The sequence below is a fragment of the Tuber melanosporum genome (genome assembly GCF_000151645.1).
Source record: "Tuber melanosporum whole genome shotgun sequence assembly, scaffold_206, strain Mel28".
In the NCBI taxonomy this organism is placed as follows: domain Eukaryota; kingdom Fungi; phylum Ascomycota; class Pezizomycetes; order Pezizales; family Tuberaceae; genus Tuber; species Tuber melanosporum.
In genome coordinates this window covers 75,334-146,139 of record NW_003298871.1, presented here as the reverse complement: position 1 = coordinate 146,139, position 70,806 = coordinate 75,334, and the positions used below count along the sequence as shown (strand labels likewise).

General features: G+C 47.1%; 8 protein-coding genes; 3 read left to right on the top strand and 5 right to left on the bottom strand.

The window, feature by feature from the left end:
* Positions 1-19,463: 19,463 nt before the first annotated feature.
* Positions 19,464-20,632, bottom strand: GSTUM_00000640001 (uncharacterized protein). XM_002837894.2 has 1 exon: positions 19,464-20,632. Exon 1 carries the CDS (start codon positions 20,305-20,307, stop codon positions 19,618-19,620), a length of 690 nt encoding a protein of 229 aa, XP_002837940.1. The 5' UTR covers positions 20,308-20,632; the 3' UTR covers positions 19,464-19,617.
* Positions 20,633-25,371: 4,739 nt separating this feature from the next.
* Positions 25,372-27,713, top strand: GSTUM_00000639001 (uncharacterized protein; the record flags this gene model as incomplete). XM_002837893.2 has 2 exons in its annotated part: positions 25,372-26,847; positions 26,896-27,713. The coding sequence occupies exons 1-2, from the start codon at positions 25,539-25,541 to the stop codon at positions 27,711-27,713; spliced, it is 2,127 nt and encodes a 708-aa protein (XP_002837939.1). The 5' UTR covers positions 25,372-25,538.
* Positions 27,714-31,310: 3,597 nt separating this feature from the next.
* On the bottom strand, positions 31,311-33,796 carry GSTUM_00000638001 (uncharacterized protein; the record flags this gene model as incomplete). XM_002837892.2 has 3 exons in its annotated part: positions 33,710-33,796; positions 33,629-33,660; positions 31,311-33,553 (listed from the first exon to the last, which is right to left on the bottom strand). The coding sequence occupies exons 1-3, from the start codon at positions 33,751-33,753 to the stop codon at positions 31,311-31,313; spliced, it is 2,319 nt and encodes a 772-aa protein (XP_002837938.1). The 5' UTR covers positions 33,754-33,796.
* A 385-nt stretch (positions 33,797-34,181) lies between these two features.
* Positions 34,182-35,777, bottom strand: GSTUM_00000637001 (uncharacterized protein). XM_002837891.2 has 5 exons: positions 35,612-35,777; positions 35,471-35,557; positions 35,368-35,402; positions 35,089-35,281; positions 34,182-35,031 (listed from the first exon to the last, which is right to left on the bottom strand). Exons 1-5 carry the CDS (start codon positions 35,651-35,653, stop codon positions 34,315-34,317), a joined length of 1,074 nt encoding a protein of 357 aa, XP_002837937.1. The 5' UTR covers positions 35,654-35,777; the 3' UTR covers positions 34,182-34,314.
* A 156-nt stretch (positions 35,778-35,933) lies between these two features.
* Positions 35,934-37,075, top strand: GSTUM_00000636001 (uncharacterized protein; the record flags this gene model as incomplete). XM_002837890.2 has 2 exons in its annotated part: positions 35,934-36,821; positions 36,883-37,075. The coding sequence occupies exons 1-2, from the start codon at positions 35,974-35,976 to the stop codon at positions 37,073-37,075; spliced, it is 1,041 nt and encodes a 346-aa protein (XP_002837936.1). The 5' UTR covers positions 35,934-35,973.
* Positions 37,076-63,886: 26,811 nt separating this feature from the next.
* On the bottom strand, positions 63,887-66,269 carry GSTUM_00000635001 (uncharacterized protein). XM_002837889.2 has 9 exons: positions 65,721-66,269; positions 65,607-65,635; positions 65,494-65,546; positions 65,373-65,425; positions 65,157-65,302; positions 65,032-65,088; positions 64,891-64,951; positions 64,323-64,822; positions 63,887-64,267 (listed from the first exon to the last, which is right to left on the bottom strand). Exons 1-9 carry the CDS (start codon positions 65,799-65,801, stop codon positions 64,222-64,224), a joined length of 1,026 nt encoding a protein of 341 aa, XP_002837935.1. The 5' UTR covers positions 65,802-66,269; the 3' UTR covers positions 63,887-64,221.
* Positions 66,270-69,554: 3,285 nt separating this feature from the next.
* Positions 69,555-70,445, top strand: GSTUM_00000634001 (uncharacterized protein). XM_002837888.2 has 1 exon: positions 69,555-70,445. Exon 1 carries the CDS (start codon positions 69,812-69,814, stop codon positions 70,154-70,156), a length of 345 nt encoding a protein of 114 aa, XP_002837934.1. The 5' UTR covers positions 69,555-69,811; the 3' UTR covers positions 70,157-70,445.
* Positions 70,446-70,511: 66 nt separating this feature from the next.
* GSTUM_00000633001 (uncharacterized protein) overlaps positions 70,512-70,806 on the bottom strand; it is a 2,990-nt gene continuing 2,695 nt past the window's right edge. Inside the window, exon 2 of the mRNA XM_052355749.1 lies at positions 70,512-70,806. This exon is cut by the window's right edge and continues 2,208 nt beyond it.

Here is a 70,806-nt window from a genome sequence, read left to right as displayed (position 1 = left end):
CTGTTAGCGAGGCTAACCATGGCCTCATTCCCACAACTACACGGTCTTATGTTGCACTCAAAGGAAACTTTAATTTCTTACAGTTCCACCACTACCACGGGTGACAGAATGCGGTGAACCTACAGTTTGATGATTTGGTCCGGCAAACGTTCGCTGACACAACCGTTGCTACGATGAAAAAAGTGGAGGTTTTGGTGAGAGGTTTCCTGATCGGGAGAGGCTGTTCAGCCACATGTGGCTTGGACAAAGACACTACCACAGAGCTCTTCGTTCGATTCAATTCGGACCATGGTTCGGAATACTCTCCAGCCCCCGCACCTTCCCCTCCCAAAGATTCTCACGCTGTAGTCCATGAATCCTCCATCCCCCCCACCAAGGACAACTCTACTGCCACCACGGTTTAGGCCAGCTCTTGGTCCATTACTCCTCCCCTTGCTAGGACTGTCCAAAGCAAGATGCCCAGCTTCTTCCGCCAAGCCCACAATGCTGGGACCGGCTCCTCGACTCCCTCCTTCCTGGCAGGAATGTCTTGGGGTGAAAGGGCTCTTTACGAAACCCCTAAGTTCAAACTGGACGACCCTGATGACGAAGACTATAACCCTCCTGCCTCGGGAACATGCCGCCGGATATGGTCGGCATCTCCCGCTAGGTGATCAGCTGCTCCTCTCCTTGGTCCCCAATTTTTGAAGGCTATCAACATTGATAAGGGACGGAAAAAACAGATTGTCCCTGCTCTTCCTGGCCTACCCCTCGGTGTTCACCATGGGCGCCTGGCCATCCCTCCGCCTGTTGTACTCCCATTGACGATCGTTATGGAGCTGGATGATGGGCGCAACTCAGAAGCTACTGGTTTGGGCGACAGCATACATGTCCCTTCTCCAGCTATGGGGTCATCACCTCCGCCTATTACTGGACGATGGGTGTCACCTCCCGGAGGCCAACTAGAGGATTCCTTAGAATCCCCCAGTGGCGATTCAACCCCACTGGAAGTTCAGCTCCTAGAGACCCAACCTGAGGACGCCGACACTGTAGTGGCCCAGGCGGACTCGATCATGGCAGGTGGCTGTGAGATGCTGGATGCTGGTAGGACTCCCTCTCCTGGGCCCCGCTCAGGTAGTGTAATCGGATCTATGTTGGAAGGCCTGGAGGACATCCGGTCTGGTAATACTTAGCCTCTCCTCTCCTCGGAGTCTGGGTCGATTGAAGACGACACAGTACAGGACGTACGAACCTGGATAAACAGTGGCCCCACCTTTGATGATGAAGGTCCAAGAAATGGGATAAACTACTGGAGTCGAGTCCATGTCTTGGAGCAGGCAGTAAAAGCACTGACCGACATTGTTGGCAGGCAAGGAGAGGAAATTGAAGCCCTTCAGGTAAAGTTGTCCCCCTGCCGCCGCCCCCCCCCCTGCCATACCTCGCGGCACCTCCGTTGTCTCTCCGGAGCCGACCATGCCATCCCCTACCCATGAGAGAAAGGAGGCCTCTACGGAGGCTCCTACTGCTAAAGCCTCTTTTACAGAGGTAGTAAAACGAATGGCATACATGCCCAAGCCCCCTGCTGGCCCACAGGAACGGGTATGTCCTGCCCGGCCTGCATCAGCGTCCTCATCACACCAGTCCAGCACCAGTGGCAGCTCCTCCAGTGAAGGGGGGGTAGTCTTATGGGTAGCCCGTGGAGTTGAAGGCAAGTCGGTTCACTGGGAAGAGGAGGAGGGGGTGGAGGAAGATAAAAAGAAAGAACGAAGGAAGCATGGCAAACACCTGAGTGGTGCTGCTAGAAGGAGGAGAAAGGCTGCCAGAGGATCTGGTGACGAAAGGGAGGTGGCGACCGCGGCCAAGACTTAGGGGAAGGCTGATAAACAGGGATCAGCTCCGTAGGATGCAATACTTGTTACTACGGCGGCTCAATCCGGGCCAGCAGCCCTGACCAGTGTCAAAGTAGATGCGGCACAGACACGACAGGAATACCGACGGGTACCAATGGGACCCCCAGACCCACTGAACTCGGTACCACCACCACCGCGCTCGTCGCGAACCCTGAATACTAGAGGGAGGCACATCATCATGCGCTTTACCACCCGGAAGAAGGTTGCCCTGCCAGAGGGTGTCGACATTGAGGCAATCCGAAATTGGATTAATATGACCTTTTCCAATCAGGGAAAGATTCGGGGAAATGCTCCTTATATTCGCGCAGGGCATGTCTGGCCGGAAATTGGATGCATCTTCCTGACCTTGGCGGCACACTCCGTGACAGAGCTAGGCAACAGGTTGGACAAGGCCAGGCTCGATCTGCTTAGGGAATTGTCACTCCCGGAGTTTGAATTCTAGAGGAACCTGGAAAGGGGGAAGATTTTTGTTTCTGGTGTTCCGCTTGCTGGCACAGGATAGGGATCGATTTGGAGGATAGAAGGATGGACTGGAAGCACGGCCTTTGATGGCCTTCGCACTGATCTGGAGCAATCCAATACTGATGTAGTCACTGTTTCCCGACCCGATATCATGGGATCCATACTGTAACGATCCCTCTCTGGATAGTTAGTGCTTGGCGACGGGGAACGATACTTCTCTTCCTGTCTTCTTCTTCCTTTGTCTTATGATAACTCTAGGCCTCTGCCTACGTTACCGATAGTACAAGACCCTTGTCTTCTACAAGGAACGCCTATCATAAGCTTTCTCTAACTGTTCTTCATAAAGCTCCTTCCTTGGCGTAACGATAACTTTGTAATAAGGATAAAGATCGTAGAGGTGTTTTATATTCGTTAAAGTAATAAGTAGGAAAAGAACTTAGAACAAAGCGTGAAGAACCTATCTTCCTCGGCCTCATCGGCCTCCTTATATAGTATTCTTCCCGCCTGTAGTCATGTGACCTAAAGTGGTCACATGTGCGAAACCAAATCATAACAAACTAGTCATGTGACCAAAGTGATCGCATGCTCAAAACCCATGACCTCATAATGAGGTCATGTGCAAAACATAAATCATATGCGCAAGGCTTACCCGCAAGGTATACTCGCAAGGCATACTTGTCAGGCGCATGTCCCATGACTCATACTTGAGCCATGTGCGAAAGTATCACAAATCTCACACATAACAAATCATATAACCCTAATGAGTCATATGTGTGAAACAATAACGTACCTGTGACTCATAACTATGCGTCACGTTAAAACCCTTCTCTCGCTAAGCCACATTCGTGACATTAGCTCCCCTCCTCCTAAGCCTGAGTCCCATCAGGCCTTTTCTCCCAGTTTCAATAGTTCTCGTCCTGCCGAGCGCATGGTCCTTCTCAGCTTTTGGAACCTTTCGTCGGCCGTCCTCCATCTGTCCCTCACCGATTCCAGAGTCAGGTTCGCCATTTCGATCGTGTGCCGCTAATTGTCATTCAGCTGTCTTAGCTCCGCAATTGTTTTGTCGTTTGCCGAAATTGTGGCCTCGGCTTGGCCCAGTTATTCTCAGAGTTCCCGGATCTGCCTGTGTAGGCTCCTGACATCCGGTTCCTTGTCTGCGGAGAGGTTTTGGGCCCCTCCTTCCTTGGACCACGTCCTCGCGGCCCATGCCTTTCTGGTATCTTCTCCTTCCAACTCTTTTCTGCTTCTATCCTTCTGCGGGTAGTATCCCACAGATATTTTCTGTGTCCTGTGCATCCTGCACCCATTTCTGAAGCATTGTTGCCAATGCTTCAGAACGTGGTCCGGGCGTGGGCCACGCTTTCGACATTCCCTCGGGAACCATCCCGAGCCTTCTTTGTCACCAAAGTGTGTTTGGCAACCGTCATTGTAGCATACCGTCCATGACATGGCGTTATGTTGTGCTTGTCTTTCTCTTTCCTTGAGTTCTTCGTCGGTTGGCCCCATGAATGAGTATTCAGGGCTGGTGGGTGTAGTTTGGCGGGGGCTATCGCCCCAGCCCTCGTGTTGCTGCAGTGGCGCGGGAGTCTTTCCCTAGCTTTTGTCTTGGTTGAACGTGATCGTCACCTGGGCCGGGCTTGCCTGGGTATCGCTGGTGGAAGGTTGAGATGGCATCTTGTGCGTTTTCGAAGTTGTGTGCGAAGTACCAGGTTTTATCGCGTTCAGGAGAATATCCTGTCCACTTCGCTCGGTATTGGAGGTGACCGTGGAAGAAGCGGGAAACGACTATTTCGTCGAGTTCGGATTCAGGTTCTCTGTCGTGTTCGATCGCAGTGGGAGGAATAAGTATTTGGGAAGGAAACTTATTGTCATTGTGTAATTCGAGGAGTGAGATGTGGAATGTATTGTATATTCGCATTGAGGGGGGAAGGTCGAGTTTATAAGCTCGGCTGCCCACTTTTTCCAATATCCTGAAGGCTCCGATTTTCTTGTAGTCCAGTTTCTTTGATGGTCGTGTCGTATGGATATTCTCTGGTATTAGCCATACCATATCTCCCGGTTGTATGTTCGGATCCGGTCTTCGGTACTTATCGTATTGTTCTTTTTGCCGTTTTTGCACTTGACTCATCTCGTATTGTAAGATTTGATGTAGTTTTCCCATATCCGCTATCTCCGGTATCACATCATTAATCGTATGATATCTGGTCTGACTTTGTGGATGTTGTCTGTAATTCGCGAAGAATAGTGTGGTGCCGATCGTTTCTTGCTTTCCATTATTGTATGCGAATTCGGCCATCGATAACAGCTTGTACCAATCATCTTGTTGATAGTTGGCGTAAGCCCTTAAATATTGTTCAAGTATCGCATTTACACGTTCCGTTTGTCCATCTGTTTGTGGGTGGAACGCTGTGCTCATTCTGTTTTGTATTCCAATTTCTCCGGTTACCTTTTTCCATAGTCCCGATGTGAATAGTGTTCCTCGATCAGTGATGATATTCTTGGGTAGGCCATGAAGTCGGAAAACTTCTCTGAAGAAGGTTTGTATAAAATCCCTCGTGTTGATATCTTTTCTAACCGGAATGAAATAGCTCATTTTGGTCAGACGATCCATGACGACCAGGATGCTATCACAATTTTCCAATGCTGGTAGGTCCGTGATGAAATCCATAGTAATTGTTTGCCATGATTGTTCGGGAACTTCGTTTGATTTTAGTGATCCATATGGTGCGTGTTTAGCCGTTTTCGTCCTTTGGCATATGTCGCAGTTTTTGACATATCGTTTGACATCTTCACACAGTCCTGGCCAATAGAATAACCTCGTAATGAATTCCGTGGTTTTAGCCGTTCCTCCATGTCCTGCCGTTCGGATATCGTGGTGTTGTTGTATGATGTTTGTTCCTATCTTCTCTTCTTCCGGGATCTATTGTTTTCCATCGTACCACATATTTCTATCTTTCCATTGGCATAAACCCAGAGCAATTCCTTTCATCTCTTTTTTTCCTTCCTCCAAGGCTTCTCTTATTGTCTGAATTGTTTTGTCTTTCTCGTTTGCGTTCTCGATTCCTCTTTCCTCCATTGATGTGAATTGGATAGCCTCCATTGCCTCAAAGTAGGTTTTTGGTAATAGCGTTCGTGTTTTTTGTTTGATTCTTTCGTCTTCTTTTGTTTGTGGTTTGTCGCTTGCAATCCTTGTGAGAGCATCTGGTTTTCCACTCTCTTTGCCTGGTCGGTATTCGATTTTGAAGTTGTATTTGCTGAGGTGTTCCATCTATCTTATCTGGCGGTCGTTCAGTTCTTTCGTAGTCATGAACAGCACCAGGTTCTTGTGGTCGGTTAGAACTCGAACTGGATGGTCGTTGTTCGAAATGTATCTTCTCCATTCTTTTAATGCTTGAACTATTGCTAATAGTTCTTTGTTTGCAACATCGTAGTTGCACTCCGCGGGGGTCATTGTCTTGGATCGATAGGACACTGGCCTCCATTTTCCATCGTCGCATTGTTGCGATAGTATGCCTCAGTATACATATTTTGAGGCGTCCGTCTCGATTATTGTCCTTCGGTTTGGGTTGAAATGGACCAATATGGGTGCCGATGTTAGATGCGTTCATATTGCATCATATGCTTTTTCTTCCGTTTCTCCCCATTCCCATTTCTTCTCTTTTTTCATTAGGTTATAGAGTGGTTTTACAAGCCTGCTAAACCCCTCTATGAACCTTCGATAAAAGTTGCAGAATTCCATAAAGCATTGAACATCTGTCTTGTTGTTTGGTTTGGCCCAATCACATATGGCTGCTATTTTAACAGGGTCGACCTTGACCCCATTTCAATTGATGATAAATCCAAGGTATTCTGTTTCTTCCTTATGCAATTCGCATTTTGTTGGTTTGATCTTTATTCCTGATCCTTGTATTGCCGCCATGGTATTGCTGATATCTTGTTGGTGTTGTTGTATGTTTTCTGAGTATATGAGTACATCGTCCAAGTATACGATGCAACATATCTCGAGATACTTATTAAGTACCTTGTTGATCCATCTCTGGAATGAAGACGGTACATTGTTTAGCCCAAAGGGCATAACCAAGTATTCGAACATTCCATATCTTGAGGCGAATGTAGTCTTCCATTCGCCTCCTGCCTTGATGCGTATATTGTGGTATGCGTCTTTGATGTCGAGTTTGGTGAAGTATTTTGCTGATCGTAGTCTGTCCAGTGCTTCCCCAATCAAGGGTAGTGGATATCGGTCCTTTATGGTAACCGAATTGAGGGCTCTGTAGTCTACCCAGAGTCTCATTTTTCCGTCTTTCTTTTTAACAAATAGTATTGGGGATCCTCCTGACGAGAAAGAGTCTCTGATCCATCCTCTCTTTAGGTTTTGCTCGATGTACTTCCTAAGATCTTCGAGCTCTGCTTCTCCTATAGGGTATAACTTCTTGTAGGGAATCTCTTTTGTCTTTCCCGCTTTTTTCGTCTTTGTCCAGCTGAATTTCGTGGTCGATTCCTGCTCTTCGAGGTTGTAGCTCTGTAGCTTCCTCTTCTTGGAATAGATTTGTGAATTGGTGATATTCTTTTGGAACCAATTCTTTCCATCCTTTTTTGCTTTCGTATTTCTTGTCCTGGATTGCTAGCTCTGTGCTGATGTTGATTTTTGCTAGAACCACTTTGTCGTCTTCGTATGTCCATTTGAGAATTCCGGTTGTATCTCCACTTCGATAATATCGTCCAAACACTTGGGCTGTGATGTCTTTAATCTTAATTCTTTTTGTTGTATCGAGCTGGTTTTGGTCTGTACTTCTAAATCCCTTGTTTCCTCTTATGGTTTCTTCCAGTTGATCTACTTCATGCAGATCCTCTTTGTTGATTTTTTCGATTATCAACTATGCGATTCAATCGCCTTTCTGGACTTGGTAGTCCTCTTGAGCTCAGTTAACCAGGACCACTTTGATTTCACCGGTATAGTCAATGTTGATCACTCCTGCCATGGTCATGAGTCGGTGTTTGACTGCTAGACCACTGCGGGGTGCTATTCGTCCATAGGTGCCTTCTGGGAGTCCAATGGCTATTCCCATCGCTATCGTTGCCTGCCCGTTGGCAGGTATCTTGATTCCTTCGTTGGTATATAGGTTGTGTCCTGCTGCCCCTTTGGAACCCTTGGTAGGCACTTTTGCCTCTTAGTCCAGTCTTTGTATCCGGACTCTCTTGTGTTGCCGCATCGCAGTGAACTTTGCATGCAAAGTTTCTTCTTCCGCTTCCCCTATCGGTGTTGAGTAGACCACAGGCGAACTGTGGAGACATCGTGTCGCACATATTTCGCTTGCAAAGGTCATCTTGTTCTCGTTCCAATCGATCGTCGGATTATGTTTTCGTAACCATGGCATCCTTAGGACTATCTCATAGTTTTTCAGATCTGCTACTTGGAAGGTTGCTGTTTCCCTATGGCTGTCAATGTCCATAGGTACTGTCGCTGTATGGGTTATAGGACCCATAGCGCTGGGTTTTCCATCCGCTAAGTAGACTTGTCTTGCTTTCTTCGCTTGTGTGGTGTGGAGGCTGTATTTGTCGCATAATTCTCTGTCGATGAAATCTTCGGTGGCCCCAGAGTTGAGCATTGCATATATTGTTGTTTCTTTGTTTTCTTCGTTGTATATCTTCGTTTTGATTATCATGTGATCTCCATCTTCTTCCCCTCTTTGTGTGTATAGTGCTGTGTAGTAGTTTGCTAATTTGATGGGTTTTCCAGGTCCACATCTTGGGTCTCCCAGACCACCGTTTACTGGGGTCCCTCATCATTTTCCGCCGGTAAATCCTCTGCTCTCATTTCGCCCATGTTGCTTCTTTTCTGATTTTGGAAATGATTATTTCCAGCAGCTCTGTTTCCCTGGTATCAGTTGTCCAGCCAGCTTCTGCATTCTTGTATCCGATGCCCTGCTTTTCCACACCTTAGGCATAGTTTCCCATTCATCCTTCTGGCGTATTCTTCCTTACACAGATTCAGAGCAGGCCCTACTCTTGACTTGTCTAATTCTATTGGTTCGCCTGGTGGTAATGCTCGACTTTCTCCTTGAGGTACTTGCGGTTTGAAGGTCCCGTCCACATTCCTGGATGATTGGACCACTCTATATGCTATAGTGTTTTCCGAGTTGCTCCGAACCATGTTTAATTTGCTTTCTTTGTCAATTGCCCATCTTGCAAATCGTTCGGCTGTCGTATAGCGCAGGTCAGAGATTCCCCTTGCCTCTCGGAGTCTCTCACTGCAGTTTCTCAGGAGGATGATGTAGAGAGTCACATCATCAAACTCGGCCTCGTATTCCAACAGTCGACATTCGTTCCAATATGCTGAGAACGTTTGTTTTCCTTGCTGGAGTTTTTCTAGCTTTCGTCTTGCTGTTTCTTTGGCGTTAGGATCTCCAAATTGTTCAAAGAGTGTCGCCTTGAACTCTTCGTATGTGACCCATTCCCTCTGCTTCCTTCCATCTTGAAAGGGCATGATCCATTGTCCCGCGAGTCCGCTGAGTAGAGATTCCACATATGGAATCTTAATTTCATCATGGTGATCTCCGTATCCCTTAACGGTAAAATATCCCTCGCATTGCGCTAAGAATATTCGTAGCTTATCTTCGGCTCCTTCGTATGTGTCGGGCTCCTTTGCTTTTGGTCGTTGGACATTTCCTTGCCCTGTATTTTGCGTGGCTGCAAGAAATGCCTGAAACTGATTTTCAGTCATTCCAAGTATGCTGGTTCCTGGTGCCGGAGCGACTGGGGCCCGTGGCCCAGGTACTGCGGATCCCGACATTCTCTCGGGTTGTGGTGTTCCAGCAGGAGAGCTATCGACTGGTGATTCTTTCTCTGGGATTACTGGGCTTGCTGCTCTCAAGGGTTCTGCTGAGACGTGATCTAGGGCGTCGCTGAATCCTCCTAGATTAAGATTTTGATCGTCGATGTCAATATCTCCTTTCCTGTCTGGGTTGAAGGATGCCGTCTTGTATCGTTTGGCGTCGCACTAGGTGACGCTTTATAATGTAATGATCCCTCTCTGGATAGTTAGTGCTTGGCGACGGAGAACGATACTTCTCTTCCTGTCTTCTTCTTCCTTTGTCTTATGATAGCTCTAGGCCTCTGCCTACATTATGATAGTACAAGACCCTTGTCTTCTACCGAGAACGCCTATTATAAGCTTTCTCTAACTCTTTTTGGTAAAGCTCCTTCCTTGGCATAACGATAACTTTGTAATAAGGATAAAGATCGTAGAGGTGTTTTATATTCGTTAAAGTAATAAGTAGGAAAAGTTCTTAGAACAAAGCGTGAACAACCTATCTTCCTCGGCCTCATCGTCCTCCTTATATAGTATTCTTCCCGCCTGTAGTCATGTGACCTAAAGTGGTCACATGTGCGAAACCAAATCATAACAAACTAGTCATGTAACCAAAGTGATCACATGCTCAAAACCCATAACCTTATAGCAAGGTCATGTACAAAACTCATAAACCAATCATAACGCAATAAACAAGTCATATGACTCGACTGAGTCATATGCGCAAAACCCATGACCTCATAATGCGGTCATGTGCAAAACATAAATCATATGCGCAAGGCTTACCCGCAAGGCATACTCGCAAGGCATACTTGTCAGGCACATGTCCCATGACTCATACTTGAGCCATGTGCGAAAGCATCACAAATCCCACACATAACAAATCATATAACCCTAATGAGTCATATGTGTGAAACAATAACGTACCTGTGACTCATAACTATGTGTCACGTGAAAACCCTTTTCTAGCTAAGCCACATTCATGACACATACACGCCATGAGGCAGGCCAATGCTGCAAGCTGTGGTATCTGCTTCATGGTGGAGAATAATGAGGCCATCAAGGAAAGACTGGCAGAGGGAAAGCTTTGGTTGCGAGAAGGAGCCCGTAATGTCAGGGTTTTTGAAGAGCATCGCCCCCTTAAGGTATGTGGTAGGTGCCTGGAAACTGGCCACTTCGAAGCAACATACGGTCGCCCCACTCGGTGCCGATTCTGCTTCAGGGAACACTTCTCTCGAGAGCACATGTGTAGCAAGCTGGCTTGTCCCGGAGGGATGGGTCAGGCCTGTAGACATACCAGCAGACAGTGCTAGTTGTACGACCGGATGGACCACTTCACAGGATACGAGCAATGCCCAGGTATCAAATCGTCATCCCCAACTCCACCTTCCTCACCTGCTGGACAAGGAACAACTGCACCAATAAGACCAGCCAAGGAACCTGTAAGAAAACCGGAACAGCAGGGCAGGAGGGCAGAAAGAAATAGAAGGAGAAGAAGCCACAGCCGTGGAAGGTCCCCGACACCCAGGCTGGTTGAAATCAGCAGCGATGAGGAAGAGGAGACTCCCCACCGTAAGTCGGAAAAGGCTAAGGGTAAGGAACCGGAATGGCCTTCCCCCTCCCTGGCATGTGGGATTCTAAAAATTAAGGCTGGTACGGCCACCAAGCCCCATGATGAGGAAACGAGTTGGGTTGCCCGGGATCCGGATACCGGCTCCACCTATGCCTCTGCCCCGAGTGGCCCGAGTGGATCAGTCGAGGCCCCCTTTTAATGCTTATTACGACAATGGCATTAAACGTGGGGAGGAGTAGTCGGAATCAGGTCCTGGCATTTGATTTGTTTTCCTTTGTTGATTTCTTTTTAATATTGAACCTCCGGTTGATCGAGAGGGACAACATGTACCAGTGGATGTTGACGGATAGGATTTGTTTTCCTTTGTTAAAGGGTCAGGTGTTGAGGTCTTTGTTCGGTCTCACATTTGTGAACTGTTTGAGGTGGTTGGGTAAGGGGAAGGTAGTGCTCAGATTGGGTATTGGGGGAAAGGGACAAAGAAGGTACTCGCTGGAGTTTACTTTCGACCTGGCTATACCAAGGACCAGTTTCTCCGATGGTTGGATGAGCTTGGGGAACGTGACATCACGTTTGGAGATTTGAATGCCAGACATCAAGACTGGGACTCCAACATGGACCATAGCAATACAGGAGGACGGTGGCTGAAACAGTAGTTCACGGCCCCGGCTCGGGATATGAATATAGTACCGCCGACAGCGCCAACCTTTCGAGATATTTCCAGAATCGACCTTTGCCTGCACCACGCACCTTATGTCCGACATCGATACATGGACGCCGCTGGCTGTGAGCATAGTGCTCAAGCCCTTAAGCTGAAGGCGGACCTTCCTGACAACATTATGCGTCAGAGGCCGGCTTGGAAGAAAGCAGTCTGGGAAAAAGTTGGGAAGCAGCTGGATGCTCTTAAAGAGGTTGGAGACGAGAGGTTGTAGGAAGGGGTGAGGCGTGTGGTGGACGCACTCCCACGGACTTCTGTTGGCAGAGGTCGGTACGAGTGGTGGATACCAGAATTAGAAATGATGAGGCTGGATGTGGCTCGGCTACGACGATACTCCAAGGGTAAGGGGGAGCGGACAGAGGACTACAAACTGGTCAGGAGTGTCTACCGGGCTTGCCTGTTGAGGGCTAGGTTCTAACACATCAGGACCAAGATAGCTGAAAGTCAAGACCCGGACATATTTCGGCTAGCACGAAAGTTGGAAGCCAAGCGAACACTTCCCTCCGTGGCTCGACCAGATTGGTCCTATGCCACGACATATTCCGATATCAGCGACCTGGTTGTACAACAGCTATCCCCTGGCGATCCTGCTCCTTAGAAGGACTCCATAATTTATATGGATAGTGCTCAAGAAATGGAGATCGCCCTTGCTAGGTCCACTACGAACACGGACCCAGGCGAGGATGATATTGGGTATCCTTTCATACGGTTCTGGAAGCGAAGGGATACAACAACTCTGCGACGTTTGGTCGACTATGGGTTACGTCACGATATTCCAAATTGGTATTGGGCAGAAGTAGTGCTCATACCGAAGATTGACAAACTCAGATATGATGTCGTCAAATCGTGGAGAATGATACACCTCCTCCTGACACCTGCAAAGGTTGCAGAATGAGTGGTACTACTGAGACTGGCCATGTGTCTTGATCTGGGGGAGATACAGTTTGGTTCACGCCGGAAGAGGAAAGTTCACGACGCCATGGTGGTGGTCTTTGAGTTCCTATGGCATAATGAGGACTATAAGCGGCTGATTTTGTCCATGGACATTGAAGGAGGATTCGATAACATTGATGTTGACCTCCTGTCAGACTTCCTGGTTGCCTGGGGGTGTCCGTCGAACCTGTGTCAGTGGGTGCCAAGATGGACTTCCTGTCGGTCAATTCGCTTCCGGTTTAATGGATGCGTCTCTAAGGCCTACTATGTCAGCAAAGGGGTGCCTCAGGGCTCGCCTCTCTCTCCTTTTCTCTTCGGGGCCTACGTAGCGGATATATTCACACCGCGAATGCGTTACTCTCCCGTGGTCCAACAATTGGTGATCTCATATGTTGATGACGGGGTCATCATAGTGGCTGCAGATTATTGCAACGCTACCCGGTACCATGCGGGAGAAATTTTTGCAGACTACGATCGCATAGCAAGGGCTAGGGGGATGGGGTTTAGTGCCCTCAAGACCCAGTGGATCGGGTTTGGGGACAGGGCGTGGGAAGGAATGGAATTGTTAGGAGAAATGGTTTTACCTTCTGAGAATTTGTGGGTTCTTGGTTATAGGTTTAATGTATTTCTTAACTTTTCTTCTCATGTAAAGTACTGGTTGGAAAGGGAGTTGGGTGTTAGGAGAAGGATTTCGGCGTTGGGGAGGAGGTTTGGGAGTATTGGTGGGCTAGGGGCATGGGAGACTTACCACTTGGTACAGGCAGCCTACCTTCCAACCGTATATTACGGGCTTGAGTTTGTAACCGACCATGGGTTGTATGTGAAACAGATTCAGGTCCACGTCAACGACTGCCTCCGATCAGTCTTCCAGACCCCTACGAGGCTGGCGAACAATATACTGCTGGCTGAGTTCAGAACACCGCCTGTTACCATCCAAGGAAGGTCTCTGCAGAGGAGGTGCTACAGCTGATTTATTAACTACCGGTACTGTGATCGACACCCGTGGTTCGGTGAAATACGGCACAGTTGGAAGCAGGAAGGGATGGTGGCATACAGCACAGTTGGAAGTAGGAAGGAATGGTGGCACACCGGCAGAACTCGGACAAGAAACTCACCTGGCGCCCCACGATTATGATCGGAAAAGACAAGGCAGTAATGGCTGCTCGCCACCATTCGCTATACACAGATCTGTGCAAGTCCTCGGATGTGGCCATATACATGGACGGGTCCAAGTCCTCTGAAGGGGCTGGTGTGGCATGGGCGGTATTTGAGAAAGAGGCCCTGACCTATGTTGACGGGTGCTCAGTTCCACGGTCTTGGAGCATTGTTGAATGCAAGCTGTTTGCGGTTGTCTGTGCACTCCGATATGCCCGAGGGATGGCCAAGAGGTGCCCGGTCCATGTGTTTCTGGACTGCGTTCCTACCCTCACCCTGGTAGACGGAATGTTTTCCTGAAGGTGATTCGGCTGAAATGTGGGAGGTTATGGCACCAGTGCTTAATTCGTTTAGCCATGTCAACATTAGCTGTATTCCGGGACACATGGGTATTGATGGCAATGAGATGGTAGACCAAAAGGCTAAGGCCTGCGTGGGTCGTCCATTGCGGCCTCTGAGTTGGGAAGGGGTTAGCTTTGGGATCGGGCATGCGGCATTGGCCCGAGAGTTGCAAAAAGCAGAGTGGGGTTCATGGCAAGACAGGGAGGGACACGGGTATTATGCTCGTGAACCTAGGACACCTCAGCATCTTCGAGGTCTCACCCACATGGATTCCTATGTTTTACTGAGAATTCGCAGCGGGACGGGTTTGGTCGGGCATGACAGCTGTGAAGGAAAGGATGACAGACACCACTGGACTAAGTGCCCCCGCTATGCTATAAGACGCCCCGCTGACAAGGACTTATATAAGGATTCGGCAATATTGCAGTGGAGGTCCTGGTAGGTGAGTCACAGGTGGTTAGGCCTAGGGATTTCCCAGCATGTTGAAACGGTGGATGGGGAATTGATAGTGGTGGGTAACCCCTTTGACGGCACACTGATGGTGGAAAGAAGTGGTCAGTTGGCAATGGTGGAGGATCCCACGACCTGCACCCGGTGCGAGAAAAGACACGACGGCAGTGGATGCGTTCTACCGGGATTGGTAACCATGCCGAAGAAATAGTTTTTCTTGCCCGACCAGCAACGCTGCGACTGTCCCTGTTGTGGGACCGCGATTTCAGCAACGGCTACTCAGAAACGAGTCACTTTCGCTGAACACTTTGAGAAAAAGCCCCGCTGTTTACGAACGTGTCACAATTGGTTCTGGCATTCTCAGTACCAACAATGGGACGAGCTGGACCTCGCGACTCGAACGTCGGTGGTTTTGTGGTGGGCTAAGACAAAAGGGTTGTTAAAAGAAGAGTGTTGTTCATTTTGTGGGATGGTTCTGGCCGAGGGGTACATGGACCTGGGACTACACTATAAAAGGACAGAGGGATGTTGGGATACACTGTATGTTTCCTTTGTAGAACACATGGGACAGATTATGTTGGAGGCGAATAGGGGTGAGGGTATGAGACGGTGGCTGGGAAGTGAGGTGGGAAGACGCATTAATCCGGGGTAGCACTAGTTGCTGCGAGCACCTGTGAGCCCATTTAGGTAGTGATTTTGGATTTATATTTGGGGGGAGTGATTGCGAGGCGGAATGGTCCACGGTAGTGTATTTTAGATAGTTTGTTTTATGGGGCGTGGGGGAGACTAGTCGTATGCCGGTGTCGGCGGTACTAGTATAAATAAAATTAGATTGAATTCTAAGTACTTTTCCTACTTATTACTTTAACGAATATAAAACACCTTACAATCTTTATCTTTATTACAACGTTATCGTTATGACAAGAAAGGTTCTTCACGAAGATGAGTTAGAGAAAGCTTACGATAGGCATTCCCGATAGAAGACAAAGGTCTTGTACTATCGACAAGGTAGGCAGAGGCCTAGAGCTATCGTAAGGCAAAGGAAGAAGTAGAAAGAAACGAGAAGTATCATTCCCCATCGCTAAGAACTAACTATCCAAAGAGGGATCATTACAACTAGATTGTTTGTCACCAGAGAGTTCATAGAGTGTTGGTAGTTCAGGTTGTTCAGATCACTCCTGCACAACCAGTTGAACTTCAAACGAGCTGTAACCTGGAGGTATTGTGGCTAACACTCTCTTCGGACCCCGTCTTAAGTCCCTAGTTTCATAGGCTACAGCCTGGAGAGTTGCTGTAAGCCTAGTAAAAGTTTATCAATAGAGACACTTCTATAATACCTTATGTGCTCATGCCATCTGTCAGACCAGAAACTATCCGCGGGATATATGAAGGGTAGAGGTAAACCTGGAGAATGGTCTCCAGGTGGCATCATTCAAAATGGATCAGAACTGATAGAGTAATACTACTTTGAAGTTAAAACCAGTATGTGAAGTTGTAAGGGCCTATAAGCGAGATAACCGAAGTCCATTGTCCCGAAAGTGTAATAGTATTAGAGAATTATTAAGAACTCTGAGATACTAATCTGAGGTTACAATAAGACCTACTTTTAGGAGGGTTGACTGTGGGTAGCACCTATTGGTAGTCAACCTCCAAAGGAGTTAGTCAGGAGAGCTAGGTAGCGATCACCCAGAATAATATGCAATAGGATAGAACCGGATAGATGTTCACAGGCTGCGGATGCTTGTAGAAAACTAAGTGTATATGGGTAGAGAGTTCCATAGTTGGTATTGCATCCACTCAGGCATTTCAGCTCACTACTGACATGTTTACAATTAGAAGAGTTTTTACTCCCATAGTTGCATGGTAAATGCAGCAGCCAAAACACATCTGTCAGGTAGATGTTCGAAAACCACAGAATAGTCTAGTTCACTATGGAGTATCTTTGGTCCAATGCTTAGAGCTTGGTTAGACAGTCCAAGTTAGTTGGGTGTTCACTAATGCAAAGTAATAATAGGGAACAACTGGCAGTATATGAAATCTACTTAAGTATATGTGAGTTCTCCTCTACTCTGGCAATCAACTATCTCTCAAGATCAGGACTTAATTTAGTAAAGCTGTAGTTTAACGATATTAAGTTTTACCATTTTGTTTCTTCAAACTCTACTGTTGAGACTTTGACATTTATTCTATTTATTCACATTTGCAGAAGAATTCATCTCTGTGTAGTTGCAACCTCGGGATCTATCTTCCCAGAGGGAGCTCCTGTTATATCTAACAATCTTCTTTTCCACCTTTTACCTCCTTGTCAGAATCCTGCCTACAATATTCTCTTTGTGTTACATTCATATCATCTACATTGCTATTAAAAACATATACCTTACAAAATTAAATAACTACTAGGCTGTACTGATTGTAAGAGTTAGAATTGTGATTTAATATTTAATAATCTGAATAAACAGGAATCACACCTATACTCTGAAGGTATTCAGTATGAATATCAAAAAGGACTACAGCATTAAGAAATTAATCAATTCAGAAGTGAAAGAATTCCTACATGGTATAATACTATGTGGTTATTTAAGTTAGAAGAGATCTTAAAGCTTAAAAATAGGTGACAGAGAGGATTAGCCTTCTTCATTATTAGAAGGCTAAATTAAAGTAGGTATAGTAATAAGACAAATATCTTGATAATATGGAGTAGGATTGCTAGGATAATTATTGTAGTAAATTGGTAATAATTGTAAATTGTAAGCAATGGAAGAACTTCACAAAATTTTGAAACCTTCAGTCAGTTATGGATACACTTCAAATGAATCATGAGATATTATACGTGTAAAATTACTTTGAACTCGGAGTTTAGGAAAAGTGTAATCCAGCCCTTAATGAGATAACATCTATTGAAATATTGGAATTTTACCCGTTTTTAGTGTGAAAAGGAACAATTACCAAGACTTTTGTCTAATTACTGTAGGATGAATTCCCTATTAGACTTCTTTCCTTTACTATATCAACAAGCAGTAAAAGAAGTAGCAGCAGGATCCATAATTACAGGTCCCTATACTGTGAGAGGTAAGTGATGAAGATGTTAAGGGAGTGGGGCTTTCTAACTAATCCGAGAAAGGCTTAGCAACGAATCTTACGTGGTTATTTTCTTTGACTGTGGTTATAACGGAGACGAAGCATGTCCTTCGAAACACGATGATCGATTATAATTGTACTTGGGGTGGAGATGAAGTATTGGGACAAGCAGGAGTCTTGATGTCTGTGTGAATTCCTTGAAGTGGGATTGAAGATACTAATTTGAGTAAGTTGCACAGACATCGAACCCCTACTCGTCCCAATACTTTCACCCTACCTCTAGTACCACCCAGCAAACTCACACCCCTCCATACCGGTATTCGTCTATTCGCAAAACTCCACTTCTGAGTGACCAGCGATCTTCCTCTTAACCATCCCTACAATCTTCTCACTAGGAAACAAACTCCGATATTCAGCTGAAGCATCGCAGATCTATATGAAGGTCACCAATATCAGATCAGATAACTATTGATATCCCGACTTTTCTTTCAAGTAGCGTCGGTCGATCCATCGTTTTCTCAACCAGATAGCTTTCCTCCAAATTTTCTTCACTATGACATAAGAGCAACAATTCAGGTACCACGCCCCAGGGACCAGGCCCCGGGTTTGCTGGAGATTAATGCCGGTATACAATGCCTCGTCTCATTGCGTCTTGATGCTCGTGCTCCACAATCCCGCTATTCAAACATTCGGCGTTCGTACGACCAATAGGAATGGTCGAAAAAGCAAAACCCGTAGTTAATGCACCCGAAAATAAAGTACCGATACCCTGTCTTTCACACATAAGGTACGCACAACTTCCCCCATACTACATTCCCATCAACAGCACCAATGCCCCTAATCAAATCTCCACACTTTTACATCTTCCATTCACCAACAATTTACCCTTCGCACTCCCCACATTACCGCCCAATTCCCCGGTCAAGAACTATATTTCCACCGGATCCTGACACCAAGCAGTCGAACCCGACCAAGAGCACGAAGAACACTACCAACTCAACCGCAAAGAGGGACCAGAAGCCGGAACTCTCCGATACCATCACAACTGACTCTCTAGCAGCCGAATCACTTCGTTCCAGTGATGACTTTCCAAGAGGCAAGCCCACAGCCGTCACTGCGGTTACGGCACAGGATTCAACACCAAACACCACTGGCGGCGGAAAGGTTCGCGAGATCCACGGGAAGAAATCTGATGGAGAACTCTACTCGTACAATGAGGTCAGGGTTGATCTGGAGAAATCTGGGGAACCCGGCGCGATCAAGGGAGGTATTCTGACAAATGATTCCTTTGCTCTAGATCCCGAGGGAAGACCTATTAGGGAGGCGCTAGGCGGAAGTGCAGGAGATAGCGCTGTTTGGTTGTCACAAACTGCCCTTAGCAGATCGAATACTAGTAGGCAATCTACGAGAGACGACAATGGACCTCACGATGGCAATAGAGAAGGAGACAAGGGGCCTAAACAATCTGCTGGCGCAGGACCCACCGATGAAGTGAATAGGGTCGCACCTAATACTCCACTCGATGAACGGGCTAACGAACCTGGGCTTCGTTGGTCAAAGATTCCGAATGACGCCAAGCCGGTCACTGATATTGGCAAAGAGGACTCAGGGCGAGTTGCTGAAAGTCACCCGGTTAAGCAGTCAGCTGAGAGGGAGCAGGTACTCGGTGATGTGGGTGGAGGGATTGAGAGGGCTGTTGGAAAAGGGTCAATCCGTGATTATTTGAAGGGCAACTAAAACGCTTAATTGTGTGGTTGTTTAATGTATGATCACTACTCTCGCACTCTGACGATGACCGATGGATTGACAACCGGATTGATGGCACGGGAGGTGTGGATGGATGGATTGGAGTATGATAGCATTGTAATACATGTTTCTTGGGGAAAAATACACTGGGAGGGAGATCGGTAGTTTTCGTAACCTGCGTCTTCATCGTGAAGGATAAATTGTGAGGCATAGATCGAGAGAAATTTTATTTGATTGAAGTATCTGGGCTGACTGTCAAAGGGGGTAAATTTGTGCAGTTGCATAAATTCGCTCCTCCTATTTGTAAAAAAGATTTTGGATTTATATAGCTCACCCTTTCCCAATCTCATTCTTTTCCTAATAATCCTAAACAACCATACCCTAACACCTAAGAGGACTTTTTTGCATTCTAAACCCCTCCCCCACCCCACTTCAAACTCGTACCATAATACCCCTCCTTCAGGCCTCAATAAGCATCATTCCAATTATACTCAATCCACTCAGCCGCCCCTCTCGCAACATCCAACCCAACAAGCTTCTTGACAACATACAAAGCACCGTCGATCCCACTGCTAACACCTCCACTGGTGACCACATCGACTCCCAGATCCTCACCCCCACTCCCTCTAAGAACTTCAGCGACCACCCTATCTTCCACAACCTCTGCCATTCCGCCGCCCTCCTTGATGATGCTCTGTAACGTCTCCCGAGCACTATAATGGGTTGTCACCTTCATACCGTCCAAGATGGCAGCCTTGGCAAGAAGTAGGGTGCCTGTGCAAACAGACAATATCGTCTTGCGCTTCCCACGATTTCTTCTAGCAAATCTGGAAATCCAGTCCAGAAGATGGAGATTCTCCATCTGCTCCCTAGTACCCACACCTCCGGGTATGACAACGACATCCCATTTGTCGTCCTGACCTTCCTGTGAGAATAGGTCTATATCCCGCTCGATAACGCAACCTCTGCCGTGAGAAGTCCTGATGGTCTGGGTTTGTGACAGGATAGCCACATCAAAGGTCGTTCTTTCAGATCCCGGCGGGAGGGCTCGATACGGCGCCCCTTGCGGGAAGGGTGTTTTGGCAGCAATCGTGAAAACCTCCATGGGCCCAGCAAAGTCGAGGATTTCGACGTTGTCAAAACTGCACGAGGACATATCGACGAAAATGTCGTTAGCGAGGTGCTTTATCTTTCCTTGTCTTGGGACGAAAAGAAGGAAGAATTGTTCATGCTCAGAAACTTGGACCGATGTGGGGTCGGATATCAAGAGGGAGGGACAAATTACACGATAATTGCTACTCTGATGGGCGGCATTGTACGCTGTAGTTTTGGTAGGGAAATGGAGGTTAGGTGCGATTTCAATGATGGTGATGATGGTACTAAATCCCAGAGGGATCGTGAAAACTAAGGCAGTCTAGAAAAAAACGATTAATAGCGAAAGAGGGGCTCAACGTGGATGGAACTGTGGTGGATGTAGGAGGAGGCAAAGGGAGCTACGGGGGTGGGGAGAGACCGAACTAATGGGGGAGAAAACAGACACGGAGGAGAAAGGTGGGAGAGTAGCAAATAGGAGGGGAGGAAGATGATGTTATAGGCCAGGATGGAAGGGGAGGAGAGAAGGTGGGTGGGGAGGGGGAGGGAGGGGGAGAGAAATATTACCTAGATTTTCCCCTATTTCCCTTTTCTCCTCTTACACTCCTCCTTCCCCCACTGCTCCTCCGGGCCCGCCCCGACAAACGCTCACTATCCTAGTCTCACTCTTTGTTTATCTTAACTAATATAGTATTGATCTTATCCTATCCTTCCCCATCACTCTATGGCTACCGGAGCGGAGAATCACTTGATTTCACTCGAATGCGCACAATGCATGAGTGGGAGTGTCCTAGAGAGAACGATCTAAGGGAGTGCTTGGGGGATTTTTTTGGAATATGATTTTTTGTCTGTTCCGTAACCTACCCTGGTACTAGGAGGCCTAGAGGATGCGGTGAAATCCCTTTCCCTCTCCCCATTCGAAGCACGAATAAAGAATTGAAGCGTCAGTAGCCGACAACCGAGGACAAGGGAGGCAAGAGCGGAGTGAGAGGGGTGCCGGTGGAGGGGAGGAGGGTTAACCAAGGGGAGGTGTTCGTCCCCAACATATCTAACCATCCGCAGGCCGGGGATAAGCACTTATCTACGCTTAAGAGGGAACATTTACTTCCGGTGTCGTCAATTGGTGGTAAATGGTTAGCTAAGAGACCTATGGACAGGAGTCCCAAAATATCAGGCAAATGACTGATAAGTGTAAAAATGAAGAATTGAGAGAGATATGCATGATCGAGGGTGCAGATTGTACAGGGCAAAGAGTGATAGAATTGGGAATTCGAGGAAATGGAGAGTGGGAAAGAGTTGGGAAGAAGAGTTGAAAATAAAAAGGAAACACCATAACACAGCCCTAGTAGCTAGCTAGCCGGTCCAGTAAGTGGGAGGGAATTTGAGAATTGGGTGTGAAATGCGGTAGTATATATTTTTAATAGGGCAGCAATTGTGCATAACGGTACTGTGGTCCATTAGTTGTAGATCATATCATGACCCAAAGCAGATGGGAGCAACAGTTACAGGTACTACCATGATACCGGTATTGTTTGTGTGTCATTATTATACCTTTAATCATCCCTTAAAACCGCTGAGACATTCTAGTCCAGTTTTTAATCTGGAATACCAGCCTATCACAATAATCGGGATAGTAAAAACGATAGAACTCTGAACGGCAGTAAGTGCTCGGAACACGGCAAAACCTATAGCACTCGAGTAATCTGCTGTTCATCATGACTCGGCCAGGGGTGGTATAAAGTAGGATTGCTAAGGTACATGTAGTCAAAGTTTACTAGAACAAGCTAGTATTCCAGATTACAAACTAGACTAGGAGGTCTCAGCGGTTCGAGGGCTAATGACGGCCGAATCAATGGTGGGCATGAACAGTGAGAAGTAGGGGGAGTAGGAGGAGCACGATACTCAAGCCTCATAGCAGTCTTCAACGGGGCACGACGAAAACCAGTGGGCGACGATCAGGGATATTTGGCAGGTAAGAAAGTGAATCCGTCAATGTAGGTAGGGTAACAGAAATATACCTATCATACTATGATACTGTAAATTATTATCACATAAAATCCATGTTCATCACTCGCCGGTCTTCATGGTGCTGTTCAAGTAGGAGATTACCGGTGTCTCGTATCATACTCGAGTACAACAGCTGGTGGAGAGGTAGGGGACGAGTCAAGTCACAATGCAATAAATAACCATGGCACAGAAATTCCACCCCTCTTCCTCACGGATTTTATCCACCTATCAATACTATACCATACCATACAGTGCCATGGCATACAATACATTTCCCCGATCCAGCCCGCTGTACAGAATTAACAATCCCTTGTCCAGTCGGTTCCTTCTTGTGGACAAAGGGACAGGAGTGAAGTAGCGTCATCACCCCTACCTTGAACTATTTGATACTCAATTCATCCAACCATCAGGCAAACAGGCAAGTGGGCGGGGTGGGCGGGCGGGTGCGAAGTGGGGAGAGAGAGAGGGTGTGTGTGTGTATGAAAGAGCGGCTACTCCGATTGAAGTATTCACATGTACGAGGGCCCGGTGAGATGTTTTTTTGTGTTTTCATTCAAGACAGGGATCATTTAGCAGGTTTACGGTTAATCGGCCATTGCTGTCACTTTCCTCTACAGTAGGTATCATACTGCTTGTATCACATGCACAGTACCGTACAGTACCACAAGTCTCACAAGTCTCACAGGTTACAGTCCAGTATTGGGCGGCACAGTAATCCCCCACAGAGCGATATTCCACAGCCGACCTAGTCAACCCAATCCAAGCTCAGAGATACCAACCTGAGGTACTGTACAGCTGACAAACCAATACACCCGGCCCTTCTCCCGTACTTCTCCCGCCTGCACTTCCATTCGCCCACCCACCAGGTAGGCAACTTGCCGATATGATATTGGCGAAGGAGGTGGGAAAAAAGCAAAAATTACGGAGTCTCGACTACCGCATGGTGGGGCACTGTACTCATATGGTACAAGTACCCGGGTGTTGTGGGTAAGTCCGGCGAGCTCGTTCTGATTGGTAACTTATGTATTATTTTGAGCAAATCAATGAGCCGAGAAAATTCCATTTTAGCATCTATACTCTTGGCACCTTCCGAGTAATAACAGTATCACCAGCTAAAAAGCCAACCATCACCTTCTCCCCACTTCACTTAGCACTCTTGCCTCCTTCAACCCAACAACTCCATTCATAACAGTGGTATCATATACAAAATATAGATGATATTACATGCTGCATAGGAGGAGCATTGGTTCAGAGAGGCTTCTTAGTAGGCTAGAGCAAATGCTACTTTAATTTTCATCAAGTAAAATGTTTCTTGAAACAAAGTATAAAACGGAGTTCGCCAGACTTTCTTCCCCTCCTCCAAATTGGATGCTTGACAGTCAGATATAGCCAATTACATGTGCATTGTCATACAAATTCACCAATCTATCAGAAAGAATTCGCCGTACTTTCGCTCACCCCGAGTACAGGCAGTACTGCACATTGTTAGGCTTCCAAGTCGGTTAGGAATTCCTTGTCAGACTCTTCGTTGTGATTGTTTCCTTTTCCCTTTTTTCTTTCCCTCTCGCTTCTTGCTTGCTTACTTGCTTGCTGCCACTGCTTTTGCCCTTTCCTTTGCCCCCCGGATGCGGAGTGTATTTTTACCATCTGGCTTGGCGACAGGTATGCTGGGGGGGGGTTAGCTACGGAGTTGAAGTGAATTTTATTGGTTGAGTGGGAGAGTGGGAGGCCTTGTGAGGGGTTAATACTCGAGTGGTGGTAGGTGGTTACAGCAACAATAAGAATAATGATAAAAGGGTTGTAAGAATGGTTTATGCAAGTGTCTCATGGTGGAGTAGGAATACCTGTACCTATGATAGGGATAGTCTACCGCTTGCAGTTATGATATCGTACCTCCGAAACATAAGTGCTCGAGTATACTCGCGCGGCTGAATAGGAGCCGAACAACCAACTCGTAGTACCGGTACTCGAGAAGGGTGCGGTAGTGATTGCCGAGCGAATAAACGGGTACGATATCATTGGGCCTGCGCCGAGACATATTATTGATCCTCAAGTAAGCGGTATGGCACACAACATACTGTATTTGCATGCCACTTGAGTGCTAGAATTGCTCTCTTGAGGAACCCTAACTTAGGCGCTATTCCGGCTCCTCCTATATGTGGTGCCGGCGTTCTATTGCTTGTGGGGTGCAGATTTGGAGACATATCAAGAGATCATCAAGTGGATGGGGGTGGACAGGATGCGGGTTGGCCGGCTACGCGGAATTGGGCACAAAGTGGGCACTTTTCTTTGGTACCAGCTCGCCGACCACCATTCTACGAGGGTGTCTGGCTTCAACTCGGCCGCGCAGCATGGTACGATACAGTGCTTTCGCAGCATTGTGATTTACAAAATCATTGTTTCCATCGAGAGATAATAGGCCATAGTGCCAGAGGAGGTGCCTGGCGGGGGGCGGTGGAATTGAGGGGACTAAATTTATTTGTACAAGTAAGGACATAAAGCACTATCACCAGCCCAGAGAGGCCACTACCATATTTAAAAGATTCTTGATTGTGATATACTACTCGAGTACTGATAAAGCTCCCAAGGGTTATAACCGGTAACTTATACAATACTCAGCTCCCTTCTACAACCTTGTCCATTTAACAGCACCATATAATTATTATCACAATTATACCCACTCGAGCACCCCGGCTCACGCCCAACCCTTCTACCGGTATGACACTAGGGAAGGATCGACCTTTCGCCTTGACTTTTGCCACGCCTGCAACGGCGTCAGCCCTGTGCCTCAGATGTTGAGCCGCATTTTTGCTTCCACCTCCCACCTCGATTATGCGTATTCTTCAGCACGTAGGGGTGAGGTACGAAATTGCTGCCACAAAGGAATAACTGCTTACTAGGGGCACGCTGGATAGCAATCAAGTCATTAATCCCCTGAATTTCGCCATTGAGGATTACACTATACAGTACCGATATTAGCCTAATGTTAGTTTCTGTTGTTGCCGTTTACTCATTCTCCCCCTGAGGTGAACCATTGCCCCGTGATCCTTCTTTCCCGCTTCGCTTGGTGCCTTCTCGGCCTTCTCGCTCCTTCATTCAATACCTCCCCCCCTTCACACATCTCTACCTCTCGCCTCAAAATCTAAATTTACCCAACCACCACACTCTTTTCCATCACCTCACTCACTGAGCTTTGCTTCTCTACCCCCCCCCCTCCCCACCTCCGCCCTTCACTTATACACCTTCCATCAGTTCCACAAATAGCGGAACAAAGAGGTATACACCACTATGTTCCGTCCGTTGCCATTATGGAAGAGCATACCTTGCCCAGCAATAAAATCTGGATCAGCCTGTTCCCTACCGCATTGCTTGTTTTCTCATTCAATGGTACCTGCCCCTGCCATCATCTCAAGTCTCTCATCTCCGGCACTCCCGAGCACTCAGTCGCCAGCCAAGAAGGAAGCTTCACCGAGTTCTTCACCACGCCCTCCCACAGTACCAACTCCCACCCCAGTTCAGCCTAATGTCTCCATCGCCAAGGACCCAAGGATTATCGCTTCAGCAAGAAATGCCGCACCGCCGTCTGCCAACAGGAAGCGGAGGATGGCTACGGGTGATGAAGATAGCTACGCCTCATCTAGCAGCGACGGCGGGGTTCCCCTTGGTACAGGTCCCGCGCCGCCGGCCCCCAAGAAGATCAAAACTGATGCCGCGCGCGCCGGTTCTGCAGCACCAATCGCTCCGAAACCCAAGTCAATCTTGAGAGCTCATGCGAAAGTAAATTCGCAAACTCCATCGTCAACTTTCAAGCCAAACGCGCAGGCTCAAAACTCACCCAAACCGAAAACTCACTCGAAAGCTCGTGCCGAGGATACCTCTAAGAGTGTTCCGGTACCCCGTGGGGCTGGGGGAGCTTCGGCTCAGACAACCGCACAGCCATCAGCAACTGGATCGACAGCCTCCGGAGCCCCAAAGGCTGGAATAGCGAAACCTGCAACTTCCGGCAAGCCCCTGTCGCTGAACCCTAGACTAGTAGCCGCGGCGCCGGCTACTCATGATATCAGATTGAGGCTACTGACACTGTTGCATAAGGAATATGTCCGTTTGCATGAGCACAAGGGGGATGAGCAGTTGATGCTACGGTATGCACTGGATGAGGAGGAAACGCTCGCTGTCCACAAGAAGCCGATATATACCCATGCGATGAAGAAGCGCATTCTTCAAATGTCCAAAACGACGCCGGAGGAGTATAGGAAGTCTCTGGAGGCGGAAAAGGCGAAGCAGCAGATGAAGAGTGGGGATGAAAACATGGCGCCGGCACTTTCGACGGGAAAGACTATACCGGAGGAACTTAATGCGTTGAGACCTCTGATAAATTCACCAAATAAGCTGCAGACGTATGGGTATATTCTTGACCCACCCACAGAAAAGGAGATTAAGCTTTCGTTGGATGGATTGAAGTCTGCGGGAGGATGGGAGCAATGCGACCGCTGCACCACTAGATTCCAGGTCTATCAGGGGCGAAGAGAGGTTGATGGGCAATTGGCGAGCGGAGGGAAGTGCATTTTTCATTGGGGGAGATTGATATTTTTACAGCGTATGCCAGTCTCTGCCCTAATCCATGGTGCATACTAACTCTGCACAGGAACCGGATCAGCATACCAGGACAACGCTAGAGAGAAGGTCTATTCCTGCTGTCGCCGCGTCGCCGGGGGACCCGGTTGCACTACAGCTGAGAACCACGTTTTCAAGGTCAGCGAGGCCAAGCGTCTTGCTGCATCGTGGCCGTTTACCCGCACTCCACCGCCTCCCAATCCCACTGCCGGCAGTCCCCCTACCGATTCCCCAGAATCCAAAGACTCTCCCCCCACGCTAGTCGAAAAAGCCATCTGCCTAGATTGCGAAATGTGCTACACAACCCGCGGAATGGAACTAATCCGCATAACCGCCACTGCCTTCCCCACCGGCGCAATCGTTATGGATTCACTCGTCCGTCCATTTGGTGAAATCCTAGACCTAAACACCCGCTTCTCCGGCGTTCACCCGCTAGAATTCACATCTGCCCAGCCCTTCACCCCCCAACCGTACCCAACCACTACAACCCTTATAAACCCCTGCTCCCCCGCCCCCTCCACGCCCCTATGCATCATCCCATCCCCATCCGCAGCCCGTGACCTGCTACTCACATACATCGACTCTGAAACCCCACTCATCGGTCACGCGCTCGAAAACGATCTTAATGCCCTGCGACTATGCCACAAGAATATTATCGACACTGCGATACTGTTCCCGCATAGTCGAGGTACCCCAGCCAGGAACAAGTTGAAGTACCTTGCGGACGTGCACTTGGGGAGAAGGATCCAGGTAGAGGGTGCGGCGGACGGTCATGACAGCGCTGTTGACGCGAGGTGCGCCGGGGAATTGGTGAGGTACAAGATTGGTGGGGGGTTGTCGATGCGATAATTACTGAGTTTCGGAGATGATGGATGGATCTGCTTACACAAGCTCGGTGGGAAATGGCCGGCGTTCGGGCTTTATTGACTTCTCTCTCTTTCTAGTTTTATTGCTTTTCTTCTTCCTTTACTCGAGTGTGGAGAGTGTGAGTGCGGTGATGTGATATACATGCTCAATCCACTACGAGCTTAATGGGTGAGAGCCAGACGATGTACAAGGCTATTACCATTGTCGTGGAGTCTTCCGTATAATATATGATAAGGCGAACACGAAAGAGGGAAACCCCAACGAATTAGCTGTCCACCTACACACCTCCCCCCAAATCAAATTATGCATTTCACGAGCTTAATCATAAATCCCACACCCATCCACCAAAGCCCCGCGCGCTTTCCACTTTTGACTTGGGCGTGATTTGCACGCCCTCTGTGTAACAAAGCCCACGTGATACCCTCCTACTAGTACCATAACAGCAGATCGTAGCACGAACGAAGCACCCTCCGAGAGAGTTAGCGGCCAAACATACACAGGGAAGCAAGCAACAGTTCAATACGCACCCAGGTCGTCATTAAATATCACTCGCTTACCCCTATCAAATGATGCTGAGCTGAAGTGGCACATGCGGGTATAGCACAATAAGCTGTTGTTTGTGCCTAGCTTTCCAGAACCTGATAAAGGTAACTTTTGCGATACAAGATTTTGAGGAAACAAGAGTGAACCAAAGTGCTGAAAATTGTTCAAAAGGTACTAATGCCGATAGGTACAGAATGTTGGGACATGTGCTGACTCTGGCAAGAACGATAATTTTGTAGGGGCGGGACATACACTGCTGACAGCTGACCGTCCTAAGTGGTATCATACGGGTGGTATCATACAGTACCATAGTTAACTTAACACTTCTTCTTTCCTAAACCCCCCCCCTCCCCTGCACAATTCTCACGAGATTTTGCGCTAAAGTGGGTTATGGGTTTGGATGTTATGGCTGATACGGCAACGAGGCCTATAGTCTACCTGCTTGCCTACCCCAGGCAAGACTCTGGGCAGCGCTCTTCATTCTCTGTCTCTCGTTTCAGGTGGACATATCACCCCGCAAAGTTTGCCCTACCCGGTTTGGAAAATCAATTTAATGCAGAGGGGTACATCTTCGTGGTGGGGCGGGGTGCCGGATTGAATTGTGGGTCCTGGGTCAGAACATGGGGGGTCATTTTAATGTGGTTATTTGTCCTCGCGGGTCTGTCAATCTGTATCCGTAATTGGTCGGGGGAGCTTGGGAGTTTTAGGGGTCCTCGCACACAAATCTCGTTAATGGTGCAAAGGATGCTATTAGAAACAGGAGCATACTCATGGGCTACATAGGAGGGTAGATCACAAATCGCTTTTCGGACAAGTTATACTTGCATAGCCCAGCATTTCCGTAGGCTCAAGGAAACGCACAAAACCATCATAGCAGAATAATACTCCATTTCGCCATCACCACCGACATTCCAGGATTCCGAATCAACCGCCAAGACGGAATCTGCTAATCTTCAATAATTCTAGCATGTTTATCAATCGTACGATAACCTCGTGCCTTATCTAGGAAACACTATTCATTCTTTCATCCACACCCACACACACCTCAGTGTATACAAAAAAAAGCCTCTCAACATTGAATAACTTTCACAATCTCCAGCAAAACCGGGTAGCTTCTCCAAGAGACCCCCCTCTACCTCAAGCAACAAGAAGAGTTAAAGAAATGCGAAACTCACCCCCCTCACAAGGGCAGGCGTAAAAAACATCATCCTCCCCTAAGGCCAGAAGCCCATTCCCCCCCCACGGAAAACCCGCCGGAGAACAACAAGTCATGCTGCAACGGTGGATAATCGAATTGAAACTGTCTACTAGCAACAATACACCCCGTCCACCCCTCGAGCCCTTAAGGATTCCATCGGTGATAGAAATGATGTCAGGGTCATGGTCTGCGCATGCGGTTATTTGGCCCGATGCTTGGGCTCTCGCCTCGAGTGGGAGCTGTCTGATGCCGAATTGCTGATCGAGGGTTCTTCTGTTGTTGGGTGGGGGACCACCTGGATAGCGTTCCCCCGTGAGGTCAAATTCCCACCAGAGTAGACTCACCGCGCCGAATAATTTTTGAGGAATAACCCACACTCCTCGCACCTGTTTCTGCATTCATTACTCATACTGAAAGCAATTAATGCGGGCTCGTAGGTCCACTCCCTGGGACGCAACGGGGACAAGTAGTGGAATTCACGCTGGTCAAACCGCGCTTCGCTGACCAACAACCGCGAGCCATGATACAATCAATTCAATTCCCAATAGACTAAAGTCCCGAAACCTCAAGAAACTACAAAGCAAACCCCAAGGAAACATTTCAGCTCAAGGGAATCCAACCCGTCCCGGTCTCCCTGCCCGTCCACCTATGCTTCTCTGAAGAACCCCCGCTCTGTAGAAAACAAGCGGGAAATCCCCTCCATATATACCATACCCCCCACCACATTAGGCTACGTGATCTGGTAAACTATGATAGTACGATACCGTGCAAAGCAAGCAAGCTGCTATTCCGCATCTTTCTATCTATTTCCACCGGGCACGCAACCCCCAATCCTATTTCAGCAGTCCCCGTCATCAAATATTATTCGCTCCTTACAAAACAGCAATAAAAGTTAGTCATATTTTGTCCCTCATGGGGCTCTGTTCTTCCAAGAGTTGGGACCGATCTTTTCCAACTTTCAATGATTTTCAATACTTGATTTTGATCACGCACGACCATTTCAGTAGCATCAACAGCCCGTCCGAGTGAATATGGCAGACATAATCCATCGGCTGAGTGTGGCTGCTGCTATTGTTAAATAACTAGGACGCGCAAAATCGCTTTGCTCGTGCTTCCTTTACAGCAATTGGGTGTAATAGCGAAGGGGAGGAATGTTCTGTTTTGAGTGCTCTTATCTATGGGAGACCTCTGAGATAAGTGAGGCATTGCTAGTATTGAACAATTACAAGGAAGTTCTTCTCCATAACCAAAAACAAGGATAAAGAAACAAAGCTCTCTAACTAGTCTGGGCTTGACCACAAAAAAACTTGCCTTGAAAAAAGGGTAGAAATGGGTCTTCTTACATACTGTGGGACTCGTGGATGGCCACGCAGTCAATTACAACTAGAGGGCGCGGCCTGAATGAGAGGCATGGAGTGCGTCCTCATCATACTGTATATTTATACCCGGTGGTTTCTCCTGTATGATACCTTGACAACAGCAACGCTCCCCTCAACACCATACACAAGAGGTCTCCACAATACCCCTCTTAAGCGCGACGCATGGGCTATCATACCTCAGAATGCCCTCCCTACATTCCGCGCAATGCCCCCCGAATAAAAGTCACCATTGCTCACTCACAACACGTTCACAAAAGATCACTCGGGGCCTGGTTTCTTCTCTAGAAGCATTAGATGCAGGCCCAAACGCCCCGCTTCTACTTGTACTAAAGGCATGAAATCTTACAGACGCACAAGCTATAACCCCGCAAAATCTCGTAATGAACAGCCAAAACAAGGAAGGGAACACCAACACCATACTCCACGCTAAAAAAGAAAACAATCCCAGAATGACATGCGTTAAATATGAAGCCTAGAATGCAGAACATAATATAACCGAAAAGAAGAGCCGTAGTTATAAAAGCATGACTTGGTCGTCGTCGCCTTCATCTTCAGGAACTTCATCCTGTTTGGGGAGGAAATGTTAGCATTATAATGTGTGGGGAAGGGATGAAGGAGAAGTACCATGTCTGCCGCCAAGTCCCGGTGCCATATATCACTCGCTCTTCCTCGTATCAAATCTGTTGGTATTAGGGGAATGGGAGAGGGGGGGGAGGTAACTACAGATGAAAGTGGCGATGGATCGGGAGATGGTGAATGAAAGGACGAGGGGGTTATATCGGGGTCTACTGGTTTGGGCTTTATGGGTGCTGATAGTAGGTCTACAGCTGGGCGCTGAGTGTTTGGATTTTGAGGCATTGTGGGAATCTCAGATTCCTGACTATGGGGCTCGGGTTTGATAATTGGCGTGCTATCTGTAGATGGGGGTGAGGCAGGTTCTGCTGTGATCTCAGGGGTTTCTGACAGACCCTCCTGCTTTATTTTCCGCGGCGGGGTGCCGCGTGAAGTTTTTTGATGGGCTGGATCCAAGGAGGCGGAGACTATGTCTAGCCGGGACCATGAATCTTCTTGTGGCCCTAGTGATGATCGGGGTTCTGATTGAGGTCGGGATTCTGGCTGCGGAGTGAGAGGCTTGGCCCGCTTCGGCGGGCTAGCCCGAGGGTCTTCTTCTGTCTCTAGAATACTCTCTTTAATAGCGGATAAATTTCCATGTCCATTGACAAGTAACGATGCACCCTCGGAGTTCCCGAGCTCATCTTGCGTCTCCTCATCATTGACCAAAGTCGTCTCTTCTGCTAGACCAAAGCCGTCCTCATCCAATTCCTCCTCCTCATCCACTTCACCCAGTCCAACATCATCCAACTCCTCATCAGACCGTCCATCGTCCCCGTTAGGCACGCGCGTCAACACACCACCCCAATCGCCGAGTAGTTTCCCTACCAGCCACGGATGCCTCATCAATTCCTTGACAGTCTTCCTCTTACGCACATTCACCTCCATCATCTCCATCAAGAATTCAACGATCTCTACCTCGCCCGTTTTCTCCGTTAACGAAGATCTCAGAATACCCTTTCTAGGCCGTCGAGGGCTCTCCTTGGGCGTATTTTCCTCCGGCTTAGCCGTCCTTGCAACATACCACCTCTCTATGGTCTTTCGCCGTTTCTTTTTCGGTGGAAACGGGACCGACTCGAACGAAGCCTCGTCGTATGCATCCAAGTAGTACATCCCATACCGATACTCCGTCACGCTTCCCACGAGCTCAATGACCCGGCGAACCATGCCCTCACGATCTTCTATATGGCTCCTAACCAATTCAACCTCTGGTAGGCCCTCCCCTATGACCTCACCGTCAAGTAGCAACTCGACTGCGATCACGCCCGCGCTCCAAACGTCCATAACACGACTAAGGGGTCCCTGTCCTAGGAGAATTTCCGGAGCACGGTAGCATACACTTTGGACACCAAAGTCATCTAGGTAGGCTTCCCGGTCTTCGGGGCGGATAGTGTTCCCCAGATCGATAAGTTTAATTCTATTTGAGGATGGAAGAAAAAGCATGTTTGCGGGCGTGAGATCCGCATGTATGAGATTGTGGGAGTGAAGCGATAATAACCCAGATAGAAGCTGTAATATTATCTTTGCGAGGGCAAGGTGTCTAGCCGGGCAGGCAAGTTTCGAATGAACCTCCTCGCAAAAACATCTCACCAGTGCAACAGGCCGGGCAGAATCTAAACGTTCGAGGACAAGGTGAAAGTGGCCGCTTTCTGCGAGGAAGCAGGATATCGGACAGATGATGTGGCGGGGATGCTGGCCCTTCGAATGGAGGTATTGTAGCAGCGAGTACTCGTTCTCGCCGATCGCCCCGAACGGCCGCTTCAATCGCTTGATGGCTACGAGTGGCGAGCTGTCCGACGCATCCACGTCCTTCGAAACATGCTCGGCAAGATATGTCGTCGAAAAGTTCCCGCGGCCGAGAACTGAGAGTATCCTATACCCGGAATCCAGCAGCGCATCTTCCAACACTAGCTCCTCATCGCCTCCCTCCTCCGCTATTTCTTCCCCCTCCTCCGGCTGTCGGTTCGCCAACGGCGGCGACGAGTGCAAGTTATCTGAATTCTGAACCTCCCCACTAAGCGTACAATCTCTCTCCCTTCGAGAATCCCCATTCCCCCACCGATCCGGGGTAGACAGTGGCGTAGGCATATCTGAGGTAGGAAGAGTAGTTAGTATTCTTCATTGCGGAGAAGTCGAGACTGTGTGATAGCGACCCTAACCCTTACCCATCATCTCCTCCCCCTCCTCAACCTTCCTCCTTTTCCTTGGCTTTTGTTTAGCGATAATTGTATTCTCTTTACACGAACCTATTTGCCTGCCTCGCAGTGACATAATGAACTCGCGAGGGCATCGTGTGGGGTTGGTGTTGATAGATGGCTGAATGAAGTGGGTTGTTATTGGTTCATTGGGCGCGTGAGAAATTGGAGTGTCTGTCGGTTATGTTGCCCTTACCGGCACCTTGTGCTCGGATGGCATCTGGCATGCTAGCTGGAGCAGATTCCCCAGCAGCTGGCAGGCTGGCAGGCTGAAAACGGTAATTTAGAAAATGGCTTTGATATCAAAATTCAATTAAGTTTTTATTTTCATGAACCCAAGCGCGCGCAAGCATACCACATCTAATTTTCCTAGGAATCCGGTGGTACTGTCTCTAAGAGTGGACAAAAGGAGGAAGGAGTGCAGCACCTGTCAGGGTCAAATCCAACACTTCCGTAGACCGAACACCACAAATCAATATTTTCTAACCTCTCATAAACCATCGGGTTTACATAAACGTGAAAGTCTAATAAGATAAAAACAGCCGTGACCAAGTACGAATATCAATCCCGGAGCCCTTTATTTATAACCCCAGAGATAGTAGTCACACTCACACGGCTACTAGCGGTAGCCCCATAGAACAGAAAAGTACAGCAAATTAAAACTTGTCCCAATTATCATCATCCCAATGATCATCCTTCTTTCCGCTTTTCAATGCCATAGTCCCAGTAGCGGCCGACTTCTTGGATACCATACTCGCAGGGGTGTTTTTCTCTTCGCCGAAACTATCCCAAAAATCTTTGTGCTCCGGTTCGCCCCGGGCGACGGGTTTGTATTGAGGGCCCCCGGCATTGTCCACGAACCTGTTAAGACTCTCGACGCCATACTTTCCGGTCTCAGTAACTTTCTGTCCCAAGGCCGCTGCGTGCTTCGCTAGGTCTGCCTCTGCAAGCTTTTGCGCGGTTGGTTGGATGACAGCCTGGTTGACAGTTTGGGCGGTCTTGGAAACTTGGGTGGTAAATAAACCGAAGCCTTTAGTCAATGCACCAACAGGATCTCTTGAAAACTCGTCAAGGCTGGGTACAGAGTTGCCGCCGGCCGGCATGTCTGGTGCGGGGGTTGAGCCGAAACCAGCATATTTCCCTCCTTGCGATGGCAGGAGATCTGTTGAGCGGTTTGCATTTTCACTCCCGAGTCTAGAAAAATAGGCTTCATTCCGTTCTTTACTCGAGGCATTGACTGAGGCCGGGGACCCAGAGCGAGCGGAGGACAGTGATGTCGTGGAATGGTTATCCTGGCCTTTCAAAGCAAGAGAAGGAGACGCTTTAAGGCGCTCTTTCCGTACCCACTCCCGACCCTCGACGTCTGCCGTCAACTACACCATAGCATCAGCCTCGCGCAACCGAGAAGCTTAGAACGTCTTGAAGCAAACCTTTTCTTTATAGTCCTCACCAAAAGAGCTTCCGTACCTCTCGCTAATAGTCATATTATCACCAAACTCGGGCGCCTTCTGAAAAAACTCTTGGCACCTCTTGTTCCCTCCCTTCTCCATACGTTTGATCTCCTCATTTTTAAAGGAGTCCATTGTGATTGAGCGCACGAAAGATATATGAACACCTAAACCTCTAAAAGCCATACCAGCTCCCCCTCTCCCGCGAGCAGTCAGATGTGGATTTCCTCATAGGTAGGCTGCAGAGAAAGAAAGGACTACCGGTGAACACCCGCACAAGTCAAACAGATGAAAATCTAACCAATTGTGAGTCTATAACACCAAGGGAAGGCTAAAGCAAGTGGGGAGCACAAAGAAAACATACCCCGAACTTCGGGCTGGCCCACTGAGGGGCAGGAGCATTACAATCGCAGCAAACATTATTCCCATCCCTCTTTTGGATCTCAAGGAGCTATTTTTCCGTCAGAAACAAGCTCCCGGTGAGGTCCCGGGGAGAAGAAGGTACCTTTCTCCTCGTCTCGGGGTCAACCTCCCACATTTTCGACATTTTGGAGGTTTAGGCTTGAGAAAAAGCAATAACCGTAAATTAATAATAAAGATGTTAAATGCCCGGGAAAAAAAGCTCGGTGCTTCACGCGAGGGAGTATCATACAGAAGCAACAGGACACGATTAGTTAGGGTTAGAAAGGCACGGGAGCACGAGTTACCCCTTCCGTGCTCCTAGAGTAGCCTCGAACAAGGAGTACTAAAGTTACCCTACCTTCAATTCGATCTTGTGCAGTTGTGGACAACCTGCCGGGTCCCTAGTCGTTAATCACCAGAGCCAACACACAAACATTAACCAGACGTCAATCACAATCACTCGCCATGGATTTCGCCTCAATCATGGCCGCCGAGATTTCAAAGAAGCGGAAGCCAGAGCCCACTTCGAAATCGCCCGCAGAACCCGCCCCTAAAAAATACATGAAGCGCTCCGAAATTGAAGCGCAGCGCCGCCGGGAATACGAGGAAGAGCAAAAGCGCCTCGAGAAAGAACGACGCGAGAAAGCCGAGAGGAAACGACAGGAGGAAGAAGAAGAGCGCAGTCGCCGCGAGGCAACTAAGGCTAAACAAAGGCAGCTTGCGGAAGAAAAACGCCGTCGGAAGGAAGAGGAAACTCAACAGTTAGGGAAGGAGGGTCCGCTCGCAAAGGAGGGTTTGGACAGTTCAGATGAAGCAAACAGTTCGGAGGCTATGACGGAAGCTGAGGCGATAGAGAAGTTACGAAGCATGGGGGAACCTGCCTGTTTGTTTGCCGAAACACATCCGCAAAAGGTCCGCCGCTTGAAGAGGCTTTTAGCAGCGCTGGAAATAAAGAATAGGGAGGCGACACCTCCGCTGTCGGAGGAGGAAATGGTACTCAGTCCAGGCGATATTCTAGACGACAAAGATAAGGTGTACCGGCAACTCGCAGCATGGTTTGCATTGGTTCTCTCGGAATGGGAGATTACACTTGAGAGCAGGTCGTCCGCGCTCAAAGACTCATTCCAAGGCAAAGCGGCAGCAAACTCGATGATCCAGGCAAAGACGTATATGGTCCCACTATTCCGCCACTTCAAACAAAGGGATCTGCACGAAGATATATACACGAAAGTCTGCGAAATTGTGGTAGAAGCTCAGGCGAGAAGATACGTTCGGGCAAACGACGTCTACCTAAGATTGAGTATCGGAAACGCGTATGTTCCACCGGTTTTGCTTTTTCCCCTTCCACTTCGGATAGATGCTAACTGCTTAAAGTGCTTGGCCCATTGGCGTTACCATGGTTGGTATCCACGAACGTTCCGCACGCGAGAAGCTTCATGAGAAAGGATTAGCAGCACACATCATGAGCGACGAGGTTACGAGAAAATTTCTTCAGAGCATCAAGAGATGCCTGAGCTTTTGTCAGACTAGATGGCCTCCGGAGGACCCATTACAGCTTATGGGATAGATTCCACGTAGTCTATCCTGGTTCAAATTGAGATGTTTGGTTTGCTCGCCCCATCAGGATGTATTTATAGTTATTCCCATAGTGTAGTTTAGAATAGGAATACTCTTTCTCCTTCACCAACTACTTTTGGCCACTAGATCTCCTGCTCTGATTTCTCGGGATCACAGTCCCTGTTCGGTCGTGCTTCTAGAGTTTATGTGCACGAGTCGTCACTCGTTCCCAACATGAGGCGAGGTATTGACAGAAAGGAGGGGGGTGCTCGACTATCTATACAGGAAAGAACCGGCCACTGATTTCCTAGGCCCATTCGGCCTCACTTACCGCTCATCATCCACCACAACTCCACTACCCTGCGGCTAAGGACACTCCAACACGAGGTCCTGGTCTACCCCGACTTCCCCATCAACACTCGACACATGGAGTACAACTCGAGTTATGTTCCCATGGATCTTGTATAAGTGGGTCTTCAGAGCATTATATCAATTATATAGCGCTTGCGAGGACCACTAAAATTCAATCTATCCTAAGCACTTCATAACTGGGAAGGTAATCTTGGTGTTTGGCACGAGCCGGATCAAAACCAGTATAGCGATAGGGCTAAGCCGGCTCCCATCGTGTGAGCAAAGGATTTCAACGGCTTCAGGATTGTGAGACTAGCATGTCTACAAAGTATTTATAAAAACTGACTCGCATTGAAAGTAGGGGGTATCATATAAAAAGGGTCGGCGTTTGGTGTTCTCATCAAGGATCAAGGTCACTGAAAACTGCCTGCGAGCCGTACTGTACAAGCGTAGACGCAACCTACCCTCCAGTCTTTTAACTCCACCTTTGTAACTTGACTCCTCTCGGCAATTGTGTTCAGCACAACTCGAAGTCCAAAGGTGATTTTTGGAGGTGAATGGAATATTTCCGTAGAAGCCCAGAGCTGTTTTAGCAGTATCATATCTGGCTTAAAAACCCAGATGAAAGATCAGCAACTCCAAACGGACGAACAGCACCGCGAGAAACCATGTGGCCTTTAACAAGCATTGCAGATAGGCCGCAGTGGGACAAATAAACAAAAGTGGAGGTTTTTGTTGACCATTGCAGCGCTTATGCCCAAACAGAACCACCAAGAACCAGATTGGTCTAAACCCAATCTCCTTGCCCTCGCGGCCCCCAACTGTATGATACCGGTTAGCTCGTATCTCTCTGCGGAGATCGTCGCGGGGAATATTCCTCAACCTGCACCGCGCCTAGCTATCTCTTCATCCATCTACACATCCCGGGGCACTTTGCCATCCAGATACCTAGATTAATGCCCAGGTAACGCCCTTTTCCCTGGTCACAAAAGTACTAAACTTGTCCCGAACCTGGATGCTTAGCCCAAACTGCTGCACAGACGGGACGACTCTACACACGGTTTGATCCTAAACTCACATATTTTTATAGAAATTAAATTCACTGTCTAATTCCCTCAATTCTCCCTACTTGCGTCTGAGATAGCCTAGGCTCCAAACAGTATTTCCAAAATGGCACAACAATTAGGATAAAAAACCCCCGGGCTACTGATAGGATCCCGAGTGAGCTTCTATGATATGACAAATCCTTGTCTATTAGCACTCCCCCCAAAGCCTAACCCTTGGAAAGTAAGATCCATGACATATCTAACATCAAATCAGAAGTAAATAGAAATGTGATTTCAGAACAAGGGTAGTGAAGTAGTCTTTCTACATGTTTTCAAGTTCTTGGGGAAAAGGGTAGGACAATGGAAACCTTTGATAATTAGCCGATAATGTTCCTGAATAGTTTTGAAGGATGAATTATTGTAAAGAGAGATCTCATTTCGCCGATCCCTGGGGAAATATGGGCCTAGAAACTTGGGGCAAAAGAGAAGCGGGAGAGGGGAAGCGAGGAGGGGCTGGCAGTAAATCAGGTCACTTGGAGAAACCTCCGTAAGCCTCCCGTTTTAGGCGCATGAAGCTCGGCAGTTTTCCAAAGAAACCTCTATCATCGGACTTCTTCTCCATTGGAATCCTTCTCCATCCTCTTACTCCGCCCAGCTTTTTTCCATAATTTTTCCGGGACGCAAGAGCCAGTTCCTTGTTTGAAAAAAAGCGAGGAATGAACCAGTACTGACGTGACAAGTGCAAATATCACGATGGACTGCAGGTAGTTGCTATTGAACCGCCTGGTCTGGCTTACAAACCGGAGGCAATAGCACTCCTGATTTCAGAGGTTAATTATCATATTGCGGTCTCATTTGTACTAGCCCACAACGTCATCGGGATTGCCTGATTCGTGAGCTCAACTACTTACACCTATGAGTTCACACACGTACCTAACTAAGTCATTCGACAACTCATACGGGAAAGCTGACATTACAGTCAGGTGCAGTCGTTTTCGGGCAGCTACATACACCAAATACCGATGACCAGTTGGTGGTGGTTTTACACGCTTTAAGATCCAAATTGCAGTTCCTGGTCACATCCAATGCCGACCGAACAACTTGCATTATCCTGTACAAGTAGACAGCCATAGCTGCAGGCTTACAGATACCAATGCAAACATCGGTGTCCTTTTACTTCCCGGATGACCCGTGGGGCAAACCATTGCTGAATTTAGAGCTTAAATCCAGTATTCTGGTCACCTATTCGATATATGGTAAGACCATGGCCAAAAACAAGCCTATAGCTGGGACGGTCGAGTGAGCTGTGGTGTCTCACGATTTATGCTATATGCAGATGCCGCCGTTTCTACTGGTCCCGAGCTGATGGTCGCGCTAGTCGGTGAGAAACTTGCTGCGGGCGTTCTCCAGTAACCAGGTTTCTTAATGCCGGTATATACTTGGCTGCCAGCGATTGCTGTCCGATGGTAATCGAACATTCCGATTAAATAGGCTCTGAGTTTTTTTTTTATATGCAAGGTCCGAGACGCAGCGGTAGTTGTCCCTCCCCGCTACTTAGTGGCTCGTTATTAGCTAGTCTAGAACCTTTGTCCTCGCGGTGAGCGCTCGTCTCCACTTGAGTACAGGAGTTATATACAAGTATCTCAACTCGAGCTAATTGGTTCCCCACTGGAAGTCCGAATTAGGGTCGAGTGAGTTTACATGCAACTTAGCGCAGGTGTGTTAAACATCAGCTAAATTGAAGAATCCGGGGCTTTCCGGAATTAGGGGGTAGTTCTCGCCCGGCGGATATTTTCTCCAAACAACTCATGCAAATCTGGGGAATTACACCCTCGGCGTTCGCAGTACGCCTATCATACTCCGACCTATAATTTAAGTACTCGAGCGCTCCTTACTGTAAGAGGATTATGTAACTCGATGAACCTTTTTGACTAATTCAGAGGGGCCAGTAGGATATCTTCGCGCGTAAACCTACGACACAGCGGCCACAGCCCTACTGGTACTACTACTTGTGCCTAAGTACTAGTACGGCACGAGTACTGTACAGTAGGACAGCAACCAGGAATCTAATCAGGAGCGTGGTGGCTTGGCTCCGCGAAAGAAGCAGTGGGGTACAACACAAAAAAAGTTCATTGGAAGGTCCTACAGGCGACAGGACAACTTCCCGGTCGAGCAGAACCTACCGTACGGAAGTTCCACCCCCAAAAACCATGGTTCATCAGGTAATACCAATGCCTTGGTACTCGTCCCAGGCAAGAAGTATCCGAACGCCAGGGGGGGGTGAAACGCGGTTGGTGCAGGGGTTCTTAGATGGTCTGTGTGTACAGTAATAAAGAGTTTTTCCGCACAGCTTAGCAATGTAAACACCCCAGAATTGCTACTTTCCAACATATCGTGATCAGAGAATAGGTAAGAATTGAAAAACTCGTGGTTTTTATACAAAATATTAACAATTTTGATAGACAATGCCAGTCAAGACTCACGAGACCGATTACAAGACCCGCTGCTTCGTGCAAGCTCTCAAGTTTCGAGCAGGATGGTCATACCGCCGTATAGCCCAGGATCAAAATCTGGGTGTTAGCACAGTCTGGGACATCTGCCAGGCTCCCACTACACCAAAAAAGAGAAAGGGTAGGCCTTTCTCAATCGATACCCCGACCTGACAGCGTTTAGTAGCAACAGCAACCCAGGATAGCCTGCACCGCCAGATGCCGTTGCGAGAGATTGCTGATATTTGCGGCATTCATACCCATGAGAAGACTCTACGCAAGACTTTTGCTCTTGAAGGTTACAAGCGCCACAAGGCGCGAAAGAAGGTCTTTTTGTCGGAGGCTGCGAAGGAGAAGCGTCTCAACTTTGCGCTCTCCCACCGGCATTGGACGAGAGATGACTGGCGTCAAGTCATATGGACTGACGAGTGTTATGTTTGGCTTTCGGGCTCTCGTGGTACCATATGGGTAACTCGACGTCCCGGGGAAGCATATGAGGAGTCTTGTATAGCTCCCAAATTAAAAAAAAAAAATGCAATAATGATTTGGGGGGGGATATTGGGAGGAGAGAAGGCTCCTCTGATACAGTGGCAAAAAAATGATTGGGGCAACATAACTGCACGCAGTTATGTTGCCCATGTGCTTACTCCAGTTCTCTGGCCTTTCTGGCAACAGGCAAGCCAGCAGGTTGGTTATAGTTTGTGGGTCATGGAGGATGGAGCTTCTGCTCATAGAGCGGTATATACACAGGCATTTCGCGAGGTTTATGAAATGCCTAAGATAAATTGGCCGCCTTCCTCGCCAGACCTTAATCCAATTGAGGATGTTTGGCATCTTCTAAAGGACAACCTCAACAAACACTCTCCACGCCCACGGGGAAAGGATGAAATGGCTGCAGCAGTTGTAGAGGAATGGGCTAGTATTGGGCCGGAGGATATTTTGTATTTTATTGATACCATGCCAGTGAGGATCGAGGCTGTTATCAATGCTCACGGGGGACATACAGCATGGTAGATAGTTTTCAATCTCTCTCTCTCTCTCTTTTTTTTTTTTCTTCTTTTTCTATAGAATAGGCTTTTTTGTTTATAAAATTTATAAGTTCATGATGTTTTTTATGGCATTCTGGGTAAAATAAGACACCAAAATGGGCAGTAAATGCCCATATTCAGTCCCGTTACACACTCTCTCTACCCCCTGTTACCAACCGCATTTTACCCCCCTGGCGTTCGGATACTTCTTGCCTGGGACGAGTACTTGAGATCACCACACTCACACCCCGATACCCCCGACGGCGAAAATCCAGGGAATATGCCCAATGCGGCAGGAGACCTGGGACAACAGGTCTGGTTTTGGAGTAAAGAAATCCGGGACATACGGGACAGAGAGGTATCCGGATCATTATCGATTTCGGAAAGGTCGTCAGTGCTAGAATTTCTCGAAGATTTTTCTTTCTTCTCGGCTGCGATTTCCCGTAAAGTTAACCCACATCTTCCCTTTTTAGTCATGGGCTTTGCCCCTTTCAGTTAGAGAAGCGTCTAAATCCCTACCGATAGGGTTGGGAGAGAGAAAAGGGCTGAGAATGCGAAGAAAACGGTAATATCGAGGTCTAGGATAGTGGGGCGTGACTGTGGTGTACCGGTACGTTGTGCAGTTGGACAATTTATCCGCCGGAACCTCGTTCCTGGTGAAATTTAGCAGCGCCTGTAGGAGTACCCAGCTGTCCACCACCAATCATCTCAACCGAAAAAGTTCAGAATGCGCTCTCGAAGGGGCAAAGGTCAGATATGGCTTACACGGCTACAGATAGAAACCCACCTTGTATCATCTGCTAGCTTGACCAGTTTATGGTTTCCTGTTCGATCAGCTGGTATAATACAATTACCATTAATAAGGTATGGGGTCAGTCTCTAAAGCATGTTGATATTAATTTATACCAAGAGGTATTCGGTCATGAATAACTAACTATATGCACCAGTTCCCTGACAAAAGTGATTGCACTTGCCCTTCTCACACCAATAGCAGTTATCTTTGCAACTGTGCAACAATACCATGTCAACCTCAATTGATTATATATCAGTTCCAGGTATTGGGCACTGATATGGACTTCACAATGGCCAAATTTCAGCTAGATCAGATGTGTCTTACATTATTGTTCAGGTGCGAAAACTAAAATTTTCTCAAGCCTTTTCCTATGAGTGATCATACAATTTTTGAGGCTTGGCACAAATATCTGGACACCCTGAGTCTCTCTTACTGGCCAATCCACAATGGCTTAATTCCAGATAAAGAGTCATGAACTAGATTCCCAGGTTACTGGCTATGCTGCATTTTGGCAATCATTGGTATTGGGGTTCTTGAATCACAGAGGATTTAGTTGAGGTTAAGTTTGACTGATTATGAATTGTTTTCAGAGCACTTTACCTGACCGACGATGATTTGTGCGCAAGAACTATCCCATGGGCTGGCGAGATATGCTTTTTTCCGGACCTTCCCGGATCAGAATAAAGTAGCTGTGGCCCAGTGGCTTTTCCGTACTGTGGCAAAGACTTCTCCCTGCCGCAAGGTCACTGGGCCACAGCTACCGTATCTTATTCTGATTCGGGAAGGTCCGGAAAATGCATGTCTCACCAGCCCATAGGATAGCATTATTACTCATACTCGAGTACACCAATCCGGTGTGAGAGCCGATATTATCTCCCCTACCCTATTATGTGCACAGATATGATACCTATTGGGGGACCATGGGTCCAAGCCATGTTTATATCCTCCAATCTTCGAATCATGGCACAAGCTTCCAGAGAATTACCTACCATTCAAGGCCCGCGGTAGCACCTCCAGCCGAAGGCCTCGCGATGCAAACAATGGAAGCACCCTTTCTACGGAGCGAGAAGTGGCAACAGATTGTCGGAACCCGGGCGAAGGTTGTCCCCCCCAATGCTGATAAGCTGCAACATGAATCATTTCCAATGCTGGGTCAGGGATATATGTCCCTGACTCCAGCGACACCGCTTGAACCAATGGGGATACTATTGGAGCTCCTAGGATCGCTTTTTGTCAGAGCGCTCAAGTAGTGGAAGCCGCGGAAATACAATACTGGTACTTCCCCAGATTTACGTTGGTGTTGCCGACAAGAGGGGAGACAACCACCAACGGCGGAACATCATGCCGATTCTCCATCCTGCCTAACATCCAAATTGATACGTATTGACCGTGCAGAGGGGGTGGTTGACCAAGGTGAGAAGGTCACGCACCTTGCATACACGTACTCGAGATACACACCGATAATGCAGGCCCTTGTCGCAAACTCCCCAAAAGTTGGCAAAGGTAGCCCGGAGCTCCCCGAGTTCCTTTCTCCCATCAGGGTCCGATTGCGCAATAGCGGTCACCAGGGCGCGTGCTGAAGGTTTCACCCCGAAGGGCCAGATATGCTGTGAATTCTCGAGGTCCGTGGCTTTCCAAGTGCTAATTAAGCAGGATCCGGGAAAAAATGAAAGAAGGAACCAAAAATTTGCCCAGGAAGCTCTTTTCGCAACCTTTGGGAAATCTCCAGTAGGATGATGGTACAATACTGTACGGTACATCCAGGTGCATCAGCCCATCCTCGGGAACCTTCAGGAGGATGGAGGCGTCAGTTCCGGTGCCCAGAAGCCCAACCTGCAAGTACTCGTACGAGTAGCGGCCACTCGCAACCGATAACGAGATTCTGCTCCACGAGCACATTATCTCTGGACATTTATGCCAAGAGAATCATAGGTGTATGCTCCTTTCAGGTTCTGCTGAAGGACTCCAATATGCTTAATTAGAAACTCGGGGAGGGTGTTATAGATAGGAACTATCTACGGAGTATAGTAGTATCTGTACCGGTAACCCAAACTCATGCAGAGAATTAGGACGGCGAGAATCAAAACGCTGGCCTAACAAGATTTAATTTGGTAAGGCTAGCCGTTCTCAGTCGTATATCTCTCAACAATACTAGGAGTACCGATACACCAATATCTCTACAGGAAGTTACTGAACTAAGCTTTTAGTTCGCATTATAAAATATTTCTACAAACCATTCATCCTAGTCGAATCCTTGCGGCCCCTCTGACAACATGCCTGTACTCGAGTACTCGAGTAAAGTGCACGATGGAGTATCGTACAACCTCGCTAACATAGAAGTATTACGGGCAAGCACAACACCTCGCTAATGGCAAGCACAGCATCATTCTCAAGTGGGTCGCCACGAGAACCCCAAGACGAAAACTACCGCCACCATACTAGTATTCCAGTACGAGTACGGTACGGTACACGTGCCCCCCACTGTCGGCGACATCACCGACTTTCTGGGCAGCAAACCCGGACAGCGCTAACTCTCGGTTTCACTACAGTACTATTGTGCTTTTCCTAAAGGTTGCGAAAATGGTTCGGAGCTGTAACCTTTTTCGAGAAAACATAAAGTAGTAATGAATGAAACATAGAGTCTAGCTTGGCAGGGTCTGTGCGTTTTATGGGGTCTCTGGTACCCCCATGAGTAGAAACAATAATGTATCTAGTATAAAATAAAAACAACATGCTTCAAAAAGATATGGACAACTTACATGAATCCCAATATCCTCACCATATGCAATATTCTGAACCGAATCCACAACCTCAAACTCAAGAAGAATGGGAACTGCATATGCTTTGGTTCAATCCAGTCGAGTCAGCACTTGAAGGAGGCCCAAAGTCAGGTTCATTCAATGAGATTCAGGTAAGATATCATAATTATAGAAAGAAAGAGAAAAACATAGACTTACAAAGAGGCATTAGATTATTTTGGAGTCCCAAGTTCCAGTTAGGGAGTCTACAGAGACCAATAAACCAAAAGGAATGCGATGCCGATTTAGTTTAGATATTAGTATTGGAAAGGAAATACTTGTACAATCAATTGAACACTTAGAGAGAAGCAATCTTCCCACATGGGATGAATTTGAGCAACTCTTATGTACTATAAAATACAAAGTGATGCACTTCAAGTTACTGACATACTTCAATATTAATTAAAGGCATACACAATAATAATCACTGCCACTATACAAAAGGAGGTTGTTGGCGTGAAAGCAATTCGAGGTACCTATAACTGGGATACCATTGTTGAAGAGGTACAGCATATAATAGCTACCTCGAAAGCCTTCCGTGATATTTCATTCAAAGTCCTGGCTGAGTATCACTCTCTATCTCAAACAGTTCTTGAGTTTATTTAACCAACCTCACTCTTATGAACTCAGAGTACACTTACTCAGCTTGCAACAACAAAGCAAAAGATATTTCAATCCCATTTGGCATTGAACTAAACTAATCTTTCACTAATAGCATTGCCCTAAATAAAAGATCAGTTCAGTTTAAAGCCTGAAAGTAATATCCTAGAGCAAGAAATGTTAGTTAATAATTCAATTAGAGTACCACTTTAGAACAGTTAGAAAAGGTGAGAAATGCTCTGAAAACAGATTTTTCAATTCTTTTCAAGCAGATTCATGATAGGTACTACTGTACAAGCTTGGTAACAAAAGAAACATGCCCTCCACCCATTGCCAAGCCATTGTGAATATTTTCCTCTACAATTACAATGAATACTCCTCTATTGAATAAGATGCAAAGCACACATTATGATAGTCGAATATGTTCTAGAGTTTATACTTTAAATGACTTGGGATTTTCAAAGTATGAAATTTTATGATATACCGGTATGCCCTGAATAACTATTAACTGATAGGTTAATCGACTATCTGAACACCGTAACAAGACTAGGTCCGGTCATCCACCACTTCTTACAACATACGATATCCGTTTTCTCATTCACATACTACGGAGAGGATAGGAGGGTAGAGTGCTTTCATGGACAAAGCTGGCAAAGAAGCGGGATTGTCAGTCTCAGGAATGACTGTTAAGTGTGTACTCAAACACAAGGGATATACCCAATGTAAAGCCTGCAAACAGCTCTTTCTATCAAAAGAATGTCAGGGAGACTGTCTTCGCTATACAATTGAGCATGCCAACAAGGTCAAAGACTTTTGGTAGCATCAAATGTACTCTGATGAGTGCACTTTCAACAATTCAAAAAGGAGCTGACAATGGATCACATGATTGGGTAGTGAGTGCTATCAGGATGATTGCATTCAACATACCTTTTCACGTGGTCGAGATTCTGTGGGTGTGTGGGGAGCTATCAGTAAGAGTTGGAAGTCAGAGTTAGTTTTCATGGAGGGTACAGGAAAGCGAGAAATCACAGCTAGTGATTACTTAGAACAGGTTCTAAAGCCTGTCATTGGGCCTGCCTTTCTGGGTCAAAAGAGCTATGAAGTCTTTCTAGAGGACTAGTATGTCGAGGATACAGCACCTTGGCATGAGGTTAAACATGTGCTAGTTGAGCTCAAAAAAGAGCTTGGTGTTCCCTTGCATAAAAGGCTAGTCTAGTCTCTTGACCTCAACTGTATAGAAAATGTTTGGAGGATTATGAAGCAGCAGATTAAGGCTAGAGATCACTTCCCTGAAACCATTGATAAGATGAGACAGGCAGTTCAAGAAGAGTAAGATCAGCTCTGTCTATTAGACTGGAACTGCTTGATCGATAGTATGTCAGAGCAAATTTCAGAATTGAGAGAGCGTAATGGGATGAAAACACACTGGTAATTACATGTATTAATATTTACTATATCTAGTATCTCATAACTACTTGTCTTATTTTCCTCCACTCTTATCGTATTTGGAGATTGTTGTTGTGGTTGCAATCTAGTGCAATATTCATGGAGGACACATTTCTTTTGTTGTCAACCTTGTACAGAACTACTTACTACCAGAGAAAGATGCTGCCTTGAGCAAGAAACCTTTATTACAACATCAAAATTCAAATTCCACTTAGATTTATCTTATAATAATATAGCGGAATAGACTCAGATGGTAATAAAGGAGGAAGTGGCAATTGGCAATCTACCTTATCACCTTCTGCGATTTCAAACACCTCCACTCACAATATCCTGCTCTTCTCAGTAGTGAAAGTCTACTCAATCAATTAGCAATTGCTCCAATAACCAGCAAATTCAACTAATCTCCTCTACTCGGCTTAGCAATTCTCTAAAACTGCCCCTAAAGTACTCCAATAATTCACTCTACACACTTACTATTCTCCCAATTTCATCCTCTCCTCCACCCCAGCCTCTTACCTCAACACACCACTCAATTATTTCTAAACCCAAGGTCGATTGGGTTTGGCCTTTCCTCTAGCTTCTGTTCTCAACTCAGTTAGCCTCCTCTCAAATTCCACCTCTGTACTACTTCTCTCTGGGGTTAAACTCTCACCAAGAATAGATAGTTGTAACTAGTATAGGTACTCTGTTATTGGTTTTGTTTTATGTTTTGTTTAAAGTATTGCTTTGATACTTGGTTTGTTTTGAGTATCGTTTGATACTTGGTTTTGTTTTATGTAGTTTTACCAAAGTGTATCGCTTGATACCTTGAATTAGTTTCATTCATACTAGGTATGAACAAATTTGTGTATTGAAAGACTACCTGATTCCATGAAGGAAGAGGCAGACTTCAACAGACAGTATTTCAATATACTTGGTTGAACGATTACTCGTTTATTTTCTCATTACATCTTCAAAGCCTCCTGTAGTTACAGCTCTCATCTTCTTTCTGGTAAAGCAGGCTACCTGTTAAACTATCTTACCTTACCCCAAAATGTGATTAGCATCTTACGAACATGTTATAATAGTGAAGGCTGGGGTACCCAGGATGTGATATCCTATGAGCTTTACCATATTATTCACTTACAGGTACAGGCACTGGTAGATCTAAGTACTAGTGTAAGTGCTAACATTGGGCTTACCTACCATGCGAGGAAGAAAAAAAAACCATCTGAGATTTAGAAACTTCCTACAGCCTATTAGTGCAGGAAGAACATGAGGAGGGAGTCATCACCTCAGAAAGAGTCAATAGAGAGGTATTGGCTTCTTGACCATCCCCCCAAACTTACCTTCAAAAAAAATTTCAAGAATGATCTTGAATGCTGCATTACTTGGCTAAAAGGTAAGTATCCTCCAAGAGCAGCAGTTTTGGGCCAGGCTTTTCTTATTTTGAAAAATGTTGAATTTTTGTACAAGTTAGTTATAAAAGAAAACAATCATGTAAGAGTAAAAAATGTACTTATAGCTGGAGGAATTAAGAGGGTAGAAGGACTTACATGTTTACTTTAAGATGAGGTTAGGAGTTTTTGGCGGAGTGTAGATATTGCAAAGGTAGTATAGGATAATAAGCTACATAAGGTAGCTGGGAAAACACAGGATGAAAAAGGGGCCCATTTTCCATCTCCACCAATTGTACAGTAAATGATTCTAGCAATGTTTCTTTTCGATCTAATTTTTTAGATAATGTTTCCAGTTCTGATTATTATTTTTAAACAAAGCTGAATAAAGTTTTTATTTGTATATATCAATATATTTTTTATGTGTAATACATTTTAATTGTACAAGTAGTAGTTAATATGTGTTTAAAATACATGTAGTTTATAATTTAAGTATATCTACACTTTCTGAAAAACTGTTGTGCATGCTATTCTTGTACTGCTTGCATTACATATTAAAAAAATACATCTATCTCATCCTTAATAATTGCTTCTGCAAATTCCATATAATGCCTTACAATCCATTTTTTTTAATACTCCAAAGGCTATTTTTATAGGGTTATAATCTGGAGAGCAAGGTAGAAGCATTACTAGCTTACAGCCTGCCTCCTCAATTATTTCTTGTATATATTGGTAGTGATAGATCTGGCAATTATCCATAATAATAACAGAATTGCAGCCAGGAAATAGATTACAGTGGGGTAATAGTGTATCTCGCATATAAAAATAAAAACATTTCTGTAGTAAAACTTCCCTGAATAATATCCTAGCATAAAAATCCTTGATAATTTAATACTAGAAGGATCAAGTACTTTTCACTGTTTGAAAATAGTAGTAGGTTCACTATTCCTGTCCCTTTAGGCCCTCAAACCCATCTCTAGTCACCAACTCGCTCATTTATAGTACTTGCCTCAATGAAGACTAGTTTGAAATAACCAAAACTGAGATATTATGCATGCGTATTCGTCTTATAGAAATGAGTTTCTCTCTAACGCAGCCTTTATTGCCTATGTAATTTACATTTTATTAGTTTTTTTTTTTTTTGTATAACTATCTCTATCTTAGATTGTTGTTATACTATACACACTCATAACAATATTTATTTACTTACTAAAGTCTTTGTCCACTTTTCCCTCTTTAAGGCCTTCCAAATACCACTAACAGAAAACCATTTATCTAATGACTCCTATAGGCCTTCCTGAATCTCATCTAAATACAGGTATAGTTGATCATGTAGCAATTCTAAAATCCACTTAATGTAACCACAGCACTATTAGCTTACTTAGTACTTTGAACAGTTTTTTTTCTCTTACCTTCATTATTTCTTTATTAATTTTCCTTAGCCTTCCTCCTTTCCTCTTTAACTTCACTCCATCCCTATATTATTGTTTGTTTTATACTGCACGATACACAGTACTAATGTGAATTTATATATCAAATACAACCTGGTGTATTGACACTCTATCCTTAACTCTCCAAACACAAAGGCGTAGTACATCCACTGGTGTTTATGCTGGCATCTACCTCTTTGTATTAGCAGTCACTCTTATAGTATAATAGTATTTAGAAGTATTTTTATCACTCACCTTGTACTCTAGGAACTTACTGAACTTCATTTATTTTCCTCACCTAAACTGCGATACCCCCTTCTGTTCTTTGTTCCTTGGCTATCTGGTCTCACATACATCACAGGACTCTTGTTCTAAAAAAACAAGAGCACTCTTCCGAACAATTTTCGCAATCTTTAGGAAAAGTACAATAGTAGGAGTACTTGAGTACAGGATGTAACTTGCACTCGTCCTTGTCCCGGGCCATTATCTTACAAGTACTTGAGTACTGTACATTCATGTCTGAAAGGTCTACGTACTCCGGCTTGGCAACACTGCAACCAATGATCACCTCAACATTACCTCCTACCATGGCACCACCATACTCCCAAACCCTCAGCATAGACCAGAAGAGGAAAATCTATGCGCTCTATAAATATACTAATATGGGGTATCATAAAATTTCAAAGCTTATAAACCTCTCCAAATTAACTGTTTCAACGGTAGTCAAAAATGCAAAATCTAGAGATGGAAACACCCATGATGCCCCCAGATCTGGTAGACTAACCAAGATTACTGATGCTAAAAGGCAAATAATTCTTGATATTATTGATACTGAGCCTTATTTAGCCCTAAGAGACATTACTTAAAAGCCAATATTGGACTTGGTAAAGATACTGTTAGTAAGATATCCAAAGAAGCTTGATTTAAGCTCAGAATACTTGGGAAAATCTAACGATCCCTCCTTGGATAGTTAGTTCTTGGCGACGGGAAACGATACTTCTCTTCTCCTCCTATCTCTTTTCTTGGTCTTACGATAGTGCTAGGCCTCTGCCTACGTTATCAATAGTACAAGACCTTTGTCTTCTATTGGGAACACCTATCGTAAGCTTTCTCTAACTCTTCTGTGTGAAGAGCTTTCCTTGGTATAACAATAATGTTGCAATAAAGATAAAGATCATAAAGGTGTTTTATATTCGTTAACATAATAAGTAGGAAAAGTACTTAGAATTCAATCTAATTTTATTTGAACTCATACCGCCAACACTGGCATACGACCAGCCCCCGCTGGAACAGAGATACTGCTAACCGGTATACCACTAATCCTAAGCTAACTAAGTCTACGATCCCGCACCTATTATTCCCAAATCATGCCCGCATAGAAACTAATTACAAGATCATCAAGCAACCCAGCGCCCTCCCCGGTCTAAGTCCATAGCCCCTCTGGTATGAAGCCAACCAGTACTAAGTGTAGCTGAAGCTGAGCAAAAGACCAACCCAACTAGGTTCCTCATCCAACAAACATAAAACCTCTACCATCCAGTCTAAAAACTGTCCCGCAAAATCTTCTCTACAATTGAAAACCAATAAATACAAACTAAACCTAGAGGCGACACAATGGCACAGAGGAAGTAACCAACATGTCAACCTCTTGCACCCGCATGCCAGGCCATCGACCCTATGAACCCACTTTGCCAGTTGCCTCCATAGAGCATACCGGTGAGGAGAACCTGTACCCACTGCCTGTCCCCTAACAAAAACAACCTTAACAAAAGAAATACATAGAGGTAGTAACAGACCGAAAAGGCCAGTGGGATCTATCTCCCACCCATGGTGCCATGCCTCTTCCTGCCAGACCCGTAGCCAAATCAAAGAAACCAAACAAACCCCACAAAGTCCAGCATACAAGATCCAAACAAGTCCAACCAGGTGGAGGCAACCCACTATCTGCACAGGTGGCCATCAACCTGTCGGTCTGTCAGGGAGATTTACAGCAATGAGCAACTTCATCCAACAGCCCAAGCCGGACTGGAAATACTTAATTAGGCCTCGCCCAACCTCACGCAGGCCCGACTGGTACTCGCAGGTGCCTCTCCTCCCCCAATCAGCCCCCCCCCAAGCCCCACACATCAGACGCCACAGAGCCCATCTAGCCCCCCAGCCCCTCAGATAGATCAACCATCTGATAGCCATAGGACAGCTCATACCTAGCCCCATCAGGCAGCTACTAGTCTTGGCCACACCAATAAAGCCCTAACTCTCAGCACCTTGCAGCTGAGGAGAACCTACCAGCCACAGCTGGGAGCTACAAAGGAGGCAGCACCAATCTCCAAAGGTACCGGCACTAGCCACACCATCTAACCCTGCCGAACCGAAGTCCAAACAAGCAAGGAAAGAGTAGGCAGAGCCAGCGGAAGCTAGCACTATAGGTCCAGTAAGGAGCACAGACTGAACAACTGGCAAGAGGCACCCCTAACTGACCCGACATAAAGGGGGAGGGCGAACAAAAAGGAGCAGACAAACGGAAGGTAGGCCCCACTTACAATGGGTGAAGATGCCAAGCACAATCTACAACCGAGCCACCCAAATACACAGACAATGCGAGTATCTGGCAGCCAATCGTCCCACACTACCCCAGGTAGCAACAATAACAACACCAGGAGATAAAGGTGTTCAGAGTCAATGCCATCCCCATTGAAGAGAGGAGGAGACACCTGACTGAACCACCGTAAATACTGCAAGGACGAAAACTCCAAGAGAATCGTGATGAACAACATTGTAAGATTCCGACTATAGAAACGAAAAAGCATAACGGGAAGGGGCTGGGTGGGTATCGCTCTACCACCTGAGGAATGATGTACCCAGTATGATAAGTTGAACTTGGGAAGATCATCAGTCTAACCCAAAGGCGTTTTGTATTGTGAGAACTAAGGACTCCTTTAAAACCGAGCATCATGAGCTGGCCCAAAGAATGACATGAGTGATCCCCCCAAACAACATATTCTATCCCCCAATCGAATGGCAATCTTGCAAGTAGACAATAGACAGAAAGCAGAAGACATTTTACCGAAAGGAGCTTGTAAGCGACCGTGATGAAGTGCTCGAAGTGACAGTATCGTAAGAAACCATCAGGCAATGAAACAAGAAGCAAACAAGTAATCCATCATGCAATGCCAATAGAGCTCAACGCCAAGGACCCCAGGAACTACTAAGTGAACGCAGATATCTTCTCCAGAATCGAAGTGATCAAGGTCCATTGTGGGTGCGAAAGAAAAGCGCAGGGCGAAGCGATGATAAGGACGAGGAAAGGTACTTAGAATTCAATCTAATTTAATGTAAACTCGGACCGCCACCACTAGCATAAGACGAGCCCCCACTAGCACAAGGATACCGCTAACCGGTATTCCACTAATCCTAAGCTAACTAAGTCTACGGCCTCACACCTACCATCTCCGAGTGATGCCTACATGGAAACTAATTACAAGATCATCAAACAACCCAGCACCCACCCCGGTTCAAGTCCGTAGCCCCTCTGGAATGAAGCCAACCAGCACTAAGCATAGCTGTAGCCAAGCAAAAGACCAACCCAACCAGGTTCCTTGTCCAACAAAATATAAAACACTTCAGCCCGTTCTAAACACCGTCTTGCAAAACCTCCACTACAGTAGAAAACCAACAAAAAACTAAACTAAACCTACAGGGAGTACAATGGCAGGAAGGAGGTGACCCACATGTCCACCTCTCGCACCTGTATACCAAGCCATCGACTCTATGAACCTACTTTGCCAGTTGCCTCAAAAGGGAATACCGGTGAGGAGGACCTGTACCCACTGCCTGTCCCCCAAACAAAAAAACATGTAAACAAAAGCAAAACATAGAGATAGTGACAGACTGTAAAGGTCAGTGGGGCCTATATCCCACCTATGGTGCCATGCCTTCTCCAGCCAAACCTGTAGCCAAGCCAAAGAAACCAAACAAACCCTACAAAATTCAGCACATAAGACTTAAACAAGTCCAACTAGGTAGTCACAAGCCACTATCTGCACAGGTGGCCATCAGCCACCCAGGCCACCGGGGAGCTTTACAGCACTTAGCACCATCGCCCAATAGATTCAGCCGGACTAGAAACACTTAATTAGACCTCACCTAACCTGACATAGGCCCAACCGGTGCTCACAGGTGCCTCTCCCCCCCTAGTCAGCCCCCCCAAGCTCTACACACCAGACGCCACAGAGCCCATCCAGCCCCCCCAGCCCCTCAGACAGATCAACCATCCGACAGCCACAAGACAGCCTATACTCAGCTGCATTAAGTAGCCACAGGTCTTGGCCACACTAACACAGCCCTAACCCTCAACATCGTATAGCCGAGGGGGACCTACCAGTCACAGCTAGGAGCCACAAAGGAGGCAGTACCAATACTCAAAGACACCAGCACCAGCTACACCGTCCAACCCAGCTGAACCGAAGTGGACCTGAGTCGGGAAAAAGTAAGCACAGCCAGCCAAAGCTAGCTCCACAGGTCCGGCAACAGGCACTGACCGAATGACGGACAAGAGGCATCCTCAACTGACGCGACAAGAAGGAGAAGCGCAAATGAACAGAAGCAGACAAACAGAAGGTAAGCACCACTTGCAATGGGTGAAGCCACCTAATCACAATCCACAACTGAACCACCTAAATGCACAGAAAACAGGAGTAGCTGGCAGTGAATCGTCCCACACAACCCCAGGTAGTAACAGAGGACCACCCTAGGGGGCAAGGTTTTTCAGGGTCAAAGCCATCCTGACGGAGGTGAGGAGGAGACACCTGACTGAATCACTGTAAATGCAACAAGGACTAAAGCTCCAAGGAAATGGCAATAAACAACATCGTAGGATTCTGACCATAGAAACATAGCATAATGAGGAGGGGTTGGGCAGGTACCATCCTGCCACTTGAGGAATGATGCGGCCGGTAGGATGAGTTGAAGCTCAGGAAGGTCATCAGTTTAACCCCAGGGCGTTTTGTATCGTGAGAACTAAGGACTCCATTAAATCCCAACACAAACCTGAGCTAGCCAAAAGAACGAGACGGGTGATCCCGCCAAACACAATGTTCCATCCCCTCCAATCGAATGCGAAACCTGTGAGTAGATTATAGACAGGAAGCCGAAGACAATTTACAGAAAGGAGCTCGTAAGCGACCATGATGAAGAGCTCAAAGTGACAGCATCGTGAGAAACCATCAGACAATGAAATGAGAACTAAACAAGTAATCCGCCACACAGCGCCTAACAGACCTTAACACCAAAGACTCCAGGAACTACTGAGCGAACTCAGATATCTCCCGGGGAATCCAAGGTATCATGGCCCACCATCGGTACAAAAAAAATGCTCAGGGCAAAGCGATGGCAAGGACGAGGAAAAGTACTTAGAACAAAGCGTGAAGAACCTATCTTCCTCTGCTGCATCAGCCTCCTTATATAGTATTCTTCTTGCCCATAGTTATGGGACCCAAAGTGGTCACATACACGAAACCAAATTATAACAAACTAATCATGTGACCAAAGTGGTCACATGCTTAAAACCCATGACCTTATAACAAGGTCATGTGCTAAACAGAAATCATGTATCCAAGGCATACCCGCAAGGCATATTTGCAAGGCACACTCACCAGGCGCACGTTCCATGACTCCTAATCAAGTCATGTGTGAAACATAACAAATCATAACATAATAAATCATATGACCCAAATGAGTCATACGTGTAAAACAAGAACATACCTATGACTTATAATCATGAGTCATGTGAAAACCTTTTTCCATGCCAAACCACATTCATGACAGAAATAGCCTTTTTGGAGAAAAGGATAGAAGAAGAAGAGAAAGGAGTTTGCTAGAGTGAGGAGGAACTGGACAAGAGCTTGGAAATGGGTGGTTTTTGTAGATGAAGCCACAATTGAATATGATTCAAATCCAGTGCAAAGAAAGGTCAGACTTGAACCAGGTGAAGTGTTGGAAGAAAAGAACTTAAAGCCTAGCTTTAAGTCAGAGCACACCAACATAGGTATATATACTGCAATGATGCATGGAGGGAGGACTGAGCTCATTCTTGTAAGAAAGAGGACTAAGGAGGAAAGGACTAGTCAAAGAGACAGACTTGGTGTAACGATCCCTCCTTGGATAGTTAGTTCTTGGTGACGGGAAACCATACTTCTGTTCTCCTTCTAATTCTTTCCATAGTCTTACGATAGCACTAGGCCTCTGCCTACGTTACCGACAGTACAAGTCCTTTGTCTTCTATCGGGAACACCTATCGTAAGCTTTCTCTAACTCTTCTTTGTGACGAACCTTCCTTGGCGTAACGATAATGTTGCAATAAAGATAAAGATTGTAAGGTGTTTTATATTCTTTAAAGTAATAAGTAGGAAAAGTACTTAGAATTCAATCTAATTTTATTTAAACTCGTACCGCCAACACTGGCATACGACCAGCCCACCAGCACAGGGATACTGCTAACAGGTATACCACTAATCCTAAGCTAACTGAATCTATGGCCCCACAGCTACCATGCCCTGAGTCATGCCCATACGGAAACTAATTACAAGACCATCAAGCAACCCAGTACCCACCCCTGTCCAAGTCCATAGCCCCTCTGGTATGAAGCCAACCAGCACTAAGCCTAGCCGAAGCCAAGCAAAAGACCGACCCGACCAGGTTCCTCGTCCAACAAACATAAAACACTACTACCTGGTCTAAATACTATCCTGCGATACCTCCATCACAGTAGAAAATTAAACAAAATACACAAACTAAACCTACAGGAGATACAATAGCTGGGAGGAGGCAACCAACATGTTAACCTCTCACACCCGCATGCCAGGCCATCAACCCTATGAACCCACTTTGCCAGTTGCCTCCGAGGAGCATACCAGTGAGGAGTACCTGTACCTGCTGCCTGTCCTCCAAACAAAACACTATAAGCAAAGGAAATACATAGAGGTAGTAACAGACCAAAAAAGGTCAGTGGAGCCTATCTCCAACGCGTAGTGCTATGCCTCCTCCTGCCAACCCCGTAGCCAAACCAAAGAAACCAAACAAATCCCACAAAATCCAGTACATATGATCCAAACAAGTTCAACCAGGAGGTTGCAACCCACTATCCACACAGGTGGCCATCAGCTAGCCAGTCCGTCAGGGAGCTTACAGCACTCAGCAACTTCACCCAACAGTCTAAGCCAGACTGGAAATACTTAATTAGACCTCGCCTAACCTGACGCAGGCCCAACTGGTGCTTGCAGGTGCCTCTCCCCTCCCCAATCAGCCCCCCCCATGTCCTACACACCAGACACCACAGAGCCCATCCAGCCCCCCCAGCTCTTCAGACAGATCAACCATCTGATGGCCACAGGACAGCTCATACCTAGTCCAATCAGACAGCCACTGGTCTTGGCCATACTAACACAGCCTTGACCCCCGATATTTCGCAGCCGAGGGGGCCCACCAGCCACTGCTGGGAGCTACCAGGGAGACAGCACCAATACCCAAAGGCAATGGCACCAGCTACACCATCCAATCCAACTGAACCAAAGTCCAACCAAGCTGGGAAAGAGTAGGCAGAGCCAGCCAAAGCTACCCCCACAGGTCCAGCAATAAGTACAGACCGAACGACGACTGAGAGGCAACCCCAACTGACGTGACAAGAAGGGGGACAGTGAGCGAACAGGAATAGACAAACAGAAGGTAGGTCCCACTTGCAATAGATGAAGCCGCCAACCACAGTCCACAACGGAACCACACAAACACACAGACAACACAAGTGTCTGGCAGCCAATCGTCCCATACTACCTCAGGCAGCAATGAAAAACCAGACCAGGGGATAAGATTTATCAGGATCAAAGTCATCCCCACCAAGGCGAGGAGGAGACACCTGACTAAATCACCGTAAATACCATAAGGACAGAAACTCCAAGGGACCAGTAATAAACAACATCGTAAGATTCTGACTGTAGAAACAAAAACGTAACCAGGAGGGGCTGGGCGGGCACCACCCTACCACCTGAGGAATGATGTAGCTGGTACGATGAGTTGAAGCTTGGGAAGGTCATCAGTCTAATCCAAGGACGTTTTGTATTGTGAGAACTAAGGACTCCGTTAAAACCCAACAAGAAACATGAGCTGGCCTAGAGAACGACACGGGTGATCCCCCAAAACACAATGTTCAATCCCCCCAATCTAACGCAAAACCTGTGAGTATACAATAGACAGGAAGCCGAAGACATTTTACTGAGGGAGGCTGGTAAGCAACCGTGATGAATATCTTAAAGTGCCCGCATCAGGAGATAACCGGCAGGTGACAAAACGAGAAGCAAACAAGTAGTCCGCCACATAATGTGTTAGGAATACCAGAACCTGATCTCTAGGAACCATCCTAAGTAGGGTAACCCCACTCGGAATCGGAATCTCTGGTCTCTAACACCCCCCTCCAGCTCCCTTATGGGGCCGCGCGTCATCATATATATCTATCTCAGTTGCGCCCTGTGACTATATTACCTCAGAATCGAAGGTGTTAGAATCATACCATATACTTTGTCGCCGTCTGTCCGACGGGATCCTGTTCGCGGCATAGATGAGAGGAGAGCTTCGGCTAGGTCTGGGAAGTGGAACAGAGTGATTCCGTCAACTACTCAGAGAGTTACTTGGCTCCAAAGACATGATACCTTTGGTATGGGCCATAAGTAACGGGACGATTTCGAACAAAGAGATGATATCAAATGGTAAAGGATCTCTACTAGAGACCAATACATTTACATCCACCAGAAGAGTCTAGAACTCCAAATGACACTACCAAAGAAGCTAACAAACTTCACGGAGTGTTGCAACTGGGTTTCGGAATACATTGTAATCATGATGTGATTCTCAATACTACAATAGTTACTGAAACCTACTACCCAGAGAGCAACCAAGGGTTGCCAACCGCGGGAATAATTACCAATCAGGTGGAATAGCTTCCTGTGAGTTAATAGGAAGTCATCCAGAGAAAATCTATTGGTTGGGTATGGAGTTACAAAGGATCAGAGTCAGACGACCTACGATGGTTGTAATGACGACCACCTTTGCAGATATAGCTGTGGGTAAAACTGATCATTTTATCAGTGGCGAAGACAATTAGAGCCAACTCAGTTCGACTTAAGAACTAGGCCATAAGTCTAAAGACTTTGCTAATCAGGATATTACTATTGGGGACAGCACGCTTCTTAAGAAGAAATATCGTAATTACCGAAAAGGGTGTGATGGTTTTCAGGGTCTACAGGTGTTCTCACCTTGGAAGAAAACTCGACATCGGGAATTACGATTGAAGAAGTACATAGTTGTGTCATAAATAGATGTAGTCCGCGAACACTCAGATGCGGAATATAAATATTGAAGTGCCTCCTAAGCTTTAGACATCATCAAGCAACGGAGAAGAGACCTTAATAATATAATATTGTTTTTACGATTCTACCCTACATTACTTATTTTACTTCACTCCTAGTAGTCATAAATGAAACAAGCAAAGTCTGAGCCTTCCAAGACAATCTCCGTCTACAGAAATGAATCTCGATTGGCCTAAACAACTTTGAAGTCTATCAAGTTGTCTCCGCTTAACATAATGCCAACAGACCTCAATACCAAGAACCCCAGGAACTACTGAGCAAACTCAGATATCTCCCCCAGAATCTACAGCATCAAGGCCCATCATGGGTACAAAAGAAACGCTCAGGGCAAAGCGACGGCAAGGACGAGGAAAAGTACTTAGAAGTCAATCTAATTTTATTTAAACTCGTACTGCCAACACTGGCATATGACGAGCCCCCGCCGGCACAGGGATACCGCTAACCGGTATACCACTAATCCTAGGCTAACTAAGTCTGTGGTCCCGTACCTGCCATCCCCGAGTCATGCCCGCACGGAAACTAATTATAAGACCATCAAACAACCCAATGCCCTCCCTGGTCCAAGTCTGTAGCCCCTCTGGTATGAAGCCAACCAGCACCAAGCGTAGCCAAAGCCGAGCAAGAGACCGACCCAACCAGGTTCCTCGTCCAACAAAATCAAAACCACTACCACTCGGTCTAAACACCATCCCGCAACACCTCCACTACAGTAGAAAACCAACAACAAACCAAAACAAATATAAACTACAGGTGACACAATGGCATAGAGGAGGTGACCAACAGGTCCACCTCTCGCATCCGCATGCCAGGCCATTGACCCTATAAACCCACTTTGCCAAGTGCCTCCAAGGAGCGTAATGGTGAGGAGGACCTGTACCCGCTGCCTGTCCCCCAAAACAAACTCATAAACAAAAGAAATACATAGAGGTGGTGACAGACCGAAATAGTCAGTGGGGCCTATCTCCTACCCGTGGTGCCTTGCCCCTGCCAGCCATGCCCATTGCCAAACCAAAGAAACCAAACAAACTTCAACAACACCCAGCACGCAGAACCCAAACAAGTCCAACCAGGTGGTCGCAACCCACTATCCGCACAGGTGGCCATCAGCCCAGCGGTCCGCCGGGGAGCTTTACAGCACTCAGCAGCTTCGCCCAGCAGCCCAAACCGGTCCGGAAACACTTAATTAGATATCGCCCAACCAGGCGCATGTCCGACCGGTGCTCACAGGTGCCTCTCTCCCCCCAATCAGCCCCCCCCAAGCCCCACACACCAGATGCCACAGAGCCCATCCAGCCCCCCCAGCCCCTCAGACAGATCAACCATCCGATGGCCACAGGACAGCTTATAGCCAGCCCCGCCAGGCAGCCATTGATCTTGGCCACACGAACAGAGCCCCAACCCCCAGCACTGTATAGCCGAGGGGAGCCCACCAGCCACAGCCGGGAGCCACAAAGGAGGCAGCACTAACACCCGAAGGCACGGGCACCAGCCAAACCAACCAACCAAGCCCAACCGAAATCCAACTGAGTCGGGAAAGAGTAAGCAGAGCCAGCCAAAGCCAGCCCCACAGGTCTGGCAACAGGTACGGACTGAACAACAGGCAAGAGGCATCCCCAACTGACGCGACAAGAAGGGGGGAGGGAATGAACAGAAGCAGACAAACAGCAGGTAGGCCCCACTTGCAATGGGTAAAGCCGCCAACCACAGACCACAACCGAACCACCCAGATGCACAGACAACGCGAGTGTCTGGCAGCCAATCGTCCCACACCACCCCAGGTAGCAACACTCACCACACCAGGGGGTAAGATTTTTCAGGGTCAAAGCCATCCCCACGGGTGTGAGGAGGAGACACCTGACTGAATCACCGTAAATGCCACAAGGACAAAAACTCCAAGAGAATGGTGATAAACAACATCGTAGGATCCCGACCGTAGAAACATGTAGTAACGAGGAGGGGGGGGGCCAGCGAGGCCACCTCCCCAGTGGGTTGATGCGGCCGGTACGACGTGTTGATACTTGGGAAGGTCATCAGTGTAACCCAAGGGCGTTTTGTATCGCGAGAACTAAGGACTCCATTAAAACCCAACAAAAAACATGAGCTGGCCCAAAGAACAACACGGATGATCCCCCCAAACACAATGTTCAATCCCCCCAATTGACCGCGAAACCTGCGAGTAGACGATAGACAGGAAGCCGTAGACATTTTACCGAATGGGGCTCGTATGCGACCGTGATGAGTGCTCGAAGTGCTAGTATCGTGAGATAACCAGCCTAACGAAACGAGACGCAAACAAGTTATCCGCCACGCAATGCCTAACAGACCCCAACACCAAAGACCCCAGGAACTACTGAGCGAACTCAGATATCTCCCCCAGAATCAAAGGCATCAAGGCCCGCCATGAGGGTGAAAGAAACGCTCGGGGCGAAGCGACGGCAAAGACGAGGAAAAGTACTTAGAACAAAGCGTGAAGAACCTATCCTCCTTGGCCACATCAGCCTCCTTATATAGTGTTCTTCCCGCCCATAGTCATGTGACCCAAAGTGGTCACATGTGCGAAACTAAATCATAACAAACTAGTCATATGACCAAGATGGTCACATGCTCAAAACCTATGACCTCATAGTATGGTCATGTGCAAAAACTCATAAACCAATCATAACACAATAAACAAATCATATGACTCAACTGAGTCATATGCGTAAAACCCATGACCTCATAACGAGGTCATATGCAAAACATAAATTATATGCGCAAGGCATACCTGCAAGGCACACTCGCAAGGCATACTCATCAGGCGCATGTCCCATGACTCATATTTGAGCCATGTGCAAAAGCATTACAAATCCCACACATAACAAATCATATGACTCAAATGAGTCATATGTGTGAAACAATAACATACCTGTGACTCATAACCATGTGTCATGTGAAAACCTTTTCCTCCCCAAGCCACATTCATGACACTCGGTCTCAATTCCCACCAATATGCAACTGAGATTTACCAACCCTACCTCATCCCCTTCATAGAAGCCATAGACAGAGCTCCTCGAACCATCTATATGACTGCTGATAATACATCATGGCATAATGGAGGAGAAAACAAAATTGCAAGAGGACTGTGGATATCAAAGATTGGCTTGGCCTCCCAACTCACCAGATCTCAATCCTATTGAGAATGCCTAGGCAATTCTCAAAAGAGCACTCAGAAAGCAATTCTCCAAGGTTGAGAGAAGGCCCCATAGTGCTGCTGAATTATTTCTGGCAGCAAAGGAAGAGTGGGACCTCATTCCCCAGAGGACATTTCATGGATGGATTCAGAGGATGCCTGAGATTACTTCAGGCTGTATTAGATGCAGATGGAAGCCATACAAAATGGTAGCATTGGGAAACTGTTTTTTTCTATTTCTACTATTATCTATTTTAAAATTGTACTCATATCTTTTTTTTTTGTTGTGGTCAATATCATTATTTGTAGTGGTAGTGCCGTTGCCGTGAGTACGTAGACTTTTCAGACACGACTGTACTCGTACTGTCGACCTCGACCGCTCGAGCCCCCGCATACGCCGGTCACAATCCTACAACCTTGATCCCCGTCAGCAGCGATTCTCGCGGCACCGCCAAGCAAATCGGAGTATGATACCAACAAACTTAGGCGTAACCTGGACCGCTAACGCCTTGTTCTCCAAGTGCTCCTCGCGCCACTCCGCTCACTTGTACGAGTACTCTTGGCCGTGGTCCCGCTAAAACCGTTGCGAACGCGCGCATAAGCGGTGATATGTGACTCCCGGTGTATGGAGGAATGGTGATTTGTGCAGTTGCTGGATTGAAATTAACGGTGCCGCGCGTACGGTCTTAACGTGTTGGATCGGAATGCACTTGTACTTGTAGTCCGGGCTGGTGCATTTGGGACCAATGGACGGGAGATACTCTACTCGTACAGGAATGTTAGCTGCACCACCGGTATTTCTGTTGCTTGCTACAGTGATTGGAGCCGGTCACAGGGCGTCACTCGGGTGAACTAAACCGTGAATTGGATGGTGTGCCGGATGGTGCGCGGGACAGTTACAATTAGTTTTAGGTTAGCTAATCTGAAGAAATATCATGACAAAAAGCAAACACTCCATTCGAAACACTCCACTTCATGAGCGAGTGGTTTTAGCAGTGCGACACAGTGTAAAAGTAATTGTGATAGCCAGCAGACTAATATCCCAGAGGAGCTGTTATCATCCAACCAAGACCGACACCATTCCATCCATTCCCATTCCAACCCAGAAGCACTACAACATGCAATGCAACCACCCATTATTACCATCAAACAAGCAGAAGAAAAAGGTCTGAAAAAAAAAAAACTTCATGTCAACATTCACAAATCCCAGCTAGAAATTAATCACCCCCCTTCTCCAGCGGTTTCTGCGCGACAATAATATAGCTACCAACTATTATTAGCCCTAACCGAAAAATCCATAGAGAAAAAGAGCACATACTGCAAATTGTAAATATGTATCTTCTTATTCCTCAGTTCCTTCCTCGCATCCTGACAAAGTTGGAGTGCCTCATCAGCGCTCATCCCAATAACCCTGGTCAGCAGCGCCAACCCAAAAGCCTCAAAGCTCGTCTCGCAATTTAACAGCGCAAACCTCCCCAACTCCTTCATCTTCGGATCCGACGGCCAGGGTGCCCATGGCAACTTCAACATCCTCTGGGAAACATTTGTGAACCCGACCTCCTCCGCAACTCCCTTTAAGGTGTGCGCCACATTCATCACTCGTCCGATTTTGGTGGCCGCCGAGTTCATAAGGTGTAAATAGGTCCTGATCGAGCATTCTTTTGGGTAACTGTTGTCGTCGCTCGTCACGTCAGTCGCGTACTCGCTGAGTTGCATCCAGGCGCCAGGTTTGAGGGTTCTGTAAACTTGGCCGATGTATTCCGGCCAGTCCGTTAGCGCACCTGAGAGGTGGCGGGAGTGGATGAAGTCGAAGGAGTCCTAGATTTCAAAGTTAGGCGTGGGATTGGCTTTGCTAGGTCAGGTTTGGGAAGGGAGGGGGAAGAAACCGGCGAGAATGTCCAGGGACTTCCCGCATCGTCGACTTCAAAGCGGCAGTTCGGTGGGACCCTGGAATAGCCACGCTATTCAGTAACTCTCTTTTTCGCCTACGTTTTTAGAGCTTGTTCTCTCTTCACCGGGAAACAAACCATTGCGGTTGGATAGGGCTAAGGTCCGTGCCAATGACCTCCGCGGAAGGATATTCACTAAGAATGACCAAGTCAGCAACCCTCATGATCACCCATCACCCGTCGGGCAAAAGAAGCCAACTCACTTTGCCATGTCGATAGCCCAAATTCCCGTCCCAGTACCAATATCCAATATCTTCTGCGGATTATCGCCGATAGGGGCTAAATGCAGTTTCCCATCCAGCATCATGAGGTATATATGATGCATCATGTCCAGGCGGTCTTGCTCCGTCTGTAAAACCGGAAGGCCAGGTTAGCAAAACTAGACCTTGATTTATGGTAGGAGTGGGTGGGAGACCAACCTCGTCGTTTGGCATGAGATAGGAGCCCTGTCGATACCGATGATACCGTCTCCCTACAAACAAACAAACCCCACCCATGAGACAAACGTGCACAAATAAAGGATGAAACAAACAAACGAACCATTCTCGTACTCGTAGTCCAGGATGCTAGAATTTAGGGATGTAGTTTCGCTCCTGGGGGTGATGTTGTCAGCCTCAGCCCCTCTCTAAGGGATAGAAAATGGGAATGCTCACACGTCGTTACTAAAGTACCCATCAGAGTCCTACCCTGAGTCAGTAGGAAGAGGGAGAGCGGGAGATCCAGGAAAGGAATGAAGGAAGGGAAGAAGGAAAAGGTCAAAAACACACATCTTGAGAACTGCCCGCTTCGAGAGGGCTAAGTTCGGGGTACTCTACGGGCGCAACTGCACTCTCTTCGCCTTGGGACATGATGCTGTGAGGTTGTTGTGTTCGTGTTCGCCCGTGGGAGAGGGAGAGGGAGAAGGAGGGATGGATGGCTGTGTGGTACGGTAGCCCCTGAACCGTGCAACTCAAAACATGAAGGGATAGGTATCCGTGCTCAGCGGTGGGATCTTTATATCCTTAAGTGTATTTGCAATAAGAAAAGCTTGTGCAATGGGGAAGTGAGTGGTGCAACGAACGACAGTCCGTCACCCACATCCCGCGATCTCGCCACGGGAATAAAAGCGGAGGGGTCCTGATGCAGCGCAGTGCAGTACCGGTATCAGAAAAAAAGTACAATCTCCCTCCCCCTCTATGATACTCAAGTACTAAGGACTTCCAGGAGAGAGGAAAAAGGAAAGATAGCGGAACGAAACGTAATCCCGGGTACAGCACAGATCTCACGCCATATCAATCAACCAAACCATGGACCCGCACACCTACCAAACTATCTACCCACCGACTTCCCACCACCATCACCGCAAGCGTGTGCAACTCATCATGGCGAAATTTCTGTCAAGACACCCCCGAAGGTCGTGGCTTTAAACAATTACCCCTCTGGAATTCACGGGGTGGGGTGCGAGGGTACTAGTATGTCTTAGAGGCGCATGGCCCCTTGGCTAGAAAGCGTGGAAAGGCTCAAAATCCACTACTCGAGCACCGGTACCGGTACCAGACTACCCGTATCACGCTGTATCACGGGAAGTCAGTTGTGCCATTTCACGATAGGCTTGATTCAACCGGTTAGCAGAACTGCGAAAACGGGTCGATAGGATCCAAAACATCCAGTGGCCTGATCCTACACCATATCAAGAGAAGGCTATCATAACCCCTCTAGGAGCTTCTATCTTTTGGATCTGGAGATTACAGGGCTGGCAGAGATGGTGAGGGTCCAGGGTATCGTACCAATAGAATTCAGCCCATCTGCCATCTGCCAAGGTTACCCCGTTAGTCCGCCCTAAACTGGGACGCCATACCAAGAATAAGAAAAGTCGAAGCGAGTGCCAAAGGGAAACATGTCCGTCATCGCAGGTCCGTCCGCAAATACGCTTCACCTTAAAAAGAAAATATCGTGAGTGAGAGTGAGAATACAGGTAATTGAACCCTAGGCTAAGACATCTAGAATTCCCCTCTCTAGATACCGGCAAAGGGGGGAACCATGGCGAAAAAAAGACTCGCTTTCAGACCACCACTGAGACAAATACATAAAAAGAAAAAATACAACAGACCTTACTAGGAGAGGCAACTCCAACGTCTTGTCGCGCGAGGTTCAATTGTTCCACTTCTTAAAGTGTCCTATGGTAAGAACTTCCCACAGGAGCGGGGAAGGGTGAAGGGTATCACAGGACCTCACCCGAATTCGACAGTTGTGGTTGGCGGAGAAGCGATGTCCTTTGGCTGATCTTATCATCTTAACGAAATCCCCCCCACAACGATACTTGCAACCACCTAGCGGAGTATGACGCTCGATTACTTTAAGCCTCACGACGAACCCCACACTACCTCCCCGTATGGGAAGTGGATATCAACCCCGCACGCACCCGCCAAAGACTGAACGACCCTCATCTGGATACGTATCCGATGCTTCCTCCCAAGCAGGCGATTGTCCGGGAAGAACCACGACCGGCTCAACACGCCGGCGCTGTGATGTGTGATACATTACCGGTACAACGTGGGTACATGTAGGGTACCGATGCCCTACAAAAGAAGGTGCGGTGTCAACACACAACCACCTGCGGAGTGGCAATGGGAATTCTGCGAGGAAACTATTACTACCGCCGAAGGATGTGCCAACCGCAGAATACCTACTACGAGTACAGTACCGTATCATCAACTCCGAGGCCAATCCTATGTATTGAGTCCAGTCCGGACCCTTCCAGTATCGTACGAGTACAGTACACAGTGCACCAAACTATACCGGTACTATACCCGAGCACTGTACCACTGGGTACCAGTACGGCTATCGCCCAAATAAGCCCTGTTCGGGAAACCCCGCCTTAACAAGCCCCCACAGACGAGAGCGGGAAGCGCAGAGGAGAAGAAGGAAAAAAAAGTGCAAAAAGTGCAAATACTAAAACAGCAATTAGAGCACCTTCACCCAACTGTACGATCAACTAACTATGAGTAGCCTCCCTTCGAATACTGTGCCAGCAACTGTACCGTACAGTGCTCGAGTACAAGTACATGCATAAGTACTCGGGTGTGTCCATAAAAATCGGAAACTAGCCATGGTGAAACAGTGGTCAAAGGGATCGGGCAATCACAATTGTCTGAAATGAAAAACGACACAGACATTAGAAACCAGGACTTAGCTGCCTTGAAGTTTCACCCATATTGTTCCGTGAGACTGAAAGGGTTGGAAGTATCTTTTGTAAGTGTAGGCTCTTGTTCCGACTGCCGTACTTATCATTACCAAGTCATTGTTGCCCAATATCACGGCTGCCCCCCCCCCCAGTTGTTCCTGTCTGCCAAACTCTCTAGTCTTTAGTTTTGCAGCCATCTTATCGACACACCCGAGTACAGTAAGTTAGCCACGATGCCCCGCCCGCACACGGCGAACATGTGACCGCACACCACAGCACTCCTACGATGCGAACCTTCCCCCCACAGAAAAACTCGCAGTGAGTTTACAGTTGCATACTTCGCCCAATCAGTGCATCCATCCATCGGGGCCATCACCACTACTCGAGTACTAGCCTACATCGCTACACAGTAACTGCCGACAAACAAACCTAGCATTCTCACAATAATGATCGGCTACACCTACTTTGCTCGAGTACACTACATCCCCTGCGAGGGAGAAAAGGAAAAAGAAAGGAAGGAAAAAGAAACGGAAAAGAAGAAAAAAAAAGAAAAGGAGAAGAAAAAACTCCACCTGCCGATCCCCTATCCTCCCTCCCACTCCTCGTCGCAAATCATCCCGATCTCCACGCACGCAAACTTCTGTTTCCCCCCACACCCACCAGCATCAGAGTTCTACTCATAATTTAGTAACACGACCGCTATTGCATACCGCCAAAATCTAGCTCATTTACTTAGATCTTAACGTCATGCAATAGCAGTCGTGTTCACAAGCGCTGCTTGATCGTAAGTATGCAGCACCCGAGTACCTATCATGCATGCGTCCCCCGTGCGCTTAGAGCGCCTACAACCCTGTACCCACGAACCCATCTTCCCTCCTCACTCCTCGTGCTGTGGGCAATCCACGATTCGACAATCAATCAAAACGCACATTGTGATATCCACACACATCAGTCACTGCATATAAGTAGGTAAGTAATTTACTCGTTGTTGGGTGGCATCGACACTGTACTCGTACTGTACAACATACCTGTCACCAGTCCCAGCCGCTCAACCGCACGCGGAGTGTGTGTGGGGCTGTGGTTGTGGTGGTGAAAGTGGGGCATGTGGCACGGGGAACAGCGCGGGCTTTCCCATTCGCCACGCCCACTCCTTCTAATCGGGGGGGGAGAGGAAGGGAGAAAAGGCGGTGCGGTCCGAGATCGATCTTGTGCGTTTAGGGTAGGTAGTTCGGGAGGGAGGACGGAGGGTATTTCGGTCCAGTAGGACAGGGTGGTCACGGCTGGCGACGGACGAGCATGCTCCGGAGTAAGAGTCGAGTAAGAGGCAGTGGGGAAGCGGAGTGATGACCCATGAACAGCTCCGGTACTGTACTGTACTTGTAGTCTCCTTCTACGAGTAGTCAATCGGGGGCGGGGGGGAATGTGAGATGCGCAGTATGATATATAAAACACGTGCTTGACAGGTTGACTTCCATCTCTACAAATCACCATAATCAATCACCCCCACCCAAACCCCTCACTCAACAGTTTCCCCCCCATACACATCGAGATCTAACTTATTATACTCGAGTACCTTCCCACCGTCATAAACAATAGCAGATGTGCTCACAACCGGAAAAACACTTTCGCACCGGGCGACCGTACCGTATCGTACCGTACACGGTTTAAGTTACAGGTGAGGGGGGGGGGTAATTTATGCATCCTGGAAACCCAGTCCAGCATGACAAAGCACAACCTTCCCCACGCCACGCCTGCCACTCCCACTACAGTACCAACAATCCCATCAAATCCCTGGCCGAGCCAGCTCTCTTTTTCCTCCACCCTTTTCCCTTCCATCCTTCCATCCTTCCCTCCCTCCCTCCCTCCCTCCTTCCTTCCTTCCTCCCTCCGTCCAAGCGTCGCGCTATCGCAAGTGTCAGAGATCATTCGATAACACCGACCAAAATCCGGTCCGTGCACCCCTCCCCTATGCTAGAACTAATGACGCCGCGACAGCAGCCAATTTTTAGTCTACCGATTAACAACCTGGCGATTGGGTGAGGGACAATCTAGGAAGAAGGAGAGGAAAGAAAGAAAAAACGGCCTTCTTCTCAACTTTTTTTTTTTTTTTTACGAGGGGTTTCGTCTCGAACTGGGTTGTTGTCTGAATTATCGCAATTTTTCGGTCACAGCTCAATTCACATGCACCCCAAGAATTTTCGTCCACATCGGTAGGGTAGTTGCTGCTGCTGGTTCGAGCTAGAGATTGATTGGGTTCGTGAGGGAAACAACCGTCTTTTTTTTTTCTTTTTCTCTTTCCTTTCTTAGGAGGAGGAGGAGAAACATAAAAATAAAGACAAACGGAATTCACGGAACATCATACGACACTGTAAAGCACTGTTGCTTACGGCATATATTTTCCGTGGTTGCGAAGTTTGTCTCTACCGCACTGTGCGAGTACATAATACCGCATATCATCCCGGTACAGTATGATGCGTCAAAGTTAGATATAATAGCTAGTCTACCTACTGTACTCGGGGATGTACTCCCGCGGCCGAGTTGATGTTGGACACTTTCTATGGGAATTGCCACCTAAGGTCTCCAACCTCAACTCCGCCGCGGGAGTATGTACCATGCACTACACGCTTTAATATGATACCCATTATTGTATTATAAAACCTTCTGCTTGAACTATACCACCCACCACGACC

What these genes read in the sequence shown, in the direction of transcription:
- GSTUM_00000637001 (XM_002837891.2), bottom strand. Translation starts at nt 35,653, where the DNA reads ATGTCGAAAATGTGGGAGGTTGACCCCGAGACGAGGAGAAAG. An exon ending in ACCCCGAGACGAGGAGAAAG is followed by an intron (nt 35,558 to 35,611) that starts GTACCTTCTTCT and finishes ACGGAAAAATAG; the next exon opens with CTCCTTGAGATCCAAAAGAG. An exon ending in ACTTGTGCGGGTGTTCACCG is followed by an intron (nt 35,282 to 35,367) that starts GTAGTCCTTTCT and finishes TATGGCTTTTAG; the next exon opens with AGGTTTAGGTGTTCATATAT.
- GSTUM_00000640001 (XM_002837894.2), bottom strand. Translation starts at nt 20,307, where the DNA reads ATGTCCTCGTGCAGTTTTGACAACGTCGAAATCCTCGACTTTGCTGGG.
- GSTUM_00000635001 (XM_002837889.2), bottom strand. Translation starts at nt 65,801, where the DNA reads ATGTCCCAAGGCGAAGAGAGTGCAGTTGCGCCCGTAGAGTACCCCGAA. An exon ending in AAGCGGGCAGTTCTCAAGAT is followed by an intron (nt 65,636 to 65,720) that starts GTGTGTTTTTGA and finishes GACTCAGGGTAG; the next exon opens with GACTCTGATGGGTACTTTAG. An exon ending in AGCCCTATCCAACCGCAATG is followed by an intron (nt 64,952 to 65,031) that starts GTTTGTTTCCCG and finishes TGGCTATTCCAG; the next exon opens with GGTCCCACCGAACTGCCGCT.
- GSTUM_00000634001 (XM_002837888.2), top strand. Translation starts at nt 69,812, where the DNA reads ATGCATCCTGGAAACCCAGTCCAGCATGACAAAGCACAACCTTCCCCA.